Source organism: Citrus clementina, unplaced genomic scaffold (assembly GCF_000493195.1).
Source record: "Citrus clementina cultivar Clemenules unplaced genomic scaffold, Citrus_clementina_v1.0 scaffold_1, whole genome shotgun sequence".
NCBI classification, from domain to species: Eukaryota; Viridiplantae; Streptophyta; class Magnoliopsida; order Sapindales; family Rutaceae; genus Citrus; species Citrus x clementina.
The window spans coordinates 9,629,117-9,701,205 of NW_006263303.1; the positions used below are offsets into that span (position 1 = coordinate 9,629,117).

Sequence of the window (72,089 nt, forward strand, 5' to 3'; positions counted from 1 at the left end):
ATCCCCAATCTCTTTACCCCAAGTGTTTCCGACACTTGTACACTCACAAATTGATGAGAAATGAAAATCACAACAATGAAACTCTCTTTAAGAGTGGATAACAAATTATAACTCAATAATGGTTCAATAAATGATGATTTACGAAATGGAAGCTCAATATATGTTTTATGATCTTATATTTGCTTGTGTTAGTTCTTAAAATGAAGTTTGAATTGAGTTTTTATAGTAGAAGCCCAAAAACTAGCCGTTATAGGCAAATTCTAGCGCTCAAGCGGTTAGCCGCTTGATTTATCTGGCTAGCCGCTCAGGAACAGTAATATTACCGTTATTTTTGAATTTTGCTACAGTAACATTGTTCTCTGAAATTACACTTTGGCCCCAAACTTTCTATAATTATACTATGGCCCAAAACGTAAAAAAACTTTGTAAATAGTTCCCACTTCAGAACTTCCTAAGAATAGTTGTCTTTCCCAAACTTCATTGTCCTTCATGTACTTTATCTTTTCATTTATAGCATCGATCCACTTCTAAGAGTTAGAATTTTGCATGGCTTGATAAAAATATATTGGATTATCTTCGGTCACCCCAATGCCCACCTCATATTTTTAAAGAAATATAATATAGTCATCTAGCACTGCACTTCTCATTTTTCTAGTGGATCTCCTTAATGATATACGTTCTTGAGGTGATAGAGTTTGTTCCTTTGGAAAAATTTCTTGTATGAGATTTTCTTTAACATTGTCTTAATTTGTTGTGTCTTGAACAAGGTTAAAAATGAGTTCTTGATCAATATTGACAACGCCATGGAAATATTAACATATTCATTTTTAAAGACAAAGTCCCTAATTGTCTGCCCATGGAAATATCAACATGTTCCTTTTTAAAGACAAAGTCCTTAGCTGTATCTCCCCTCGCAAACTCGACATTCTCAAGAACCAAGCATTTTCAGACTAAAAAATTGACTTAGTCATGGGATCGTAAAATTTTACCCCTAGATCTTTCAAAGTATCCAACAAAATAACAACTCATTATCCTTCACTCCAGTTTCTTTTCATTAGGCCTATAATGTCTTGCCTCAGTTGGACATCCTCAAACACGCAGATACTTTAGACTAGACTTCTTACTTATCCAAAGTTCGGAAGAGGTTTTGACAGTTGCTTTAGTTAGAACACTATTAAGCATATATGCTGCAATCTTAAGTTCTTCTGGCCAGAGTAACTCTGGTAAGATAGAATGACAAATCACACTCATCAACATGTCCTTAAGCGTCATGTTTCGTCTTACAACAACACCATTCATAGCAAGCGAGCCTGGCATAGTGCATTATTGGATGATAATGCATTTCTCTAAGAACTTAGCAAACAATCCTAGATATTGTTTACCTAAACTATCATATTTGCCATAGTACTTACCACCATGGTAAGATATGATGCTTTTGATTCTTTTGCCGAGTTGGTTTTCAACTTCAACCTTAAAATTTTTGAACATATCCAAGATTGTGACTTTTCATGGAAGAGATAGATGTAACCATATCAAGAAAAAATGTCTATAAACATCATAAAATATTGTTGACCATTACAAACAGCCATAAAGAATGGCCCACAAATATATGTATGTATAAGTTTTAAGATGTCCAAAGTGGTATTGGCTTCAAATATCATTTTATTGGTTTGTTTCCTTTTATATATTTACAAAAACATTAAAATCTGTAAAATCTAAGGGGTCAAGAATTTTTTTGACGCAAGTCTTTCGATTATCTATCTAAAGATGTAACTTAATATTTTTTGCCATAACACAGCTGAATTCTCATTGTTTAATTTCTTTTTATGCCTTGTGTACTTAATTACTAGGATTCATTAATTGAAACAATTGCGTCAATCAAATAAAGATTATTATGATCGGACAAAGAACCAGATCCAACTAATTTTAAATCATGAAACAAATTGAATTTTTTATTCTTAAATTAATAAGATAAACTATATTTTCCCAAAGCAAGAATATGAATCAAGTTCCATCTAAAAGACGGTTCTATAAATGTTTCATTAAGATCCAAATAAAATTTAGTCTTTAATAATAATCTTAATTTTCTAATTGCTTCAACTTCAACTATTTTGTCATCGCCCATATAAATGTATTTGTCACCATCATTGGGCTTTCGACAATTCAAGCAATCTTGCATAAACATACTGATATGAGTTATCACACCAGAATCTATCAGAATCTATCAATCACGTGTGTATAAGTACCCAAGTTAAATTATTCTCAAAACAAACTAGATTAAGAAGCATATCCTTTTTATCACACCATGCATGATAGTTGGTGCAATGCTTCTTCTTATGCCCTTAAGCTCTATAGAAAAAATAATGAGTACCTTCTAGATTATCTAGTTTCTTTTGTTGTTTCCCTTAAGGTGTCGTATATGCAACTTCCTCATTTTTCTTTCTTTTCTTGCTGCTGCTCATATACCTTATTAAAATTAAACTTGTCAGGAGCGTACATACTTTTGCCTTTTTGCTTTTGACAAACCTATTTTCAATGACCACAAGGAACTCCTTAGTCTTAGTTATCTTTTTAGTCATAAAGCCCCTGACTGCATCCAGAATGGACTTCTTCATGATCATTATATACATGTGATTTGATTTCTCTGATATTTCAATATCCCTCTTATCATTAAGGATACTCTCATCTGTAAGAGGTGGGAGAGAGTCAAACCTTAATGCAAGGTCGAGATCAATGACTGTGAGAACTTTTAAGAGGTTCTCTTGCCATGACTTTAAATGAGAGCCATTTAGTATAGGAATAGAATTGATGTTGGTAGTAATATTAGCAAGAGTCATAACTGAATCAGAGAACAACAAACAAACAAAATAAATTCATATAAGTTTAAAACGAAATCAAATTCAAATAATGGTAAATCCATCTCAAGACACCAGACACTTTATTAACAGATACTCCATTAACATTTCATCTCTCGACAAAATATTAACTTGTAAGCGATATCTTAGTGGAGCAATTAAACACTGAAAATAAGAGCATGTTAAATAATAAATCTTCCTTGGGATGATTTATTGTTCACATGTAAAACTAAATAACCATCATGTGTTTATTACTAAAGGTGCACATGCAATATTGTTAAATATGGACATTCCTTTGGGCCAATCGATATTCATGAAAATTATATACAAATAATTTTTTATACTCTAAAACAAATTAATTTCCATAAACAAGGTTACTTTAGTGACATGTTATTTCAATTAATTCATAAAAAATCATATATAAATATATCAATATTTGAATTTAAAATTGTACTAAAATTATCCCAAAAATTGGTCAAAATCAAAGTCAACAATCAATGATCAAACATTGACTGGTTAACCGTTAGCAAGGCTAGGTCTGGACCAGGTCGGGTCAAACTGATCTAGATCCTCAGCCAAACCTAACTCGTTTTTAGGACTATTTTTTTTTTATTTCAGTCTTCATGGCTACTGCTCCTACCAGATCTGCCACAGTTTGGCTTGGTGGTGCGATTTCTCGGACATGAAGCTATCTCTCTTTTTTCTTTTTCTTTTTTAATAAGACTTTTCTTATTAACGCCGTGGCTCTTCTTCACCATTGCCAACCTAGTGGTTTTTCCATTGGTGGTAGTAGCTGTCGTAGGCCTAAACTTAAAATCTTTCTTTTAATTGTTTTTCCTACAAGCAGGCCATGACTTGCGTGCATGGTGCAACTCAATAGTCACGCCTTGTACGACCAACACCGGTAATAATAGCAGTTATTGCCGCTTCCCACAAACTTAAACCAAATATATATATTTTTCTATTAGTCCTTAAAAAAACAAAACTTCAATCATTAATCGAAAATAAATTTGATGCTTAATTATCCAACGTAAAGAGGTGCTGATACCAGTTGTTGGAACAATAAATCTTTTGGCGAAAACAATCACCTATAATCCAGGAAATTCATGTTGTATCACTAAGAATCAATAATCGAATATGTGGTAGCGTACCTAAATCGATAATGGTTAATTGCTCTCTAAAGTCGTGTGGTTACCTTTCAGATCAACAAGTTATCCTAAAAAATACCTTAACTTTCTCATTGCACTCTCAGATGATAGAACATTAGAAGAGAAGATAATGTTACATGTGATCTAGGGGCATAACTACTTATATAGATAATTTTTCCTGTTATCATTTGGTATTCTTATTTCAACCCATTGTAAAAATAGAAATTACCATTAAATCTTTATACATTAAAGGATCATACCCTAATAGATGCATTAAAGCCCAAATTATCGAAATCATTAATAGATGACTTTTAATTAAGATTAACTTTATATGACAGTTTGCAACATATAATTATTCATATATGAGCCTAATGTTAGATTAAGGATCCAACACCTCTCTCTCTTTATGTGCATGCTTACCTTCAACATAAGCTTAATGCAATGATTATTAAATTTTGTAGACATTATCTACACTTACTTTTAAGAGTTCATTACCACACTTGATGCTACTTTCTCTCTTCTAAAGGTGTGTGTATATTTATGTGCTTTAAATTTAGGGTGCAATCATGAGTAACATTAGGCTAATAAGTTTATAAATCCTCTAATTCCCCTTTCCATAAGAGTTTATTATTGCATTTGATTATGTTTTCCTTGAGCAACCACCCTAGACAAATGGCACAAAAATCATGATTTTCTATTGAATTTAACAAGTTTAAATTTGACTCAATAAAGATTTAGTTCCTTATACTTTTAGAAATTAGCTTTTTAAATTTTACTATTCTACACAATTAAAATGAGAAAATGAAACATTCTTAATGAACCTGTAGCCAAATTACTCGATTTAACTCGTGTGTATAATATTATACTCGATAAGCACATCATGTAGCTTTTGCAAAAAAATAAAAATAAAAACTGAAATAATGATGAATTCAATCTACTTTTTTTAATAGGAGATCATAAATGCTATATACATACAAAGAATCTTTTATATTTTATTTAAAGTTGAGAGTAGCCAAATTACTCGACTGCAGACGTGTAATAAATACACGTAACTGTAGTCATGTAATCAATACTTTATTTAGTTGGTACATCTTGTAATTTGTTTGATTGGTTTAGAATATGTTATTATGAAACTTTTAGTCTTATTTCTCATATTATTCAAATATATTTGTATTTTAGCAAATGGAATCAAAATTCAAGGAATCTAATTATTTAAAAAAACAAAGATTTCTAACCAGTCATCGCTAAATGCAATTGAAGGCATAAAAAAAATTAACTAAGGAGTAGAAAATTATTTTCAAGTGTTCTTGTTTCAGTCATTTTTTGGATGTCTAAAAGTTGAAGATTTCTTCATAGTTACCCCACCACATAATTTTTTTGGATTCCAAGGTCATGAAATCCATGCAAAACATTTTCTACACGACTATAGTCGAGTAAATTGACTACTCCCAATTTTGCTTGATAAATAGGTGAATTATGTATTTTTGTACCCTTTTCCTTTTTTCGGTTTTGTATCGTATATATATGGTAGAAAATCTTTGATCATAAAAAAGTCACATAACATTCAACCTAACTTTTTTACTACAATCATGTAAATTCATAAATTCAATACTATAATAGAGTAAATGGAAAAAATATAAATTACGAAAAGTGATCATCAATACAAAAACAACATAAGCTTGAAAATATGTTAGTGTCATAGTTAAGTCTAAAGAGAACACAAATAAATTAAAAGCCACCAGTATCATTCAACAATGCAATAGCTTTCTTAGTTGATTTCTTAGTTGTTTTGGGCAAGTTTAATGCTGCCCAAGCAAATATGGCATTTTGCTTTGTCTTGTTTGTAAATTGACTTCTTTTATGTTCGTACCATTAAATCTATAATGTCCATTCCGTTGAACTTATTTACCATGAAACAAAATAAGCACACATACCAAAGTCATTTTCTTTAGTAATACAACACATAATAATTAGAATATCTACCAAAAGGAAAATCATAAAATAGATTGTACAATATTTTGCCCATATACATGACTACAATCGAGTAAATTGAGAAGATACATGATTGTAGCCGATTAAATAGGCAGAAAACGAGTTGGTATTACAAAATAAGCTGGTTGATGTTAAGATATCATATTTAGTTTAAAATGATGCATTAATTAAACTCTTATGATGTTAAGGTGTCATAGCAATAGGAAAATTCTACATATTTACAATTATAGTTGAGTAAATTGAATAAATACATTGCTGCAGTCGAGTAAATGGTATGGAACGAAATATGCATTCCAAAGTCATAAGAATAAAATGAGATTTCAACAAATATACCCAAAAAAAATACGTTGTATTAGTTTTCTCATGTAAATATAATGAAAATATGAGTTATTTTAGTTTTTATCGTAAAGTAAACATTGCTAAGAAAACTTTGATCCATAATAGATTTTCTATGATGGATATTGATATGTCACGAGTCTATCATGTAGTAATGACATTTTCATGATATATAATGTATATCACACCTTTTTGACATATTTGTGACTAATAGAGAATATACATAAATGGATGATGGATAAAAGTCATGGTTGATTAATTTAAATTTTAAAAAATTCAAAACGGCATGCCATTTAAATTGTTTAATTTACATGACAAAAGATTGTCATGGGTTGAAATGAATTATTTAAAAATTATTTATTTTAAACATGTAATTGATTTATTTATTAAATTTTAAGTTGTTTAAGATTATATTTTTACAAATTTTCCATTGTTAATTATTTAAAAATATTTCTTTAATGTACAACTTAATTTTAAAAGATTGCCATTGTTAATTAATTAAAAAAATGTAATTTTAAAAGATTGTCATTGTTAATTAATTAAAAAAAATGCAATCGTTTTGATTTGGAAACAATGTTTCAACACTTAGCAAAATTTGCTAATGTTGCAATGATTGAAACCCCTTTTTAATTAATTATTTAAATTAAAAAATAAATGACAATCATTTTGCTTTGGAAACATCATTCCGACACTTAGCAAATTTTTTTAAGTGTTGCAACAATTGAAACCCCTTTTTCTTTTTTTATTCTCCACCCTTTCAAGCATAGAAGAAGCATCACCACTACAACTTATTTTTTACTCAATTGACGAATCACCCACAGTGACTCTTGGGTGGTACTGTCTATATTTCTTTGATCGTAAAGAAAATAGTGAAATTATCTAATATTATGGATATGGTTTTTGTGGTTGATTAATATCTAAATTGCTATGAGCTTTGAAAATAGCTTGTTCATTTTGGTGATACGATGTTTTACGAGTGCATCCATGTTCTTCCATTACAAATTTAAATGATTTTAGGTACTGCATGTGAAATTATGGTTGTGATTCTAATTATTTCTAATTTCCATGTCTAATTGAGATGATTTAAGTAATTAATTTAATTGTTGTTTACTTGATTTTGACTTTGTAAAGCACTAATTTTTAATCATTATGAATATTATATTGACTTTACATAGATTGTGTGTTAAGCCCTGAATTGCATGTGATTCTAATTTTGCATGGATTGTGTGTAAAGCTTTGGATTGTCTTTATGTGCATTAGACTTCACAAAAGTTTATTGAGCTGTCTTTTGTGTATTTGATGGTGTGATAAAGAAAACATTTGTTTGGTATGTATTCTTTATTACAATAGTTTTGTTTGTGCTCCCCGAAAATATATTCTATTTTTTTCTAAAGATGGTGAACTTTGTTTATTGAATTTGTGGTCCTGGTTGGTTTTTAAAATATTTCAAGGCACAATGAGGGCCTTTATGTGTTGCATTTTTGACACACATGGGTCTCTCAAATTGTTTAATACTTGTGTTTTGGATTTTATATTGTAACGTTAAAAAAGAAAAAAAAATCAATATTAAGCTTAGCAAAAGCATTAATGTCCAATTTTTCTAGGGTTATATATTCTTCAGATTAGATACAATTGGCTGTAAAATGCTTGGCCAAAGAAAGGCATTTAAGCTGCATAATCAAGTAGGTAAAACTTTTTTGGAAATATATAATACTACTTTTTTGGTTGCTTGAGTACTATGTGTCTATTTTTTATTCTATTTTGCTTACATGACACTGTCAATTTCAGTACACTAATGAAAGTAAAGTCTAATTTTTTTTTTTTGTGTGCATGTAAAATTAAATATTGATCATATGTAATTAAATACATAACATAACTAGTAGCATATTTGCTATAGAAATTTTAGAATGAAGTGTATTCTATGATAATAATGAGTCTTGATAGGATCAGCTTTAGATTACTTGGGCCTAAAATATAGGGCCATAGGCATTCGCCCCGACTTATTGGCTACTCTTTTTATAGTATTTGTCCTCGAACTTTGAAAAAGTATAAGATTTTGCATGTATTTTATCATTTTGTTTTTTTAAATAATTTATTACATTTTTTATTTTTGTAGTAGGAGCTGTTTTTGGTTTATAAGATGGAAAATTGATGATTGTCCGTGGAATATTTTGTTGGTGTGAATATGTTAATGGATTTTGTAATTGAAATTTTTTATGAGGATGATTTTATAAGGTGTCCTTGCATCAAATGTGAAAGCCTTGCATTTTACTCTTCTAGGATAGTTAGAGACTATTTATTTTTTAAGGGTTTTGACGAGAGTTACACTATTTGGACTTGGCATGGGGAAACTGAACTTGATGTAACAAAAATTGATATAGGTGACCAAATTAACCCACAAACATGTGCCTTAATAAGGGTGAGGTTGTAGACATGATTCATGGTGTTCACAAGCATTTTGATGATGATCCTAAGGCCTTTAAATCCTTATTAAAAAATGCCAAGAAACCTTTGTGTACCCAAGTTCCCAAAACTATACTAGTTTAGGTGCATTGGTTAAGTTATATAACCTAGAGGGGAGATATGGGTGGTTTGATACTAGCTTGTCAGATTTATTAAGTCTCCTTGCTGACATATTATCAGTGAACAATACATTGCCTAGGTCTACATATGAGGCAAAAAAAAAAAAAAGGCCATGTCTGTCTTAGGCTTGCAGTATGAAAAAATACATGCTTACTACCTAGATGATTGAATACTATATATAAAGGAATATGAGAACTTTTTTGAATATCCTACTAGTGGAGTATCACGATGGTAAAAAAGAGATTGTTCTAAGGAAAAATGTAAGAAAGGAATTCTCGTAAAAGTTTTATAGTATTTCCTACTCATTCCTAGATTTAAGCAACTGTTCCGGCTGACTCAACTTGGCATGCAAATGAAAGAGAAGTTGATGGCAAGCTTCGTCATTCGATTGACTCACCAGCTTGGAAGTTAATGAATGATAAATGGCCTTCGCATCTAAATCTAGAAATCTCATGTCTTGGCCTTTCAATTGACGAAATCAATCCACATAGCTCCTTAAATAATACATACAGTTGTTGGCCAGTTGTCCTTGTAACTTATAATCTTCCTCCGTAATTATGTATGAAAAGAAAATTCATGATGTCGTCATTGTTGATTTTCAGACCACAACAACCAGGGCATGACATTGATGTGTTCATAGCACCATTAACCGATTACTTATTGTCTTTATGGGATAGTAGTGTTGAGGCATATGATGCATATAGAAAAGAATTCTTCTACTTGTGAGCTATCCTACTATAGACAATAAATGACGTTCAAGTTTATGGAAATTTATTTATTATGCTTGTTCAGTTTGTGGGGAAAAGATAACTCCTTGCAGATTGTCACATAGTAAGAAAAATGCATACATGGGTGATAACTCACGAAATGAGAGTTATTACATCCTTTCTAGACTTAAATCAAGATCACGTAGAGATCAAATAAGGTGTTTTTATTACATTTTGGTTATATTTTACATAAACATTCATTTTAGTTGAGTCTTAATAAGTTTTGCTTAAATCAAAATAATTTGTGATAAAAACAGGTGCATAATTGTAGGTTTTCAGAAAGTCTTGGTTCATGAGGGGATGTTGAGGCATTAGATGAGCAAGATGACGAAAGAAGACAGCCGCAAAAGAAGTAAAACACAATCGGGAATAGTACAATATGGTTGCGGATGTCAGAGCAACCAGTGCTGTAGCAATCTGGGAGCAATGCGGGAGAAAACTTAGGCGCGGGTCAGCCACAGAATCGCAATCTGCATTTTTCCTAATTTAACGCATGCACGCTCATAGGCTTTTGTTTACCCTAATTTGCAATATAAAAGGGAGGCGTGCACTACATAGAAAGGTGACAAGGGAATTATCATTAGAATAATTTTCAAAGGAAGGAAGAAGAAGATCAGAATTGGAGAGTGATGTTTCAGAAACATTGAAGAATCGTGCAGAATTATTTGGATTTGTCTTTCACCGTGCTCAACTTATATTTATGTTTATTTTTCTCATTCAGAATATGAACTAAATTTACTTGTAGTTGAGTGACAAATAATCTATTGGGTTCTTGATTGTTCTTATAAGTTGTTATGTCGTTGATGTAGCATTTTACTCTAGTAGTTTGTATGAATATAACCGCTATTTCGGTTGATCACCCATTTAATAGTTTTAGTTAAGATACAGCAACAAAAGGGCATGTCTTAGCGGATATTATTAGAGTATTACTTGATCTTAAGTTGAGTTTCCTGGATTAAGTTATCTTGAATCCCATAAGGGCAATACTTGAAATTAAGATTTGTGACACACTAGACATAGGTGCTCACCTTGTAGGGTGGAGAGACTAAAGATCATAATGCCATGTCATAAGTAGATTAGCAACTGGTTATTGTTAATAGATTTAAGGGTATGAGACTTCCAATATGCGATAGCTGAGGATGCATATTTATTATGCCCAGTGCTGCAGCACTTGCCGTAACAACTGGTGCTAATTTGATGAAAAAAACAGTCATCCCCATAAGGAGAGTTTGATCATTCAACTACTATGATCTCAATTGAATCTTAGACACATTTAACATAGTTTATTTTATTACGGTATTGTTTTATTTAATTCTTTCACAATCATTAATTACGATAGAAATTACCTTACAATTGTTAGCTTTGGCCTTAAGTTGACTTGCACTATCGTGATTACTGTAGCATTTTGAGTAACATCAATCCCTGTGGAGACGATCTTGAATACTCATCACTTTATTACTTGTTGTGTATACTTGCACATTGGCATTGGTAGCAATTGCTTATAAAAATAACTAACAAGTTTTTGGCGCCGTTGCCGGGGATTGATTGTTTATCTTTGAAGTGTGAAGTAAATCTTGATAGCGCCAAATTTGACCTAATTCATTCTATATATTGGCAGATCGATACGTGCATGTGCAAAGACAAATCTGTGGTATTCCAATTCGATCCTGAGATTGAAAGGACTATCAGGAGACGACGAAGAGAATAAAAGAATTAAAAAACTGTTTCAAGCATGAATAATTTGCAGGATGCGGGAAATTTGAATCCTCACGGGCCCTTACAACCAGTCAACATTCAAGAAGAGCAGAAAGAACATGCTAACGAGAGACAGCCAGGCAATAACAATATTATTTACATGGCTGATGACAGAGACATAGCTATAAGAGATTATGCTGTGTTAACTCCTCAAGTTGTACACTCTGGGATTATCAGACCTGAAGTAGAAGCTGCAAATTTTAAGTTGAAGCTAGTGATGTTTCAAATGTTGCAAACATTTGGTCAATTCAATGGATTGCCAAATGAAGATCCTCATCTCCATCTTAAATTGTTCTTGGAAGTAAGTGATGCTTTTAAGATTGCTGGAGCAACACAAGATACCTTAAAGCTGAGGCTTTTTCCTTATTCCTTAAGAGATCAAGCAAGAGCATGGTTAAATTTGTTACCATATGATTCTATCACTACATGGAATGAATTGGCTGACAAATTCCTAATGAAATATTTTCCATTGACAAAAAATGCAAAGTTGTGGAATGAGATTACTTACTTCCATCAACTTGAAGATGAGAGTTTGTACGAGGCTTGGGAAAGATTCAAAGAATTGCTCAGAAGATGTCCTCATCATGGTATTCCTTATTGCATTCAATTGGAAACTTTCTACAATGGGTTGAATCCGAGTACAAGGTTAATGGTGTATACTTCAGCAAATGAAGCCTTGTTATCCAAATCTTACACTAAAGCTTATGAAATTCTGGAGAGAATTGCCAATAATAATTATCAGTGGCCTTCAACTAGGCAACCAGCAGCAAGATGATCAGTAGAGGTACATAACATAGATGCAATTACAGCCTTATCAGCACAAGTAACCTCATTGACTAACATGGTAAAGGCCATGACTCTTGGGTGGTACTGTCTATATTTCTTTGATCGTAAAGAAAATAGTGAAATTATCTAATATTATGGATATGGTTTTTGTGGTTGATTAATATCTAAATTGCTATGAGCTTTGAAAATAGCTTGTTCATTTTGGTGATACGATGTTTTACGAGTGCATCCATGTTCTTCCATTACAAATTTAAATGATTTTAGGTACTGCATGTGAAATTATGGTTGTGATTCTAATTATTTCTAATTTCCATGTCTAATTGAGATGATTTAAGTAATTAATTTAATTGTTGTTTACTTGATTTTGATTTTGTAAAGCACTAATTTTTAATCATTATGAATATTATATTGACTTTACATAGATTGTGTGTTAAGCCCTGAATTGCATGTGATTCTAATTTTGCATGGATTGTGTGTAAAGCTTTGGATTGTCTTTATGTGCATTAGACTTCACAAAAGTTTATTGAGCTGTCTTTTGTGTATTTGATGGTGTGATACAACCCTGGCTGGAAACAACACCTAAATTTCTCATGGAGCAGTCAGAATCGAAATGCTCCAGCATTGAATGGGCAAAATAAAAACACACAACCATTTGGTTTTCATCAGCAGAGTCAAGGGCAAAAGCATATCAGTCAGGATCCAATCACTTCCCTGGAAGCACTGATTAAGGAATACATTGCAAAGAATGAAGCAATTGTGTAGAGTCAAGCTGTATCTTTGAGAAACCTGGAAAACCAAATGGGACAACTTGCCACAGCAATAAGCAGCAGAATTCAAGGAAGCTTACCTAGCAACACAGAAGAGCTTAGGAGAGAGGGCAAAGAACACTATAAAGTAATTAATTTGAGATATGGAAAGAATGTTGATATCCTAGTTGATGTAACAAAAAATAGGATGGAATTCAATTCAGCACAAAAATCACCTCAAAATATAAGCATGTTACAACAATCTCCCTATCAAGACACTGGTTTCATGGGCCAAGCTATAGCAACTGCAGAATAAATTCAACCAGATCATGCTGAAAAAGAAGTTGCAACACCACTAGCCACAACGCACACCAAACCAAACAAACAGAGTTTAATACCTCTTGAAGCTACCTAGCAATTTAGACATCCACCACCTTTCCCACAAAGGTTCCAGAAGTAAAAACAAGATAAGTAGTTCAGCAAATTCCTGGAAGTGCTGAAGCAATTACACATAAATATACCTTTTGTGGAAGTTTTAAAGCAAATGCCAAATTATGTGAAATTTTTAAAAGACATCTTGGCAAGAAAGAGAAGACTGGGAGAATTTGAAAATGTTGCTTTAACACAGGAAAACAGTCATATGCTTCAAAGTAAGATTCCTACAAAAGTGAAAGATCTAGGAAGTTTTACAATACCCTGCTCTATAGGAACTAGGTATGCTGGCAGAGCACTTTGTGACTTGGGAGCTAGTATTAATTTGATACCATTATCTGTATTTAAGCAGCTGGGAGTAGGGGAATGTAGACCAACAACAGTCACTCTGCAATTAGCTGACAGATCTCATGCATACCCTGAAGGAAAAATAGATGATGTACTGGTAAAGGTTGACAAATTCATCTTCCTAATAGATTTCATTGTACTGGACTTTGAAGCCGATAAAGAAGTACCCATTATACTTGGAAGATCTTTTCTAGCAACTGGAAAGACTCTGATAGATGTGCAGAAAGGAGAGCTCACCATGAGAGTAAATGATCACCAAGTCACATTTAATGTACTAGAGGATATGAGGAACCCTGATGAAGTAGAAGATTGCAATTTTCTAAGTGTAGTGGATTTTGTTGTAGCAGATAGAATGGACAGATGCTGCAGTAATGAACTCAACAAAGTCACTACCTTTGAGGATGTAGAAGAGGAAGATGTTGCAGTAAATCAAATAGATTGGATGAAAGAAAAGCAATCTGATAGGCACAACAGGTTTATTGAGCATCTGAATCTTTCAGACAGAGAAGTAAAGACAACTTTATCATCTATTGAATCACCTCCTAGTCTTGAATTAAAACTGTTACCTTCACATTTGAAGTATGTTTATCTTGGTTAAAACAAAACACTCTCTGTAATCATTTTTTCTACTTTGAATACAGGTCAAGAACAGAGTCTAGTGAATTTGCTTGGAAAATACAAAAGAGCAATTGGATGGACCATGGCAGACATCAAAGGTATAAGCCCATCAATTTGCATGCATAAAATCCTGTTAGAAGATTGCTCCAGTAATTCGGTGGAGCACTAGAAAAGGTTGAACCCTATAATGAAAGAAGTGGTGAAGAAGGAAATCATCAAATAGTTGGATGCTGGAATCATATACCCAATATCAGACAGTTCATGGGTGAGGTCAGTTCAATGTGTTCCAAAAAAGAGAGGGATAACAGTAGTAGCTAATGAGAGGGATGAACTTATTCCTACAAGGACAGTGACTAGATGGAGAGTATGTATGGATTACAGGAAGCTCAACAAAGCCACAAGAAAAGACTATTTCCCACTTCCATTCATAGATCAGATGTTGGATAGACTTGCTAGAAAACAGTACTATTGTTTCTTAGATGGGCATTCAGGCTACAACCAGATTGCTATAGCTCTAGAGGATCAAGAAAAGACTACATTTACTTGTCCTTGTGGAACATTTACCTTCAGAAGAATGCCTTTTAGGTTATGCAATGCTCCAGCAACTTTTCAAAGATGCATGATGTCTATTTTTTCTAATATGGTAGAGCAAACTTTAGAAGTTTTCATGGATGACTTCTTAGTTTTTGGAGAAACATACAATGATTGTTTACATAACTTGAAAGAAGTTCTAAAAAGATGTAAGATGACCAACTTAGTACTCAATTGAGAAAAGTGTCATTTCATGGTGCAAAAATGAATAGTATTGGGACATAAGGTATCTAATAATGGCATTGAGGTAGACAAAGCCAAGATAGAGGTAATAGATAAATTGCCACCTCAAACTTCAGTAAAGGGTATTAGGAGTTTCTTGGGTCATGCTGGATTTTACAGAAGATTTATTAAGGATTTTTCCAAAGTAGCTAATCCACTATGCTCATTGCTGGAACATGACAAACCTTTTCACTTTGACAAGGATTGCCTTCAAGCATTTAGAGAGTTAAAGAAAGCTCTGATCATTGCTCCAGTGGTTATATCTCCAGACTGGAATTTACCATTTGAACTGATGTGTGATGCTAGTGACCATTCTGTGGGAGCAGTATTAGGGCAAAGAAAGGATAAGGTCTTTCACTCCATATACTATGCAAGCAAAACTCTTACTCAAACTCAGATCAATTACACTACTACAGAGAAAGAGTTGCTAGCTGTAGTATTTACTTTTGACAAATTCAGAGCTTACTTGGTGGGTACTAAAGTGACTGTTTACACAGGCCATGTAGCCATCAAATACTTAATCTCAAAGAAGGATGCTAAACTAAGATTAATTAGATGGATCTTATTGCTTCAAGAATTTGATATGGAAATTAAAGATAGAAAGGGGACTGAGAATCAAGTGGCAGACCACTTGTCACGGCTGGAAGCAGACACTAGTACATTGACAAGGATGGACATCACTGAAATATTTTCTGATGAACAGCTATTGGCAATACAGTAAGCACAGATGCTGCAGCAGTCAGGACCCCCCTGGTATGCAGATTTTGCTAACTACTTAGTAAGTGGGATGCTACCATCTGAGCTGAAGTTTCAGAAGAAAAAGAAATTTCTTCAGGATGTTAGAAGCTATCAGTGGGATGATCCACATTTATATAATTTATGCTCATATCAAGTAATACGAAGATGCGCGTCTGAAGGAGAAATACACCACATACTAGAGTCATGCCATGCTGCAGCATATGGAAGACATTTTGGTGGTCATAGAACAGCTGCTAAAGTTCTATAATTAGGTTATTACTGGCCCATTATTTTTAAAGATGCTTATGAATTTATTAAATGTTGTGACAAGTGCCAAAGGACAGGGAACATAACTAAAAGACATGAAATGCCATTGACTAATATTCTAGAAGTGGAAGTTTTTGATATTTGGGGAATAGATTTTATGGGGCCTTTCCCACCATCCTTTGGGAACTTATATATCCCTGTTGCTGTGGATTATGTCTCCAAGTGGGTAGAAGCTGCATCATTACCTACCAATGATGCTAAAACAGTGGTGGCTTTTCTTCATAAAAATATTTTTTCCAGGTTTGGCACTCCTAGAGCAATTATTAGCGATGATGGTACACATTTTTGCAACAAAGTCTTTGCTGCACCTATGGTGAAATATGGAGTCAGACACAAAGTAGCAACAGTATATCACCCACAATCTAATGGTCAGGCTGAAGTGTCCAACAGAAAAATTAAAAAGATCTTAGAAAAAATGGTGAACCCAACAAGGAAGGATTGGTCTTTACAGTTACATGACTCCCTATGGGCCTATAGAACAGCATACAAAACTCCACTTGACATGTCTCCTTACCGAATTGTTTATGGAAAGGCTTGTCGTTTGCCACTAGAGCTAGAGCATAAAGCACACTGGGCACTGAAGAAATTAAATTGGGACATTCATACTGCAGCAGAGCAAAGAAAGCTTCAACTTTGTGAGCTTGATGAATTACGACTATTTTCATATGAAAATGCAAGAATCTATAAAGAGAGGACAAAACACTGGCACGACAAGCATATTCAACACATGCACTTCAGTCCTGGTCAATTAGTGTTGCTCCACAATACAAGACTAAGATTATTTTCGAGAAAGCTAAAATCACGATGGTCTGGCCCTTTTAAGCTGTTAAAATTTTATCTTCATGGAGCTGTTGATATTCTAGATGAACAAACAGGTCAAGAAATTAAAGTTAATGGACACAGGGTTAAGCATTGCATACACCTAGCGACAGATTGTTCAAAGGAGGTGTTACTCCTTAAAGAACCCAGCTATTGAGCAATGAAAGAAGGTCAGGCTAAAGGACTTTAAATCAAGCGCTCCATGGGAGGCAACCCATAGTGGAGACAACCACCTAAAACCAAGTTTGATCTCCTTTGGTTTTTTTGACAGCTCTCCCTCTTTACCATTTTATTTGATTTTGTTCTTCCATTCTAGTTATTTAGTTTTATCCTTTCACATTATTGCATTATTTACTTTTGCTATCATTTGATTTCTTTATTTTAATTAATTTTAGTGTATGGGAAGTATGTGTAGCAATTGAATTCTGTATTAACAAGTGAGGTATGTAACCGTTGTCAAAGGGCTTTAGTGTAGAGTATGTAACCGTTCCTAGAGTAAGCGAATGGGTGATGCAGTAACCAATTTTACCATTACAATAAATTAAAAGATTGAACTTACCGTTGGATACAAATCATGACAGATGGAGGCATGAATGTGGATAGAAATTGTGAAAAAATTCTCTGAAATTAATGCCTTAATTTCACTAGCCGATGTTTTTGGGATATGCACATTAAAATTCAAAATATTTTCCTCCTTCATTTATCTTTAGTTACCGTATTTATCTTCAATTAAAGTCCACTATAAAAAGGAGACACTATGCGTAGTACTCTACGGCACTATTCCCCATCTCTTCGCAAAGTACAACTCTCATAATTCTTAACCTCTTCTTCTCATTTTACTCTCAGGGACATTAGTCTCAATTTGTTACTGCTACAACAATGCCGAGGTATAAGAAAACAGCCAGCCGCCTCAAAGATCCCTCACGCTTCCAGAGTTACCACGTTGAAGAAAAATATGAAGAATTCATAGAGCCGCTTAAAATTCTAGAAGAAAAAGGGTTTCAATTTCCAGAATGACTCACTGGAATTGTGCAAACAATACACAATGTTGCAGCAAAGCAAGGATGGTTAGAGTTTTGCAACCACCCTCGATATCATGTGTTACCAGTAGTTAAAGAATTTTACACCAATTTGGTAAGCCCAGATCAGCACAATATTTGGGTAAAAAATACACCTGTTCCATTAGATTCCCGTGTTATAAATGCTTTTTATAATTTACCTGCTGAAATTAATTGTGAGTATGCCAAGTTGCTTGGTAAATTGACCCCAAAAAAATAGAATACTATTTTCACAACTCTTACAATCGAAGGGGCATCGTGGGCCAACGAGGAAGGGCGTGTAGTTAATAGGATAGATTTGAAACCTATTACTAAGGTGTGGATCAAATTTCTGAAATCTAGGCTTATGCCAACCACTCACACTACTACAGTTTCACAAGAGAAGTTGGTCTTGCTATATGTCATTGTTCGAGGGCTTCTCATAGATGTGAGTAGAATCATCGCAATAAAAATCCGAGACTGTGCAGTTAAGACTCACAGGACTGCTGCCTTGCTATTTTCTTTATTCATCACCAGTATTTGTGTAGTTTTTGGTGTTCGTCTTGACGCAAGAGATGACCATATCAGGAATAATGGTGCCTTTACGGCACGTACCATTGAGAGAGTTGTTGGAGAGAGTGCTGGAACAACAACTGAACCAGCTGTTGTAATAGGAGCAAGACGAGCTATTGGTTTAGAACAGACAATCCAGGCACTCAACACAAGTATAACTAATGTGCTGAAGCTCAGCAAAGGAAAAACGATCGGTTTTGGAGTTATCTACAGCACCTGGACAACCAACTACACCAATTCGCTCTATACATGAAACGCACTCACCGGAACTTCCCTAACTCATTGGTCTAGTAATACAATTTTGTCAACAACGCCACAAGACCTCCACCAAAAGCTAGTAAAGAAGCCACTACCACAGATGAACCAGAAGAAGAAGCTGTAGCCGAACCAATGGCAGAGGTAAAATCAGAAGATGAGGATCCATCTGATCAACTTGAGGAAAAAGATGACAAGTCTGAAACTGATAGCTCATCAACTGAGGCAGAGGACAACTCTGAGAAAGAACGTAAGGAACCTTCCATCCCCACTCAGTCCAAGACCAGAAAAAGGCACATTATTCAAGAAGAAGAGGAGGAAGACCCTGAAGAGGAACCGTCCATTCTAGTCCTAGCGGGCAAGGGTAAAGTAAAAATAGCAACACCTCCAGCCTATGAAGATAAAATGGAGCAAGTAGATATAGAGCTGGCTGCTGCAGCAACCAGAGTTACGCCCACACCTGCAGAAGCCAAACAGTTACTTGATATCATTATTGCCATCACAGCTAAGGGTCAGGCAGCCGATGCATCAACTCCAATTCCTCTACAGCAAACTCCTAGCCAACCTGTTCGTACCAGTTCGCGGCAATCCAGCAAAAGAAAAGGCAATACATCTAAAGGCACTGCTACAGTAACCTCGCCACCACCAAAACAGACCAAATCAGTGGCAAGCACGCCAGCTACCCCAGCCACAACTCCTCTTACCAGCCCAGTGAAGAAAAAGCCAAAGACATTGCCAGCTACTTTCCCACAGGCTTCCCCAAAGGATAAGCTACGCAGTGCATCCAAGAAGTGCTGATAGCATCCCATTATGTGCCGCAGCCCCCACCACAGGGGACTATTCTTTCCTTGCTACTTTAATTTTTGTTCTAAAAAAAACAACTTTTCTTTCCTTCTGTTTTTCAGTTTGTGTGGTATTTTCTAAAGTCTTTCGTATCTTTGTCAATTCGTGTGCCTTTGTTATCTATGCTTGTGAGGACACAATAACTTTTAAGTTTGGGGGGATTGTGTTCCAAATGCATGTGTTTATGTTTGTGTTGCATGAAGCTCTGTTATCTAATATTTGTGTATGGATTTGAAAACCTAATGAAGATAAATTGAGTGTTATTTAGTATTTATGAGAATGCCAAGTAGAGATAGTTATAGATGGAAGTGAAATTTTGTCCCGGCACTTAGACTTTGGTTGAATTGTATGAGACTGCTAGAGCAGAATTGTATGAGACTGCTAGAGCAGAGCCCAAAGAATAAACAAGATCTTAAGTTTGGGGGGAAAATCAAGTTTGATTGACTGTGATATCTATGAAATGAACTCTGTTCCAATGGCTCAAGTTGCTGAGTAACCAGATTTGAGTATGTACTCCATATGCAGAATTGTGTTCAAAGGTAGCAAGAGTTATGAGCAGTGCTGCAGCACACACATAAAAAAATTAAAAAAAGTTAGAGAAAAAGAAGTCCTTTGTCTAAAGCATTGAGTAGCCAAGTCTGTTCATGAGCCCCATGTTCAGCCTTTAGTAAAAGATAACTCTACATAAGATTATATTACAGACATTACTGCAGCAACTCTGATCTGGGCATGGTTTGAGTAATTGGGTGTCATCATTACAATTAATTGACATTCACATGAAAGATAAATGTTACAGTGAGGAGATTAAATACTCCCCAGTTTATCAATCTTAAAATCATCACAGTTTGAGTATGAAAAATTTATGCTATCCCATTTATGAATGAAGAGTTATCACTGCTGAAATTCATGCAGTCCCTTAGTGATGTTATAGCATCTCTGAAATTCAATCAAAGGAGCACACACACACTATGGACAGAGAGAAGCTTAAGTCTAGAACTAATTTACTATGGTCATTTTGCATGATTGGGATTGTGATCTGAAGGTGGAAGAATCCTTGCAAATTTGATAAAAGAGCTAAAGTTGTGTGCATGATTATTTGCGTGAAGTGTTAGTATGTGTCATTACTTGAGGGCAAGTAATGGTTTAAGTTTGGGGGTGTGATAACTATAGGAAATGAGAGTTATTACATCCTTTCTAGACTTAAATCAAGATCACTTAGAGATCAAATAAGGTGTTTTTATTACATTTTGGTTATATTTTGCATAAACATTCATTTTAGTTGAGTCTTAATAAGTTTTGCTTCAATTAAAGTAATTTGTGCTAAAAACAGGTGCATAATTGTAGGTTTTCAGAAAGTCTTGATTCATGAGGAGATGTTGAGGCATTAGACGAGCAAGAGGACGAAAGAAGACAGCCGTAAAAGAAGTAAAACACGATCAGGAATAGTGCAGTGTGGTTGCGGATGTTAGAGCAACCAGTGCTATAGCAATCTGGGAGCAATGCGGGAGAAAACTTAGGCGCGGGTCAGCCACAGAATCGCAATCTGCATGTTTCCTAATTTAACGCTTGCACGCTCATGGGCTTTTGTTTACCCTAATTTGCAATATAAAAGGGAGGCGTGCACCACATAGAAAGGCGGCAAGGGAATTATCATTAGAATAATTTTCAAAGGAAAGAAGAAGAAGATCAGAATTGGAGAGTGATGTTTCGGCAACATTGAAGAATCGTGCATAATTATTTGGATTTGTCTTTCACCGTGCTCAACTTATATTTATCTTCTTCCTTTAATTGTTTGATGTATCCCTTGATCAATATATTTATGTTTATTTTTCTCATTCAGAATATGAACTAAATTTACTTGTAGTTGAGTGACAAATAATCCATTGGGTTCTTGATTATTCTTATAAGTTGTTATGCCGTTGCTGCAGCATTTTACTCTAGTAGTTTGTATGAATATAATCGTTATTTCGGTTGACCACCCATTTAATAGTTTTAGTTAAGATAGAGCAGCAAAAGGGCATGTCTTAATGGATATTATTAGAGTATTACTTGATCTTAAGTTGAGTTTCCTGGATTAAGTTATCATTGAAATTCAAATCTTATCCTTTTGAAAACCAATTTTCGGAAGACCTTTAACTAAATCATTTTTTGAAATTTTTGAAATCAAATCCATACTTGCATGTCCTAACCTTCTATGTCATAGCCAACTATCATCATGTAATGCGGAAAAGCATTTATCAAGAGTAGATGCACATTCTATGTCAATGATATAACCATTACCACATTTATTACCAACAAACAAGATCTTGCCATCACATGAGTTCTCAATAACACAACTAAATTTATCAAAGATAACTTTATAACTTTTGTCATATAATTGACTAATATTAATTAAGTTGTGTTTCAAGTTCTCAATCAAACATACATTCTCTATTAGAGTTAAAGAGACTTTACCAACATTTCCAATTCCACGAATTTTTCCTTTTGAGTTGTCTCCAAAAGATACGTCTCCACCATTTTCAATTTTGGTGAAGCTTGAGAACCATGCATAGTTTCTGGTCATGTGCCTTGAACAACCACTGTCCAAGTACCATTTATTTTTCTTCTTCTTTAAGCCCTACAAAGAAAATCTCAAGTTTTAGGTACCCAAAACTTTTTGGGTCCTTGAGAGTTAGCAACGGTTCCTTTTGGAACCCAAATACATTTGACATCATAATATGCATTCTTTTTCACGGGACATCTATATTTCATGTGACCATTTTGATTACAATAATGGTAGACAATCTTATGATCACTTGTAGAGGTAGCTTTAACAAAATAATTCTTATAATACTTTTGCTTCAAGTTAGGCTTATATCCAAGTCATCCTTTATCAAAAACACATTTTTGTGAGTTAAGCATATTATCCAATATCTTTTGCCCATTTGTAAATTTCAAAATAATTTCATTCAACTCATTACTCTTTTTCTTGAGCATTTCGTTTTCATTTTTCAAATCATCTATGTGTGATTCTAAATGCTCATATGAGATACTAGGTTTCTCATTTGATAATGCAAGTTCATCATGCAATGTTTTGTTCTCTACTTCTAGGCATGCAATGTTTTGTTCTCTACTTCTAGGCATGCAAATTTTTCATTTAAAGATTTATTTTCATTTTTAACTTTTGTCATTTCCTTTTTAAGACATACATTCTTTTTACCAATCTTCATCAATTCATTATGCAATTCTTTAAAAGCATCATACAATTCATCATAGGCGGGATCACTTACCTCATTGAGATTATCATCCTCTCCTATTTACCATAAGCGCTAGATTTGATACTTCTTGCAATCTTTCTTCATCACTTGAATCTTCCTCGCTATCATCCCACGTTGCAACCATGGCTTTCTTCTTGAGTTTGTTGATAAGTGGGCACTCCGATCTTATATGGCCAGGCTTCTTGCACTCATAGCATATGATCACCTCTTTCTTCTCCCTTTGGTTCTTGAAGTTTCTGAATTTTCTTCGCTCTCCAGTTTTCTTGAAAAACTTTCTGAACCTCCTTGCTAGCATGGCTAACTCTTCATCATCCGGTTCACTACCTCTATCACTCTCATATTTTGAAGCTTTGAGAGCAATGTTTTTCTTCTTCTCCTCATCTCCTTTTTCTGCTGCCAAGTCTTCTTCATATGAAATGAGAGAACCAATTAAATCATCAAGAGGTAAAGTATTTAAATTTTTGGCCTCTTCAATGGCGGTTCTTTTACGTCTTCATTCTTTTGGAAGTGACCTAATGATTTTCTTAACTTTCTCATTATTTGAAAAGGTCTTCCCTAAGGCACCTAGGGTGTTCACTATGTCCGTGAATCTAGTATACATAGAATACACATTTTTATTTTGTTCTAAATTTGGAACAACTCATATTGACGAGTGTATCTCCTAATTTTAAACTCTTTAACTTGATTTGTCCCTTCATAGACAACTTCAAGTTTATTTCATATTTCTCGTGCACTTTCACAACTAGATACTCTATGGAATTCTTTCTTATCAAGGGCACAAAACAAAGCATTCATAGCCTTGGAGTTTAAAGACATTTTTCTCTTTTCTAACTCACTCCATTGACTTGATGATTTAGGAATATCATCTCCTACTTCATCTTTAAACATAGGCATGAATGGACCATCACAAACAACTTTGCAAATTTCATAATCTAAGGCTTGCAAATAGATTCTCATTCTAGTTTTCCAATAAGCATAGTCATTACCATCAAAGAACGGTGGTCTAGTTGTAGATTGCCATTCTCTAAAGGTTGAGTCATTTAGGATTGCCATGGATCTTTTACTCTAGACGATTAAGTCTTAACAAGAGAACAAGGCTCTGATACCAGATGCAATTTTTGTTATGCAACCCAAGAGGGGGGGTGAATTGGAATTCTAAAAATTATTCAATTTATAATTAAAAACTCAATGCAAATATGAAACAAATTCAAAGCAATAACAAATAAGTTAACCACAATAAAAAGGATAAAGGAAGAGAGATTCAAACACTAAGATTTTTACGTAGTTCGGCCAACCTTGCCTACGTCCACGCCTCCAAGCTTTCCGAGCTTGAGGATTCCACTAAGCAAGCCTCCAAGGCTTCAAATGCTTACACTTGACTTCCAAGGTGTCAATAACCTTTACAACAAGAGATTATCCCAATCTCTTAACCCAAGTGTATCCCAACACTTACAATCACTCAAAGATAAAAGATTATAAACTTATTTTGCCTCTCACAATATTTAAGATTACAAAATAATACCCAATATGTGAATAGATAAAGCAAGAATGTATTTGAAGCTCAATGAAGATTGTATTCTCGAGTGTAAGCTTAGTAGTCATGTTGTGATCAATCCTTGTTTGAATTTGAATGAGCTTATTTATAGATGGAGCTAAAAAACTAGCCATTATTCATTTTTTGCTCACTGTCGGATCGTCGTTAACTGATGTCGGATCGCCGTTTGACTCGTCAATATGATCGTTGGGCTGGATTTTCAAATTGTCGGATCATCGTTAACTGATGTCGGATCACTGTTAGTGTCCAGAGACTGATCTTCAATTTTGTTCGATGTCGGCGAGCCGTTAACCAGATGTCAGATCGCCATTAGTGTCCAGAGATTGATCTTCAATTCTGTTCGTTGTCGGCGAACCGTTAACAAGATGTCGGCCAACCGTTTTCTGCAACAACTGCTACAGTGTACTGTTTTTGCAAAATTTCTGTTTGATTGCAAAACTTTGTAACTTTATACTATGGCCCAAAAACTTTATAAAGACTTGTCAATTAAGCCTTTTCTCAGGATTTCAAGCAATACTTGTTATCATTAAAAATCATAAAGCTTTTTCAATTTGTAACCATTAAAATGAGAATAATCAAAATATGATGCCTTTATAAAATAAGAATGATGAAAAATATATGAAAGTTATTTTGAGCTCTTTAAAAGATTAATATATCTTAATCACGTTTATTATCATCAAAATCAATAAAGAAATATTTAAGTTAACAATCTTGAATCCCATAAGGGCAATACTTGAAGTTAAGATTTGTGACACATTAGACATAAGTGCTCACCTTGTAGGGTGGAGAGACTAAAGATCATAATGCCATGCCATAAGTAGATTAGCAACTGGTCATTGTTAATAGATTTAAGGGTATGAGACTTCCAATATGCGATAGCTGAGGATGCAGATTTATTCTGCCCAGTGCTGCAGTACTTGCCGTAACAACTGGTGCTAATTTGATGAAAAAAAAAATCATCCCCATAAGGAGAGTTTGGGGATGAGAGTTTGATCATTCAATTATTATGATCTCAATTGAATCTTAGATACATTTAACATAGTTTATTTCATTGCGGTATTTTTTTATTTAATTCTTTCACAATCATTAATTACAATAGAAATTACCTTATAATTGTTAGCTTCGGCCTTAAGTTGATTTGCACTATCGTGATTGCTATAGCATTTCGAGTAACATCAATCTCTGTAGAGACGATCTTGAATACTCATCATTTTATTACTTGTTGTGTATACTTGCACATTAGCATTGGTAGCAATTGCTTATAAAAATAACCAACAATGGGTCATAGGCATTTTCCTCTTTAGAAACATGAATTTCGATTTCAAAAAACCCTTCAATAATGAGATGGAAGAACGAGACCCACCTAAACTATTAATAGGCCATGATGTGTGCCAATAAGTTAACGGTATCAAGAACAAATAGTAAAAAAGAAAAAGCAAGAAGTAAAAAAGTGTTGATGATAGCAATACAAGTACTAGTTTAGGTGCATTAGTTAAGTTATATAACCTAGAGGGGAGATATGAGTGGTTTGATACTAGCTTGTCAGATTTATTAAGTCTCCTTGTTGACATATTATCAGTGAACAATACATTGCCTAGGTCTACATATGAGGCAAAGAAAAAAACTCATGTCTTCCTTAGGCTTGCAGTATGAAAAAATACATGCTTACCTAGATGATTGCATACTATATACAAAGGAATATGAGAGCTTTTTTGAATATCCTACTTGTGGAGTATCAAGATGGTGAAAAAAAGATTATTCTAAGGAAAAATATAAGAAATGGGTTCTCGTAAAAGTTTTATAGTATTTACTACTCATTCCTAGATTTAAGCAACTGTTCCGACTGACTCAACTTGGCATGCAAATGAAAGAGAAGTTGATGGCAAGCTTCGTCATCCGGCTGACTCACCAGCTTGGAAGTTAGTGAATGATAAATGGCCTTCGCATCTAAATCTAGAAATCTCATGTCTTGGCCTTTCAATTGACGAAATCAATCCACATAGCTCCCTAAATAATACATACAGTTGTTGGCCAGTTGTCTTTGTAACTTATAATCTTCCTCCGTAATTATGTATGAAAAGAAAATTCATGATGTTGTCATTGTTCATTTTCATACCACAACAACCAGGGCATGACATTGATGTGTTCATAGCACCATTAACCGATTACTTATTGTCTTTATGGGATGGTAGTGTTGAGGCATATGATACCTATAGAAAAGAATTCTTCTACTTGTGAGCTATCCTACTATAGACAATAAATGACGTTCCAATTTATGGAAATTTGTTCATTATGCTTGTTCAGCTTGTGGAGAAAACATAACTCCTTGTAGATTGTCACATAGTAAGAAAAATGCATACATGGGTCATAGGCATTTTCCTCTTTAGAAACATGAATTTCGATTTCAAAAAACCCTTTAATAATGAAATGAAAGAACGAGACCTACCTAAACTATTGATAGGCCATGATGTGTGCGAATAAGTTAACGGTATCAAGAAAAAATAGTAAAAAAGAAAAATAAAGAAGTAAAAATGTTAAAAAGTATTGATGATAGCAATACAAGTAACTGTTTGAAGAAAAAGTCAATATTCCTTGATTTAAAGTATTAGATATACTTGCTTGTTCGACATTAATTAAATGTTATGCACATTCGAAAAAATGTGTGTGAAAGCATTTATGGCACATTGTTGAATATTCTTTGAAAAATGTTGGTTATTTTAAGTCAATTACTATTGGTGTCAATGTGAAAGTGTACACAACAAGTAATAAAGTGATGAGTTTTCAAGATTATCTCCACAGGGACTTATGCTACTAGAAATGCTACAGCAATCACGACGGTGCAAACTTTCTTATCTCTTAACTTAATAAAATAAATAAAGTTGATTGACTAATAAGATTAACAACTTAACAAAGTAAACGCAGTGATGAAATTAAATTGCACGGTTTGCACAAAAAGAATTCAATAGGAATAAGGTAGTTGAATGATCAAACTTTCTTAATGGGATGACTGTTTTATTCAAGTTAACACCAGTTGCTACAGCAACTGCTACAGCACTGGGCAAAATCACTTTGCATCCTCAGCTATTGCATGTTGGACATCTCATACATTTATACAACCTAACAATGACCAATTGTTATGTCACATAAGATACGGCATTACAAACAAATACTCTCTCTACCCGACAAGGTGAATCCTTATGTCTAGTTCATCACAAATCTTAAATCAAGTGTGGCCCTTTTGGGACTCAAGTTAAACTCAATTCAGGAAACTCGACTTAAGATCAAGTATTACTTTAATATTTTCTACTAAGACATGCCCTTTTGTGGCTCTCTCTTAACTTGAATCATTAAATGGGAGGTCAAGCGAAATAATGATTATAATAACAGTTATTAAAGCAAAATGCTACAGTAGACATACAGCAACTCAAAAAACAGTCAAGAACCCATCTAGATTATTTGTCACTCAACTACAATCAAATTTAGTTCATAACTTGTGAAAGAAAAACTAACAACAAAATCTCAGCCATGGAATACATTGTTTCAATTAAAGAATAAATAAGGAGACAAGTAAAGAATGATAAAATTTGAATCCAAATAGTTCTGCAGATTTTTTCTTCAATGGTGCAGACTTGTTCTCTCTTGAATTCTGTTTCTTCCTTATTTTTCTCTTGATTTTTTTTATATTGATTCACATCTTCCCTTCTATATGATGTGTGCTCCTTTTATATTTAAAAATTATGGTAAACGGAAGTCTAAGTCTCACATCTTCCAGATTAAGAAACTACATATCACAAGATTCTGCAAAATCTTTTATGTCGTTGTTCCAAGATTGCTACAGCAACGCTTGCTACATCAATGGCTACAACAACTGCATTGTTCTAGATTTGTTTCTATTCATTTGTGGCCAAATTCTTTCCTATCTTTCGCAAGCCTATTGCATTAGCATTCCTTCTTTGAAATTTGAGCTTTCAAACACCTACAATTATGCATATGATTTAAGCACACAATTTATTCTAAAAACAAAATTTATGAAGAATAAACTAAGATGAATGATTATGCAAAATATAACAAAAATGCAATGAAAACACATCATTTACTCCCTAAGTAGTATTGATTTAAGTCTAAAAGTGTCATGATAACTCTCTTTTCATAGAGTTATCAAAAAACAAAGGAAGGCCTTAAATCAAGAATGGATTTTGGACCATTCAAAATTACAGACAACTTGGCATCTGATTTCTTAGACAAAAAAAAAGGTTCTATGAATGTTTGAGAAACATTAAGGTTCCTCATGGTTATTCTTTTAATATGAAAAATCTAGTGTCTTTAAAGAAATGCAAGCTACAGGGTCTCAAATCACATGATTGTCATGTGCTTATACAACAACTTCTTGCTGTTGCATTTCGAACAATATTATCTAACCATGTACATATTGCAATATTTCGATTTTTCTTTTTCTTTAATTTCATATGTGCTACGATGGTTGATGTAAGTAAGTTGGATGAAATGGAAAAGGACATAGTGATGACATTATGTTTTTTAGAAAAATGTTTTTCACTTTCCTTTTTCAACATAGTGGTTCACTTAACAGTTCATCGTGTCCATGAGGTAATAAGTCGGATCCCTAAAAAATAAGGGTGGTGTAAAAGTTAATGAGCATGGCTTCACTTTGATGGACCTCTATCAAATAGGCCATAAGTCGGATCCCTTCATTTTGGCTTCACAAGCCAAACAAGTGTTTTATGCTACTGATCCAGTTGATAAGAAATGGTCAATTGTTTGTTTCATGCCTTTTAGAAGTATTCCCAATTTTGAAAATTATGTGGATGTGCATAATATGAAGGAGCGCATTCCTTTCACCAAAGAAATACCAAGAATAACCAGAATTGATGCATATAATGATGACAATCAAGTAGATTATGTACTTGAGGGGTGGTGAAGCTATTGAGATTGAACAGTGAAAAGATTAACATTTGAGGATATTAGTAGAATTTAATTGCCTATGGTTAGAGTTAAAAGGTGTTATAAATTGAATTGTAATTATTATTTTACTTGTAATTAATCCGCATTTTACATTCTATTTTTTACATTTGTTAGTTGATACTCTGATTTTTTCTTGGCTTTTTTAATTACCAAGCCAATGTTAAAATTTTCCATTTGTTTTCAGGTATAATAAAATGGATTTCAATGATGACCCCATCAGTAATGAAGAGAAGCAAGGTTACTCCAATGACAATGATCAAGCGCCAAAAAAAGATAATGATTTTGAGGATTTACTTCCTTTTCCTCCTTGTTTTGAGAATAATGAGGATGCAAAACCTATAAATGAAAATGATCAATTTTCAAAAGATTTATCATTACAAAAAGATTTTACTCTTCATCTAATAATAAGAATTTGAGTGAAAATGGGAAAATTCTCATGAGATACAATAGATACGATGTTATTGTTGGACTAAAGGCCACATGCACTGTCCACTTTTCCTTAAGAGTGTTGGCACGTGTTTATGTTCCAATCATCTACAAGGATTGGAGATTAGTGCTGGATAAATATAAAGAAGCATTGTGGCCATTTGTTCAAGCATAAAATCTTTTTTTTTTTTTGGTTAACTTCTCGATATGATAACCTTGTTTATCTACTTTCTTTTATATAATAAACTTTGTGAAAATGTTATTATTCAAAGGCGATTTCTCATTCATAATGAAGTAAGAAGCAAGTTTTACAATCCATTCGAAAATCATTTAGGAATCTTAAGTACACTTGGACTAATGGGTACATTTTGCCAAATAAGAGTGATTGTAAAAAGTTAAGGGAACCTCCTTTGCGATACATAAGACAAAATTATTGGGACCTGTTCGTCAAAGATTATATTAATGATAAGTTTGCAGTGCATAAATTAGATCTTATTCAATATTCTCACAGGAAATTTTCATTGAATGTTATATAATACTAAGGAAATGCTGTATAATATTAAGGATTGAGTAAAACTTTGCATTAATATTAGTTTGTGATTTACAATAGAATATAAGGAAGGAGAAACAAAAAAAATATGTGTTAGTAACAAGTATAACGATTGTTTGAGCCAAAGAGGATATTTTGGACCATTGGAAGAAATTGTAAGTATTTTTTGAAATATTCTGATTGCTTGCATTTGATTATTACAGTTGGTTCTTAAATATATATGTTTGTTTGCATTCTTTTGCTTGTATTTTTTGCCTATATTTTCATTATGTATAGCTTGAGGGGGTTTATAATTTACTGCCAGACTTTAACATTTTAGAATGCTAAAACTAGTCTTAATGAAGATCAAATAGATAGGAGTGTAACTTGGATCAGAGGTAGGAGAAAGAAGAATGGGGGCTATCATTCTGATGTTTTCCTTATCGATGATAGCCTTGTAAGTGTTACTTTTTATATGGTATTGCAAAAATTATGTTTCTTGTATCAATATTTGATAAAAAGTGTGAATAATACTTAGATGAAGGTTGGATGGAACGCAAAAAAAAATGTCTTCAAGTTCAGATGGAAGAAATGATTTGCTGGCAAAAACTTTGAGGAAGACACCAAAAAATGGTAGTATACAAGGGACTGGAAAGTTTGTAACCCCGTTTCTTTACTTTGACACTTCACGTAGTTGTGATCCAATGGAAAAGGATAGATTAAAGTTAGAGGATTGGTTGGTAAAGCACAATGCAAAAATTGAAGAGTTGCGGAAGGAAATTAGAAGGAAACCTAGGCACTCTGACATCAACAGTCCTAATACACCAATGAAGGGTGATTACATGCATGATGGAGATCTTGAGACAAATGTTGAAGCCACTGTAGTTTATGAACAAAAGATACTGCACAAACTTTTTTGTTCTACATTATGATAAAGATAAAAGATAATTACCCTAAATTTCTTATTTTTAAATCATGGAAATGACCTTATAGGTTTCAAAACATGAATTAAAGTCAACAACAACATCTCCAAAAAAGAATGGTGGGAATCTAGAGAAGAGAAATGATAGCCCCAACAAGAAAAAGCATAAAACAACAAGGAATATATTTGAAGACTTTGGAAAACTCCCTGAGACTTCAAAGAAAATAAAAAGCAGCCTCAATAAAAAAAGACCCAAAATAGCAAACAACAAGCTCGGAGATTTTGGCAAACTCCTTGAAACTCTAAAGAAGAGAAAGGGCAACCCCAACAAGAAAAGTCCCGAAACAGCAAACACCATCCTGTGAGATTTTGGCAAACTCATTGAAACTCCAAAGAAGAGAAAAGGAAGCCCCCAACAAGAAAAGTCCAGAGACAGCAAAGGCAAAAAAAAAAAAAAAGCAATGGACTAACCTGATATAGCACTAGTCCGAAAGACCAAACTTGAAGATTGTGGTGATGCTGACCAATGGTTCCAAGAAGAAAGACAGGGCAAGCAACTGCTCAACACCAAACAAAATGCCATAATGAATCCAAGATTCAAATTCTTTTTAGGCTTATGTAACATGAAGTTGCCTTCCAGTGGAATTACCTTCCTCACACACTTGATAATGAAGTATTTAAAGGTGAATGTCTAACTCATATCAGGAGGGATTATTGTTATACATTGGCTACCATGGAATGGTTAGGTCTTAGCCACATGCATATCTATATGGCGTAAGTAATTTCTTTTTTCGTTTCTTTAATTATAAAATCTATTAAAAGTTTATATAAATATTTAATTCTTGTTTTTTCTTGAATATTAGTTGCTTCTATGACAAGATTATGCATGTCTTTATGGTGTAAGTAATTTCTTTTTCGTTTCTTTAATTATAAAATCTATTAAAAGTTTATATAAATATTTAATTCTTGTTTTTTCTTGAATATTAGTTGCTTATATGACAAGATTCCAGTGACTGGATAAGATGGGAAACCTTTTGGCTTCATGAATCCTAGTCATGTTAGCCCCAACAAAGTTGAAAATGCACTTAAAATGCGTATAACGAGGACACAAGCAATTTCTTATTGTTTGGCCAAAAGCTCACCCTTCTCCATTGATATTTATTCTTTACAATCCTGGGTAGTTTCATATCATTAATAAATAAGTTGTTAATTTTTCATTTCTTCTTACTTTTGTTATTCTTGTTGTGATCAATATGGCGGCAAAGATTGGATATTTCATGGATCCGTAAGGGAAAAAAATCTAGCGTAAGACAATAAGGAGTTGGTAATAAAGTAAGTATATCATCGTTAAATCATTACATAATGTTAAGTCCGTTATAAACATTTTAGTAGTTCTAACCGTAAGTTTTAAACTCCTAATGGGATTAACATGTTCACAGCAATGAGAAGTAAAAAAAAGTGCACCCTGAACTAAAATCAATATTGGTAATACAATTTTTTCCCTATCATTTTAATTAACTACTTGTTATAGCTTTTTAAGTACTTAGATTGAGTTTTATTACTATAGGTTCCAAAACAACTCAGTTCATATGAGTGTGGGTATTAATTATGTCATGTAATATATGAGTGATATTAATGTTGATCCTAGTTTATTGCTCAACAATGTAAGTGATATATTTTATGTCCATTTTTTGTTAATATTTTACATCCACCATATTTGTTGTTAAATCATTTAGCCATTAGTAGTTTAACAACAAACCAGTTTACACTCAGGTAGAAATGTCTGAATGTTCATATAAGGAGAGGAGTTGTTTATTACATACTTCGGTTAGTTTGGGTATGTTTTGAGTTTTCATGTCCATTTACTTGGCTATATTAGCTTGATTTCAAAGTCAATTTTGATATGTCAATATAATGTATAATTGTTTTGAGTTGAGCTAATAATTATGTTGGATTAGACTGGTTTGTTTTTGGTGCTTCGCTGATGGAATGATGTCTTTATTGAAATTTTGAATGTAATGCCAGTATGAGACTACATTTAGTTTAATTAAACATTGCATCTAGTTTATTTATCAAAAATGTGAATCTAGTGGCATTTGGTTTGGTTTATTTGATGTTCTCTAACATTTCACTTGCATTTAATTTTGTTGCATATGTTCCTTGCATTTGATGGCAATATGAGACTGTGCTTGGTTTTGTGATATTTGATAGTAGTTTGGTCTGTTGTTAGTGTTGATTAAAGATTGTTCTTGCTGTGCTGATGTTAATTCCAGGTGCTTGATTCAGCTGATGTTATTGGTTTATTGAGATGGTTGATTCAAGCAGTGTTGGTGGTTTTAGGTGGTGTTGCTGGTTGATTCAAATGATTGATTCAAGATTGTTCATTTAAGAATTGTAATTGTTATGTTGGAAAACAAATTAAGAACCGATGAAATATTCATTTAACTATGATTGTTGTAGTTATTTTATATTCATAACTGAACTATAATCTATGAAACTTGTGGATGGATTTGAGAATTATTATATATGAATTATTATTATTATTATTATTATTATTATTATTATTATTATTATTATTATTATTATTATCATTTATCAAGATTTTTCTATTTATAAAATAATTTAAAGAATATATTTCAATTCCTGCCAAAAAATAATATAAACAAAATTGGCGCCAATTTCATTAATTCCCACCAAATAATTAAAATATATTTTATTTACTACCAAATCTTAAAGAAATTTCAATTATTCCTTTCAGATTTAATAAAAATAATTTTAAGGAATTAATATTTAATTAAATAATTAAATAATTTTGCTATTATAATTAAATATGTAATGTTTATATGACAGACAATAATCATGAATGGAAAATGTTTATGATAGATAATAGTCATGCATCAAAAAATTTCATCAAATTAACAATGACAAAATCGTGATGGAAAATAGGTCATGCCTAACATGACATATGAAAATAGTCATGGCATTTTCTTGACACTGAAATTAATGACAGTCGCTTAACCGCCATGTTATAGGGGTAATAACCGTTATAAAAGACTTTTTTTTCCAGTAGTGAAATTAAACCATAGAAGTATATAATATGAAGAAAATGCATCAAAATCACATAAAGTATAAAGTAAATTGAATTTTTACAATATCTTGTAGTTGGATGAATATCTAGAAACATAAAAAAAATCTAAACATTATTGTTGTAGACGTGTGAGTGCTTTTGAGTTTTTTTATTTAATTTTTTTTTTTTTTTGTTTTGGTCCATTGGAGGTAAAAAAACATTTGAGAAAGAAAATGAAAGAGTGGTGGTCTTATACATCCTTTTTTTAGGGTATTTTAGTCAATACACGCCCTAATAGACATAAGTAGGTGATTTTGAAGTATGGTGTCTAAATAGATAAATACTTGTTTTTTGGGATATACTTAATTAAAACCCTGTAGGTTTTATCCTTGTTTTCTTTGAATTTATGAGCCCCATCTAAGTTTCAAACTTATAAAAATGGCCTACCTAGTTTTGGAACATTTCAAACTTGCCCCGGTCAAAATGCTCAATTCCTTCCGATTTGATTAGTTATTCTGATTATATAAACATGAATTACCCCCACCTGACAACTTACTCCTAAATGCAATAAAATTTATTAAAAAGGTAATAATTAAATGCATTAAACTAAAAGAAATGGCTTTGTTTTAACTTTTATATTGAAAAAAACTATGTAATTAATTGTATGCGAAATTGTCAATTTGTTCCTATTAAAATCAATATATATTACTTACTTCCTTATTGTTTTCATAAAAACTAATAACCCACTTACCCCCTTTTAAGAAAATTATTGACTATTATTAAAAAATAAACGGTAATATTAATCTCAATAGGAAAGAAACTGACCAATCTCTGTAATTCCATTAATAATAAAACTATCATACATTATTTTTTCAACCTCTATATCAAGAACTTGTTAGTTTTATATATTTGATTTAAGCCATTAGCATAACACAAATTACATTCAAGTTACATGATGATAGCCCCAAAAGAAAAGTGATACTTTATTTAGAATTATGCTGAGGCGAATTTGAAAACATTGACTATTAAGTGAAAGTGAATTGATATTTGCATAAACATCAAAACTGAAGGGATTAGGGAATGTATAAATTTCTTTAGCTGCTCTGCAATGGATCCATCAGATAATATGCACTTACGGCTTAATCAGAACAAGACGATTAACTGCTGACTTAAAAATTGGGCACTTTCAAAATTTCTTAATACAGAGAAATTCTTCTAAAAACCACCTAAGCAATTCATCGAGTGGGAGTCCACATGCCACATGTTAGAAATAAGCACTCAGCCTTATTAAAGGAAAGGAAAATGATATTTGCCCCAAGTCAAATCCCGAGTCAAACCCCGAAACTGGCCTAAACGACGTCGTTTCGTTCATTTTTTTTTCATGTTTTGATTCTTTGTAAAATGGCACCGTTTGGCTTAGAAAAAAAGGCAAAAGCAACGAGAACCCAACGCTTTGTCTTCCTCTTCGTTTTACCCCTCTGCAAAAAACCCTTCTGTCTCTCATTCACAAACCTCTTTCTTCGTTTTACCCGAGCTTCTCTTCCTGTCTTGGCGCAACAATCTTGAAATCCCATTCCTCTTTCTTGGCGATCTCCACCCTTATGTCTTCACCAACCTCGTTAGATCATTTGTTGATGAAGAAAGCAAAGAAGAAGAAGATGATGATGATGATAGAATTTTTTGAGAATAGGGTGTGACAAGTGATCATGGCGTGGAGGAATGTGTCCAAGAATTTGATGTCACAGATTGAGCAAATTGAATGTGGGTTGAGGCTGATGGTGCCGGCGTTGATTGGTAGAATCAAGAAGGTGCAAAGTGGTTTTGTGGGGAGGATAGCAGAGGATTGGGTGGCTTTCGAGGGATAGAGTGATGAGGGACTCAAAGGGGTTATTGGGGAGGAAATGAAAGAGGAGATGGATGATATTGTGAGTGTGTTTGTGGGTGCTAATAGGTTGAGAAAGAGTGTGATTGCTGAAATTGTTGGTACAATGTTCATTCAAGCAGCTTTGTTTCTTGAAGCTTTGCCCAATTTCTTGTTGGCTTAAGGGACCGGGAAGTACTTAAAAAAAAAATAAAAAATTGATGCAGTGCTGATACAGAGATGAAAAGCATAGCAAACGGCGTCATTTGATGATGATAAAAAACCAAAAAAAAAATTCACAAAACGGCATCGTTTGCATTAGTTTCAGGGTTTGACCCAGGGTCTAACCCGGGGTAAATAGCAGAACTCGGAAGGAAAATATCCAAATCAAAGCCACCAAAAAATGTATTCAACTAACAATGTCAAACATATCATCCTTTATATATAATCTGATGCTGATTAATAATCTGATGCTGATTAAGCAAAATTTTAACTCATTCGAACATTACAAATTAAACATAAACCCCAGAAGCAAGAAGCAAGAATAAGGACCCAAAACCCTGCAAGAGAAAGATCGTAAATAATAGTTAGCAACTGAACAAAATTCACAATAATTGATTAGCAACAAGCAACTGAACAAAATTCACAATAATTGATTAGCAACAAGCAACGGAACTGAGCCAATACCAAGAAGACAGATGCTACTGCTCCTGTTATAAGCTCCTTTCCAAGACTGCGATTTTGCCTAGAAGATGTTGCTTCGTAGCTGCAAAAGATACATAGCACAATCAGCAACCAAAAGCAGGTATAGAAGATAAACCACAACAAACCTCAGATGCTTTGAATCTTAAAACTAACGGATGAGGCTTATCAAGTCTCTAGATTTCCATCATAAGGCAAATACACAATCACTAGGAAAGAAAGCAATATGTGTGCATAACCAGGACTTTTCAGGAGAAAAAGAATGAAACTTGAAAATGAAAAGATCAGAATTTCAGCTGGATTATTTATTATAGTTAAATCCAAGGTAAAATCAATCCACAAGTTTTGATTACATTGAAAACTTTACATCCTCAGACTTCTCAGCCCTATGGCTATGATCACCTTGAAAGTGGCGAGAAAAACAAGGGCAGATATCAAAAGCCCAGAAGCCAAATGATCTAACAACTTTAAACTGAGTAGATAACCAGATCATATTTGGCATACTTGCATAGGGAGAAAAAGTAATAAAACAAATGATCTAATATCTCAAATAGTTAAATGAACTTAGGGCAAAGACTACATACTCTTAAAAAGAGGAATACAATAACAACGGCTCACAAGAGAAATATAAGTTGAAGCACCACACAGTAAAACTTCACAAGGAAACAGAGAGTTTTAGAGTTGACAAAGCATGTGTAGCAGTATTAAATGCTATAAATCTTCTATAAGAGTAATTACGTGAACAACAAAAGTTATAAACGTACATATATAAATTGGCACTAGAAGCTTAACTAGTCATAAGAGGACAATTTGAACAAGTAAATGGCATCTCAGAAGAAGTAATCTATCCCCATGAATACATCCTAATCACTAAGAAAATTATATGAACCAGGGAAAATGTGATAACTGATGACACTGAAGTGTGTCAACAAGTAATTCAATGATAATAGATTCAACATCGATTAAGAACAACATGAGGAAGCGACTTAGGCTAGTATAGCTATATCAGAAAGGAATTATTATATACTAATGATTCTGACTGAAGTTCCTACAAAATAGGCTAATATAGCTATATCAGAAAGGAATTATTATATATTAATGATTCTGACTGAAGTTCCTACAAAATAACGTGAATGCAGGCCAACAAATGTGCAGTCCCTGATCCCCAATTCCCATACTATATATATATAAATAAAAAATAAAAAGAAGAATTAAACCAGGTGACCACTTACACAAGATCATCAAACAACATCATCACAATCCCATTACACTCACTGCTTAAACTCAGTTCAGTTGTACCAGGTAATGGACCGTTTTTTATTTGCAAAATTAAGAACTTACATCCCTGATCTGATGGCAAACCTTATGTTATGAGTCTTACGACTATGCCTACAAAATTTTTCCAATGTCCTACTTCATTACAGAGTGTGAATTTGATAAGCACCCAAACAGAAATCTCGATTCAAAATAACATAAATTCATGATAATTAATTCCTAATTTTTCTTCTAACACAAAGATTAGCTTCAAATTCAATCACTAAATTACCAGTCAAACTAGATCTACACAGCATCTAACTTATGATGATCCCTTTTCATTATTTCTTTTTTTTTTCAAATATTCAATTGAGAATTTTGGGAATTCAGAAAGCAACCAACAAAAAACAAAATAATAATTCAAGAAAAATGGAGGGAGATCTGACAGAGACGTTACATAAAGAAAGAAGCAGTGACGAAGAGACCAATGGCGAGCATGAAAACGGATAGGGTCGGGTACCACGCATCCGGCACTGGACTTGTAATCGGCTTTGGAGCCTTCAAATTTAAAAAAAAAATCGAATTAAACAGAAATGACATCATCAGAACATTTTATTTTTTCAAGTAAAATTAATTATTTTTTTTTAATTTAGAAATAGTTTCAACTGTCAATTGAGAGGGCTTACCATCTGAGACGTTTGGTTAGCGAAATGGATCCCCCGCTTCGGCTTCTTTCCTTTACTCTCTGCTTTCGACTTGACTCTTGACCTGAGTTAATGAAGAGGCAGAACCGAGAGGTTTTGTAATTCTAAGGAGTTTTATGCCATTGGACGTTTGTATTTGGTGCTCCGACAACACAGTTAAGCTCGTGCTCTCTCATCTGGTAGCCGTTGATGTTGTGTGTTAAATTTTATTTAGAGAAGTTGCCAATTTTCCACTTAAATTAATATATACCACTATTTTCATTATAGTCAATAATCTCTCTACCTGCATAATTTTATAGTATTACTTTTATTTTTAAATACACTTTTATTCATGTTTATTAGAAATTAAATCATATGAAGTGGAAATTAAAATAAATTAAGTATTAAAAATAAGAAATATATGTTTTAATGTGAAAAAAATTAATAATGAGATTTTTTTCTTGTGATTTTTTTTATTTCTTGTCTTTATTATAAGAAAATAACAAAAAATACTAGAAAAGTTATTATTAATTTTTTTATTCACATCAAAATATATACTTTTTTATTTTAATTTCTATTCATATGATTTATTTAATTTATAATAAATATGAATAAAAGTATATTTAAAAATTATACTATAAAATTATGTTGTTATGGGGGCTCTTGGCTATTATAAAAAACAATAGTAGAATAGGTGGTGTATATTAATTTCAGTAGGAGAAATTCACAATTATTTATTTATTTACATACATTTAAGTGTTTGTATATGTAGCATTCTTTTTTTTTTCATTTGATAAGCCTTTTTTTTCTTTTTTTTTAAAAAAAAACAATGACCTAGTTAATTATATGCATTGCATTCAAAAACGAAAAAAGAAAAATAAATGATACAATAAGAAACAATTAAAATAACCATAAATATCATTTTATGCTAGTTGCTTATTATTGTATTTGTGTTGTGTCACCTTAGAGTTGTGTTAAATTTGAGCTACCACAAATCTAATCTGTTTTCTTATGGTGTCTAGATTTCGTGCAATAACCTGACTTTTTTTTTTTTTTTTCTTATCGCAATATGACGGTGTCATCCATTTAACAAAATTTTATAATGTTTTTATAAAAAAATCAAAATTTTATCATTATTTATTTCATTTTTTTTTTCTAAAAATTTGTAATATTACCGGCTTAAACTCTAATCAATTTAAAAAAAAAAATAGAAACAGATAATTTTCTAATCATAAGATACCAGGTTCAGTTTCTCTACCGAAGAAAATGGCCATAATTAACTGAAAATTCACTGCTCTAAAATGTAATGTACAGACTAATATTATGACACACTACACTCTGTACATCTCAGTAACAAAAGAATTTCCTTCTCTCTCTCTCTCTCAATACATGGCGGATTGGCCGTGACTCAAATCATCACTGTTATTGTTTCCACAACTCAGCCAACTTAGCTGTCTTTTGAGACCAGCCCTTGTCATCAATTTCACATTTATTAACGTTAATCCAGTTTCCACCTTGGACTCATGCATGAACAAGTCTGCAGTTCCATCCAACTTGCTCGCTGTCCAGTTCCGTGCCGCAGGACCTAATTACTCCTGCCGGTTAATTTGATAATAAATGTTCCGAGGAAGGAAAATCAATCTACACAAAAGTGTATTTTAAGCATTCAATATGAGCCTGGCCATAAGCTGAACACAGCACCATGCTCACTATCACTTCCCCCCACCAGTCTTCTTATTCGTTGCCAGAACTGTCTGCCCCTACCTGTTCTCAAAGGACCTGAGCTTGAGTATCTCCTAAACAACTCAGATTCCTCCTTTCCAGATCTTGCTGATGAGCTGAATAAATACGATAGTGACAGTCTCCTCCCTGTATCAAGTCCCAGATCATAGTTCGGAACTGAATAATGTCTTTGCAAAGGATCCGGCAATTGTCCCGAGCCAGTACTGACCTTTGAGTCTAAATCAATGGACATATCATCTTGGCTAGAACTTGCCGAACCCACTTCTTTTGCTTCATCACACTCATTACACACTAATTTTAAGGCCTGCACAACTTCACCCATGAAAGGACGGTGTTGTACCTCGGGTTGTACACACATTGAAGCAATAGCTGCTACTTTAGCTACACTATCAAAAGGGACATCACTCCCTAGAGATGGATCTATAATTCTTTCCAACCCTTCTCTGCTTGTGAGGAGTGGACGAGCCCAAGCAACCAGATTCTCTTGACCGGGAGGCTGAGTCATATCCACAGGTTTTCTACCAGACAGGAGCTCAAGAATGACTACACCATAGCTGTAAACATCACTTTTTACAAGAAGATGCCCAGTCATTGCATACTCAGGAGCGACATACCTGGATTAAATTATTTGTTAAGAATTCACATTTTAAAATAATCAAAGCATTAACAGAACCCCCAGGAAAAAACACAAAAAATAGCAGTTGGAACCAACTTCAGCATCAGCTTTTATTTTAACTATATTATGGTTTCAATTTTTTTTCACTGTTTAGTGTGGTTGGAGATTTTATTATTGCTTTCGGGTTTTAGTTTGTAAGTTGGGGACAAAGCTCAAGAAGAGAAGCTGATTTACGAAACAAGAAAAAAATTAAATAGCTCTGAATTCATCCTCTCCTAAAGCCACTCTTCTACAAAATTGAACCATGGAAGTTCAATAACTTTGCACAAAAGTGCACACAAGCTATTCTAAAAGGCATGTTACACTAATTCATCTGATGATCAGCCACATTAAAATTACTCTCTCAATTAAGCAGAATATTTTATTTTTTTTCCTCTCCTTATAAAACCAAAAATTTTAATACATGACTTGGCTATTTCAACAATCCACTGTGTTCAATAATCTAGGAAATAACCTTGAATTGATTAAACCTCTTCTCCGCAATGGTATTACCTACAAGCATGCAACTTAACGACTAAACTCAGTAACAAAAAGATAAAGATTGACTAAGTTGTTTTTTCTTTCTTAAATAATAATTTTAGGCTGCACGTTAAATTACTTATTTATCAAGTCTAGGAGAGCATATGAATGCTTTTAGGGGTAAAACTATGTTTTCAATCAAGTGTAAGCACCCAGGGGGAGAAAAGTATCTGCATTGGTCAAGACAGTCAACAGGAAAAGTTTACGGGATTGGCTAATGGCTGCAGGCCGCAATGACTATTTTCAAAACCACGGGACACGATTTGAAGTAACTCAAAACCGTCGTTGACACATACTATGGTGGCAGTTGAAGACAGCCACTTTTATTCATCAGGTGATGCTATAAGATGGCTGCCAAAATAGCAAAAGTCTGTGTGGGGTCGTAAATTTCACCAATGTTAATTCACCATTTTGATAAAGTGGTGATGTGACAATGAGCAAGAACTTCCTCATTTTTTTTCCTGTTTCTTTCAAAAGCCATTTACTGCAAAAAAAAAGTTCTAGGTATTTTAAGATGAGTCCCCCGAATCCTTGACATAGCAATTTCCACAATGCTGATTTAGCTTATGGGCAGTCACTAAAGGTGCCAGCAAGAGCTTGAGTCTACTCTAAAGAATTATAATTCCTTCTGACAAGCAATGAATGCATGACAAACCTTTCAAGATTGATTCATTTTCATACCGTCACCCATGCAATTTTCCATATTGCAATGGCCAGGGTGATAAGATGAGTTGAATATTAAGAAGGAGAAGGTCTCATACCCAAATGTACCCATGACACGTGTCGATATGTGTCTGCTTTCCTCATCCATGGCAGATCGAGCCAAACCAAAGTCCGATACTTTTGGAGTGAAATCATGTTCCAACAAGATGTTGCTGGACTTGAAGTCCCTGTGTATGACACGAGGGCTTGAATCCTCATGAAGATAAGCTAAAGCACGAGCAGCACCAAGAGCTATCTTTAGCCGGGCATCCCAGCCAAGAGGAGCGGATTCCTTGTCTACTCCTGATAACAAAGAAAACTAACATCAACAAGAGCATTTAACAGGGAATCAACCATTCATTTATCCTGAAACAACTACCATGTAAATGAGATTCAACGCTGCCATTTGGAATGAGTTCATAAACCAAGCAGCGGGCCTGCTCTTCAATACATATGCCAATCAACTTCACCAAATTTCTATGATGCAGGCGGCTTAGCATTTCAACTTCAGCCAAGAACTCCCGGCCTCCTTGCTGATCGACTCTCTTTAAAACTTTCACAGCCACTTTAGTTCCATCATCAAGAACACCACTATAAACAAGCCCAAAACCACCTTCCCCAAGTATTCTTGAAGCATCAAAATTACCAGTGGCTTTCTCTATTTCACTAGCACTAAAGGTCTTAGCAGACCCTGTATAAGTTGCAATGCTAGATCCAAATGACAAGGAAGCCGAATCAAGACCACTGCCAACCATTAACCCAGCAGCACCTGAAAATTTAAGTGCTTTTATATCAACAGAAGGAAGTCAAAAATAGAAGCACTGCTCGTGGATGGACAAGATCAGAACAATTATACAGTTAAGACTATGATAATAGAACAAGATCAGAACAATTATACATTAATGCATATGAAATATATTGATCATGTTAGCACAAAAGACTGATAACTAGTTTATTATCTTCCATATATGCCAACCATGCTTTATTAGATGAGAACATCTAGCCAGATTCATTATATGGAGCAGTTTATGGTGAAAGATTAATGTTAAATATTTAGAATCATCTTGAGAAATCAACTTATGGAAGACCCAGTCAATACCAACTGAAAAAATTGCACCCGGCTGTAAAAATAATAGCTACCTGATGGTTTTACATGAGATGTTTGCAAAGATTGTGGCACTTCTTCTGCTTGACAAGCATGACTTTTATATTTGAACAACAAAACCCAAGCAACTGCTGAACATAAGACAACAGCTACAAAGGCTGACAGAACAACAATAGCAATCATGCCACCACTAAGCCCATATTTCTGCCGCCTCTTTGGCACATCGACCCCTTCAGGCTTTGTTGCCCTTCCATTATTTCCAGAATATGGCCCATCATCAATTATACCAATACTTGAAGATGCTGAAGGCGGAGAAGGAGGTAAACCTATAGATGCGGTATTTCTATGTAAATACACTGGTTTGATACATAAAAATAATTTTGAAAGGAGATAACCAAGAAAGTGAATATTATTATACCAGGATAGCGCACATATAATACTTCATAATCACCGAAGTATGAAGATTTTATAACAACTTGTTTATGCCAAAATCTTTGATAAGTTAAAAATGCTGTGGTATTATCAAACTTTTCTCCAAGGGGTACCAAGTCTGTAAGGACAACTGTCTTATCGGGTTGCTCTGCAGCATTGGCTCCAATAATTCTTACTTGACTCTGTTTCATAAAAACCCCAGCAGCAATTTCCCCTGCTAGCTCTGAGACCAAAGGAAAGAAAGTATACAGTGCAACACTAAGGCGTAGTCCAACTTGCATGGGCCAGACACAGCCACATGGTGAGCCAGGTGGAGTATTTGTATATGGCTCTGTGCAAATAGTTGTCGAACAATCTACAAAAATAATCAACCATTGTATTATACCTTACTAAGTCAAAGAATATTATAGGACAATGAAAAAGAACACTCTAGGAACCCAAGAGATAAAGAGAACCTAGTGTCGCATACCTGCATTAGGAGGGGGAGGTGGAAATGCTCGTATGGGTTCACTCGGAGAACTTTTAGGCGGTAAAAGAGGCACTTCGAAATGCAAACATATCCCAAGGTAAGCCGTTAAGTAGGCAACAAATGAAATAAGAAAATTTTGATGTAAAATGTAACTGTACAATAAAATTAAAAAGGAAAGTGATGCGAGCTTTCTCACATTCAGTCTGGCCAGATGCACTCGTTGGAGATGGTGAAGGAGAAGTTGGCACACGACTCACTGGTGTTGGAAGGGGAGAATGGGATGGGGAAACTGAAAGCCACAGAGAGTGATAACGTTAAGAGTTAAAATGCCATTCATTTCACTGCTAAAGCTCCGGTCTGAATGAGTATTAGTGGCATTAACCATTCTGGTACCTGAATTAAGGGGTGGAGGGCCATAGTGTCTTTTCCTGCTGGTAGGAATAAATGATGGAGGAACGACTGGACCTATATAAAAAATAAAAAGGAAAATAGGATATTCATTAAAGAACATAATAACTCATAATCATATATCAGCTTGGAACATGCCTCAGGTATAAACTTTAGACCTTGATGTATGGAGGTGGTAGGAGAAATAAAATATGATGGAGCAGGAGAGCTGGCAATTTTGTTCCTTACATCACGATGCTTAGGAAATGAGGCCAAAGGTGAGGACACAGGAGTATCATTCCCATTATTTTGAGGAGGTTTAGGAGAAGAAAACGGTGGAAGAGGAGAATGATTAGAGTGCCTCATGTACTTGTGTGTAGAAGGTGCTGTAGCAGAAAAAGAACCTTTAAAGTATATCAAGAGAATCTCTGCTGTCTTCATTATAATACTTTATGTCGGTTATTTGGCTGAATTCGTCAGAGTTATGAAGTATACCTTTTGATGGGGAATGGTTCACAGGTGGTGGTATTGGTATGTCATATGAAGGTTCGGCTACAGGTTTTCCAACCCTTTTCCCATCAACACTTAAGGGCGGGGTTGATGGAGGTACATCAGGATCTGCAATTTCATACATAGACCAACCAAAAGAAAATTCATCAGTGTATAGAGCTTCTATGAATATGGAAATGACACCACTGATATTTAACTACTGATTACAAAGTATTTACAAGAACATATTGGATACACACAAGATACTCGTAAATGCATATTTTCCAAAAGATGAGGAAAGAATAAAAAAAGGGGGGAGAGAGAGAGCGGGAGAGAGAGAGCGAGAGAGAGAGAACAAAGCAGTACAAATCATGTTCTTTTTCATTCGACAGTTGTGCCACCAAACAAGCAGTTGTAATTAATAACAGTGTGTAGCGCCACCTATGTTGCTCAACTACCATGTTAATCATAACATTTACAGTGATCTGTGACATGTTATCGAATCTTCAAAGTGAAGATACAGAGAGGACACTTTTCAAACCAAGCTGTGATTCCTCAAGGCAAAGCAGTTTAGAAAGACAGATGGGAAGGAAAATGGTTGTGTAGAGTTAAGCACTTCATTAAACCATCAAAACCTCCTTCATTTGAAACTTAAGTGTCTATCCTCAACCAAGACATGAAGATGTCGAATCCTCTCAGAGATTCTCCTCTCACAACTGGGTGGACGGCTGGTGGGGTTTGTGGCAGTTTCCTAATTGGTGATGAAGATGGTACTTCATTGAAAGAAGAAGATAAAACCAGTTCCACTTTAAACGGTCTCCTTGGTAGAAGCTTCAAAGAAAAGTATAAATATATTAAGGCATACCGGGTGATGCAGTAGGTGTTCCTCCCGGAATGATTGGGCGGGCCACTGGGGACTTCTGTCTTGAGTTCCCCGGTGGAAATGGACCTATGTGATGTTTCAGAAACAGATGAAAATGGAAGCCAGGTCAAAAGGATATCTACTAGAAATTTCATGATAATGTAACCATATAATATCATTAAACCTGGAGCAATTGGCTCGGCGATGGGAGCCTCTCTATTTGATGCATTTCTTTTCTGAGCAACTGGTGGCAAAGGTCCTGGCATGCTTGGGTGAATGGCAGGTGAATGTCGGTGAAAATTCCCCCGAGGAGTTGCAGCTGAAGTAGACAATAAATAAGAAAAATCTGATCTTAGAAAAAGTAAAGTTCAAACTTGCGAAAGGGCACAACAAAACACTAACCAGTCCTATACCTGGAGCATCGGGAAGTGAGATCGGACTCTGGCTGACAGGTGCCTTCCCTGGAAGAGCACTTGGTAGCACGGGAACAAACAAAGGTGGAGGAGCTATATTAGATGGATGTGATGCAGGCGTAAGAGCTGTATTAGACGGATGTGATGCGTGTGGAGGAGCTGTGTTCGACGGATGTGATGCGGGCGGAATAGCTGTATTTGACGGATGTGATGCAGGCGGAATAGCTGGATTCGACGGATGTGATGCGGGCGGAAGAGCTGTATTAGACGGATGTGATGCGGGCGGAAGAGCTGTATTAGACGGATGTGATGCGGGCGGAGGAGCTGTATTCGACGGATGTGATGCGGGCGGAAGAGCTGTATTCGACGGATGTGATGCGGGCAGAGGAGCTGTATTAGACGGATGTGATGCGGGCGGAGGAGCTGTATTAGACGGATGTGATGCGGGCGGAGGAGCTGTATTAGACGGATGTGATGCAGGCGGAGGAGCTGTTTTAGACGGATGTGATGCAGGCGGAGGAGCTGTTTTAGACGGATGTGATGCGGGCGGAGGAGCTGTATTAGACGGATGTGATGCAGGCGGAGGAGCTGTTTTAGACGGATGTGATGCGGGCGGAGGAGCTGTATTAGACGGATGTGATGCAGGCGGAGGAGCTGTTTTAGACGGATGTGATGCGGGCGGAGGAGCTGTATTAGACGGATGTGATGCAGGCGGAGGAGCTGTTTTAGACGGATGTGATGCAGGCAGAGGAGATGTTTTATAGGGATGTGATGCGGGCGGAGGAGCTGTATTAGAAAGATGTGATGCTGGTGGAGGAGCTGTTTTAGATGGAAGTGATGCAGGTGGAAGAGCTGTATTAGACGGATGTGATGCGGGCGAAGGAGCTGTTTTAGACGGAAGAGCTGTATTCGACGGATGTGATGCAGGCGGGGGAGCTGTTCTAGATGGATGTGATGCAGGCGGACGAGCTGTATTAGATGGATGTGATGCAGGCGGACGAGCTGCATTAGATGGAGGTGATGCAGGCGGAAAAGCTTTGCTGGACAGAGGTGATGCCAGTGGAGTAGTTGGGATCAAAGATGGTGCAGGGAGCACATTGACCAGTGGAGGAGCTGTAATAGGTGGAGGTGACGCCACTGGGGTGGTCGGGATCAAAGATGGTGGAGGGGCCATATTGACGGGTGGAGGAGCTGTAATAGATGGAGGTGACGCCACTGGGTTAGTTGGGATCAAAGATGGTGGCGGAGCCATATCAAATGGCGCTGATACAGCTGGTGTACTCGGTGAAAAGGATGGTATATTTACGGGTGGAGGAGCAGAATGTGTTGGCAATTCTATGGGCGATGGTGCGTGTCCTCCTAGAAGATGGGGCTTTAGGGTGAATGTTACTGGTAGTCTTGGAAGTAGAAAGTGTCCTCCTATAATTGCTGGAGATGGTGGGATTCCATGCCCTGAACAAAGTAAATGTTTTAGCATAAAAACCATAAAAGCTGTTAATAATTGAGACTTATTAATTTTTACTATCTAAACAATCCACTAAAATATTTACTTAGGGGTTCTCCGCATGCATCATAAAACCAAGACACGTGAGCTTAATCATTTGATGAAAGCATTCATTATATGTTTCACCAGAAAGAAATAATTTTTGGTTAATGATTGTACTCACTATTCGCATAAGAGAATTTGGAACCATCAGAAATCTTTGTCCGGTTCTTAGTTTTTACAAAGGAAAAAACTTAGAAACTAGCCTGCGCACATGATTTGATGAAGATCAGATACAAAACCACTTATCAAAGGCGCCTAAACCCAAAACCTTCTTAATCACCTAATGAGAATGCATGAGGCACCCATAAACATACTATAAGCAGTATGTACATAATAAAAAGCTTTTTTTTTTTCCAGAAAAAGCCTTAGCAGAAATCATTCCCAAATGCAGCCTTAGCCGAGCTATGGCTATGGGCAAGATAGATCATGCTAAATAAAATTCTATTTGAACACTAAGTGATACAAATAAAATAGATCAGTAAAACATTGGCTGTAGGTACACTCAGAAAAAGTTGTATACCAATTTACAACCACAATCCTCCGGACTTAAAACTGAATCCAGGCAAATTCTGCAATCTGATTTTATCAGACAATGACATTTGCAGATAATGGAAATGCCAGAGTTCAAATCACTCACATTAATTCTTAATTGTCCACCTCTACTCATTGGATCAGTGAAACTAAGAATTTGATCACAATACTGACACTGAACAAACATGTTCAGCTTCTCCACATTTCTGCTCTTATAAATAACACAGGCGAATTCACATCAACCCAGATCATGCAATCACTGATGTAACACAAAAATGATGAATCTTTCAAAAAAAAAAAAAAATCAAATCGTTTTACTAACTGGGTATAATCAAATAATCATTTAACAAATGAAGTACGAAAAAAGATAAACTTACCTGCAGATCCTTGAACAGTGAAAGCAAAACCAATGACACATAGCTTAACCAGCTGAAGAATCACTGGCATAACCAACCCCATCACTATCCCATAAAACCAAATCTCAAAACCAACCCCTCAATGACGATAAACAAGTAATAACAATTTTAAAAAGAATAAAGAAAATGGAATTGAAAATGGAATGCTAAATTAAGACACTGGTTGATAGCTTGAAGGGAAGAAACAATAACAGAGATGTCACATTAACAAATACCCACAAAAAGTAAAAGAAAAGCAATGACAAGGCAGTTTAAGGCCAAACCCAGAAGGAAAAATTAAAAATAAAACAAAATAATATTTAAGTTTGGTGAGAAGAACCAGAGCTATTTTTAATGATTATTGTTTAATGCTCTCCCCAGAACTTAAACTCTCAACTTTGCACCCCGAAAAAAGAGAGAGAGAGAGAGAGAGAGAGAGAGAGAGTATTATTATTTTCATGGATGCTGTAAAAACTCAAAACTGAAAATACGAGTGTTATTGATATTGAAAACACAACCAGAACTGACACGAAGACAATAACATAGCTTAAGACTTAAGTGTTACTGTAAAACACAAGGCAAGTGCATTAACCACGTAAGTAACAGACTCTCAGAGTCAGAGAGATATTCTTTTGGTTAATTTAGATTTATTGGGAAATTATTGGACCCAACTAATAGTACGTGGGGGGTTAAAAAAATTTATTGAGTTTTTAATTATAATTATTTTAATTTTACTATTTAGTTGGGTTGCTTGTGCATGACGGTTTTTTTTTTAATATTTCTTGCAGATTTTCAGTTGATTCTGTATTTCTGTTGGCCAATTTGAGATTAGTGACCGTTTGTGAGAGAGAGAGAGAGAGTGTGTCTGTGAGATGTGGGCATGTGTCCAGATTAAATAATTTGACAATTGACACATCACTATTGGTCCTTTATTTTAATGATAATTAGCTTTTTGGAAAAAAAAAAAGCGATGGATTTTTTAGCTTATATATTTTTAGTATATTCTAAAATGTGGTCCAACATCGGTATCAGACATTGATGGACGGTGATTAGAGATTTGGGTCTTTTTGGAGTTTTAGGTCATTTCATCATCAAATAGCTTTATATTTTACAATTGAAGGGTTTTTGTAAGAAAGGAAAATTATTCGGGGTAATTTTATTTATGGGTCCATTTGTCTATCTTACGATTGAAAAAATATGTATTAAAAAAGAAAACTAATTGATGAGGATTTAGCTCGTATATTTTCTTTAATAACAAAAATTAAGATTAATATTCCACTCCATTTGGAATTGGTTTATTATTAAAAAAATTGCTTTTCTAGAATTTGTTGGAATCTAAAAATGAGTGTGTTTGTATGAGATTTTAATAGACTGTCAAATAATGTATGAGATTTTGATAGATTGTCAAATAATCATTAAGTTAAGAATTTACCCTATAATTTTGTTGATAATCAATCATTTAGTTAAGAATCTACCCTATAATTTTGTTGATAATCATTTATATGATGGTTGTATATGTATCGATTCCAAAATAATAGCCCTAACAACCGTAATCCTACATATGAATGATGCATTAATATGTTAATTAATGTACTAAAGTTTTGAATTTGAAACAAATTTCTGATCCATTGATTTTATACAATCAAATAATAAAAACTTAATGTCAAAAAGTAGAATTTAATGTTTCTATTTCGAGCTTCTGGATTTGCATAAGATCAATGTATTAGAAATTGTGTCAAAATTTAAAGTTAAAATATACTCACCTCTGCATTAATATATTTAAAAAAAATAACTTCGAAGAGAAACGGACTCCCCTTCAGGGTTCAAATTCATGCACCCAAGCATTTCGAGGGCATATGTGCCACTGGACAATTACTACTTGAGAAACAATTTTTTTTTTATTTTTACTGCTGGAGAAACAATGTTAAACACAAACATATTTAAAATTTTTGCTTCTTTTCTGAAATGTTCAGAACTTTTCTTTTGTTTTTTTTGTTGGGGAAAAATTAGGTTTTTAATTTTTTTATAAAACCTTTTGAAGATCGCTCTCATATAATATATAAGAATTTGTATTCTATAAATCCTACCTTGAAAATCCGAGTTGACTTTTTCCGCTGAAGTGATTTAGGCTCCTAGATCACGATCCGCCATCACCACTCCTGTTAGATCACGATCTGTCACCACCACGCTTATTAGATCACAAACTGTCACCAATGATCTTCCAGGTTATGACTCAGGTTCGATCTGCACTCGACGTGTGAGCGCCTTTATCACTACCAAAGCAATTAGCATGAGAAAATTTTTCTCTCAACAATAGAGAGAAAAATCTTATTCTCCGATCTGTATAAAGTGGCTGCTCTCTTTTTCTTTAGAGAAAAATAAGCCTTTTATATCACCCTTTAGTAAAAACCCTAGGCTCTAAAGAATAAAAAAATAAAACTCACTTTATTTGCTTTTTCAATAGGGGACCACCTTGTAAAATAACATAAGGCCCCTTACACAAAAACTAATTAAATGGAGCCTCCCACTAAATGATATATTTAGGCTTTTGACCCAAATACCTAGTTATCCTACTTATTAGTCCAATAGTGGTGCAATCAATTAAATGAGCTAACCCGGGGATCATTTGGGAACATACAATAGTGGCTACAATAATTAGGCCTGTAATTAAACTAGCCCAATTATTTAATTCCAAATCTACTCCACTAAAAGATTGGAACTGACTTCCATAATTGTATGCTCGAATAATAATTCGTCCCAAGCCACATTGATTTCTTTACTGCACAATCATTTGTACCACATCGTTAATTAAATTGATATATCAACTGTCCAATCAATTTAATAACATCCTATTCCTTGATCCTTACTGGTTTTCTCTAATGATCATTTTCAACATACTAAATATGTTGACACACTCTGGCCAGAGAATTTTATGATCAAATGCCGAAAACCCATCAAGAGATGTGTTGTACAAATTCTATATTGTTAATCCATAACTTCAATACTCATAATTGCTCCCACCAAGATACCGGGTAATCTTGACCACAAAAATGTGCCGTGCCCATTGGTAACTCAAATGGAATAACAATTACAATCATGAAATCATAATTAACTCAAGATTAAGATTATAGTAAAATCAACGCCTATGAGATTTAATAAGTCTGACAGTTATTACAAAGTTAATTAAATCTCATATGTGATCATGTTCAATGTAGTCGTACTACATTAATAAATTCATACATGATTAAGACAAATCATTCAATGAATTTATTACAGTCTATACCTAAATAAAGTATCCAACTTTATTTATCAACTGCGAACTAAATTTATTTAATCATAAGATAACTTGTATTTATATCTTCTGTGAATCCACATAGTGATCACATAAATACATATAATATGATTAAATGGATTTTAATACAAATATTAATGCAATTAAGATATTTGAATAAAATACCTCATTTATTTTATTAATCAGAAAAATTGTTTATTACAATTAAATAAACACATATGCTTTTCAAGAGCATATTTTCCCAACATTTTTTCCTTGAAAAATAAATATTTGATCTTTTCAGAAATAATTAAAATAATTCTATGATTTCGTACCTTGCATTATCATATGAAATTTGGGTGGAGATAATTCCACTCCATTATTTGTGTAAACCTATCCCATTTCAAAAAAATATTTACAATAAATGCAAGTTATTTTTAATATATACAAATCAACAAAAATATTTGTATAATTAATCAAGTAAATCATTCTTTTTTTCTACTTATTTTTTTTACTATTAAGGTTACTTTAATATAAGTTTTATTTTATTATTTTATCTTTATAACATAAAATGACTAATTACCCGAAGAAACATGTTTTCTTGTATCTAACACTTAGGGTATTTAATTTTGTGAGGTAGATTAACTTTTTAAATGAAATCTAATAATTTTCAATATTTTGCATGTAAATGACATAAATTTGACATCTTAATAACTTACATGAGTATTGGCTCATAAAAGCATTACGTTAGTTTAATTAAAGGTTGATAATCATAATAATAAGTAGAATTGACTGTTTAGAAACAATGAATTTTGTATAAAATGAAAAAAAAAAAGTTGAAGTTAAAGAAAATTTTTGGTACGTTTACCTTTTGAAGATAAAATAGTGAATTTAAAATATAACAAAAAAATCTAAGTCACAAAAAATAAAATAAGAATTTAAGAAAGATTAATTGATTAATTCTTTAGAATTCTTCTTTATTTGGATTTTTTTTAAATGTGATTTTTTTACAATTGGGGTGAATTTATAGAATTTATGAGATGGAAATATTACCACCCGAAATTTTTAGGGTGAATGCTCATTTACTACCTATATTTTAATTTATATGTCTATTTAGTCCCTATATTTTGTAAAAATACCTAAAAACACTCCTACACTTAAAAACATTACATTCTTACCTTACTTTTTCTTTCATTTTATAATTATACCCTTTCACCAATGTTCTTGACAATAATTAATTTATCTATAAAAAAATAATTAACAAATTAACTGATAAATATCAATGTGAAAAAACTAATATTTTGTGTTCATGTGCAACAATCTTACTAATACTTATTTTATAAAAAATTAATTTACCAAATTAATCCTAAAAGTAAAATGAAAGAAAAAAATAAGGATAGAAATACATTTAACAACAGGGGCATCTTCATATATTTTTTCAAATACATGTATTAAACGAGTAGTTAACTCAAAATGTAAGGATTAAATAAGTATCTACTCAAAACTTTTTGTCAAACAACAATAGGTATTGAAAATCTTATTAACAAATAAAACATAATAGCTATATTATAATCTACAAGTTTATGTAAGGGAGACCCTCTCACATGAATAGTGAATGGGCCCACACCACTTACTATTCATGTGAGAGGGTTGTAAGTTACATGCATGTAACTTAGCATTAGCTTTAAGAGGAATTTTGAGTCTAAATACAAAAAGGAATTGGTCTGAGTGGCATTGGCATAATTATTGAAGCATACTCTTGTCAATGGAAAAAAAAAAAATCGAAAGCGAAATGCATCAAGGGATTAGGATAGTTTGATATCAACAATCTGTTGGATTGTACGAAATATAATTAAAGTGGTTAGGTAATTGAGTTTTGAGGGAGCCACCAAGAAGAAAATCGTGGGCTCTTGTTTATTTTCTTGTTCTTTTATTGTGGGGAAAGCTCCAAATCACCTAACCAAAAAGGAAATGTACCAAAAAAATAAATTACTAATAATAAATTTGCCAAAGAAAGCATAAGATAAGGTAGTTGTCTAAATACAATTTTATAAGGCTGCCCAAATGAACAGTCACACGGCCAGCTAATGATGATGAATTGAAAAATAAAGGGTCCAGCTACCTTGCGTCATGAGTTTGGTACCTCCAGTTTTTTGTCTCTTAGCGAATGATCCTTTAGATTGTGAACAAAGATAGTTAACGACTGAGATTTAACAGTTAAAAAATAGGTAACCGGCTGAAGCTGTAATACCAGTAAAACGAAAACAAAAAAGATAATTCAATCCAAATTCGCAGAGCTCTCTCTCATTCTCTCTCTCTCTCTCTCTCTCTCTCTCTCTCTTCGTGAATACTCTTGTATTTCATCCACAATTGACTGTTACAGTTTTTCAAGCAAAATCGGCTATTGCCTTGAGAGAGAAAGCTGTTGCTCCATCTCAGCTTCGTGTGCTATTGCTATTGCGTCTCTGCCTTGTTGCTACTGTAATTGAGAATCGACGGCTGCTGCTGCTGCTGCCGCTTCGTCTCTGCTCTGATTCAGCTAGTGGTGGTGGTGCTGCATCTATGTGAGGGTGGCGCCAACTTGAGTTCTGAGTCTGCAGAAGTGGGCGGCTTGCTTTGCTAATTTGGGGCTGGGGTTTTTCCTTTTCTCATCCCTTGACCTAATGATTTTTAAAAAATAAAAATAAAAACCGCACGACATGACGGGTTTAGTTCCAATTTGGATCAAATTAAGTCTGGTTCGTTATTGTGAAATCGTAATAAACAAATAAATTGGGGGCTGAAAAATCCGGTCAGAATTTCAATTTGTATTAATTTTTTACTTTTTGACTTTCTTTCCAATAAAATTAAGCTATGTTCAAGTGTTTGTATTTTGGTAAATTTTGCTGCATCTATTTTGTTCATGTGATTGTTAATTTATTTTATTTTTCTGGGTTTTGTTCATATAATTGCTAATTTATTTTGTTTTTCTGAGTTTTGTTCGTATGATTGTTAATTGATTTTGTTTGTTCTTTTCTTTATTTCCTATAATTTCATTTCTCATTGGGATAAATTCAAGAATTATGATTTATGAGTCCAAATTGTTTTGAATGTATGATATGTGAGGGTCCTGCCTACAATTACTTTGGGTTAGTGTGTTAGCTGCAGGTTCTGTGGAGGGTAAGGTAAAATAGTTTATGAATAAATTAAAGAATTGGTGATATTGGTAGTTACGACTGAAATTGTAGAAGAGTTTTCTTCAATTTCTACCCAGCGAGTAAATGTGATATTTACAATCTCACCAAATGAGAGAGTAAGACAGCTTTGCTATTCAATATGTGTTTCATTAATTCACTTGGGTATTGAAACCCTAAAACTTTACTAACACACAAATTAATTAATTGATATAAGTTCTATTTTTTAATGCAACACCTTATGTCATCAACTTACATAACCATAACAAAAATCTTCAGTTACAAGATAATGCCCCATAATATAGAATATCCAACAATAAAACATGGCAAGAGGAACACTTGCAGCCTCAACTCCATACATCAGTTTGTTATTTGGTTAAGCACATAAGTTGTAAAAATATTTTCAACTTACTACGTGTGTTTTTTTACTAACCAGTTGTTCCCCTTCAGGTGATCGGACATAAACTCTATTTAATTTTTTACATATTTTATATTTTAAAATTTTGATTTATTGTAAACAAATAAGGGAGTTTGACACAATAAATTCTTAATATCTTAATATAAGGTATGACAAAATTGTATTTCCATTTATTGTAGACAAATTAAATTTGGCACAATAAATACTTAATCCATTATAAAATTAAAGGAAAATAATGATCATTTATATAATTAATCTTTTCGGCAATAAATCTAAATAAAAAATGGCAAAAAGAATTTATTAAATTTTATGTACTACTAAGAGTGGATCCATAACCCTAACTATTTCAATTTTCCAATTTAATTCAAATTAAGTTGCATAAGTTTTATTTTCATTTTTAGCAAAAGTAAAATAAACAAATAAATCTTTTTTCTATGTATTGATCTCGGATTCACCGAACTATAATATAACAAGACACTCTTATACTTAAGAGTTAAAAGTTTACTTTTAAATTGTGTCACCTAGAAGACTCTCCGTGTGTTACTATATTAGGAGTATTATATGCTTTCTACTTAATAAATTAAAATTTACAATAAAACATACTGACTAAAAGGGATGCATATATACAACACAATTTCTTTCAAACACTAAAATTATTGTTTTTTATTTCACACTTATTACTTTAAACTCTTATATGAAACAAATACGGACTACTAAATAACATGTCAGATAATTTTATTACTTCTTTAATTATTACAATTTAATTCGGGCTTCTTCTGTAACAAACTATACAACTCATACTTTCTATTACTTACAACAAATCAAATAGAGTGTTGAATATATTTTTCTCTTTCTTTTTTATTGTTTTAACTTATCATTCATCTCAATTAAGCCGTTATTTCTTGGTTGACGATTTACTATTTTTAAATTTATTGTTGTTATTATTACGCAAATTATCATCATCATCAATATTTTAATATTATTCTTTAAATAATTTTATTATTATTATTATTGTTCAAAATTAGCAATGACACGGCCTATTATTTAAACTACAAGAATCAAATTAAATTTATTTATTATTTCAAACCTCAGGGTTAAAGGGGAATTTTCTCCTTTTTTTCCCGCCAATTACTTTCGCAGTGCATTGCCTTATCTCTTGGACCCTCTCTTCCAAATATTTTCGTCACTTTTTTCAAAAATGGAATTTCGATCTTGCCCTAACCCAGAGTTGCACGCTTCCACCAACTAGTTTTCAACCAATAGTTGCATCCACCTGTTTGCTGTTAGTTTCAATGCATGTCTTCTTAACAAATGTTGGACCCATTACATGCGTACTTTTATCAAAATCTTTTTTCCTTGTAGGTTACCGGCCCATGACCTTTTTGTCCGGTTACCTCCAATTGTCTTTGTGTCACTTTTGCAGCCGTTAGATGATATCTAAAGGCTCATTCACTATAAGACAAACGACTGGGCTACCAAACCCCTGACGCAAATTAGTTATGTCCGAAAAATAATGCTATGCGGCATGTGATTGCAGGGAAAGACTTAGACAGCTTGATTATGAAAAATCATCAACGTTAACTTTGTTTAATGTGTGAGTGATAATGAGAAGATTGAATGTTTTTAGTCAGTGGTAAGATGCTTTGTCACATTCTCACAATTTGTAGATATTTTTAATAATTACAGAAGCCAGAAGTTGCCTAAGACGAAGTTGTCCGGCTTGGCGTATTCGACCTCACAACCCAAAGTGCATGAATAAATGTGTGAATAATCTTTTTTTTTTAAACTAAATTTTCCATTAACCATTATTTAGTTGATGTGACAAGCCACTACATGTCCAAAACCAAAAACCCAGAAAAGATCTCATGTGGCCCAGCCAAAAACCGAAAGAATTATTAATCATGTTGCAAAATTCGTTTGTCTCACTAACTATAGACAGCTCCACAGATACAACAAAATTTTTGAATTTGATTCATCGCTTTTTTTTCCCCCGGATTCATAGTTAATCACAAAGAAAGGGCCACAATTGCTGTAACACTTGTGACGCCTAAATGTTTGCTTCCTATTCACAATCAAGCTTATTCATTTACTTCTCTTTGGGTGGATGCATATGTGGGCATGCAGCTCAAGAATCTTTCTCAGATTTTGGGGGTGGGGGTCCATGCTTTCAATTTCAAGATCCAAAGACCCATGTGATATCTGATGCATGCAATCAAACTCCCTCAGTGAACACTATCTGATTCACAAGCTTTGATTGATGAGGCCTTGTTACTTTGCCTTTTTGCTAAGGCTGAAAAGAAGATAGAGAGGCCTTTGGATTGTATGATTATTCATTCCCCACGTGAGCAAGGAGGCCTACAAAATAGCATTTACCTAACTTGACTCTCAAGGAAACTTCAATGATCTTGAGGCTTCCCAACTACACTTTGATGGGACCCCAACTAAGTTGAGCCTCGTATGATCAAAGTCCAGTGACTCGACTTCAGCGATCGGTGGTGGTAACACCCACTTTAATGCTGTGGGACGAACTAAATTAAGTCATAAAACCTACCCTCCTTAATCAGTCGCATGAAAACTTGTGATTAGTCAATTTGATTATTGAAGCTCAACCACAACATTTGATGAAAAAACAAGCATGGGTAACACTAGCACAAACATTGACCTTCATCAGGTTGGGAGTAGGGTTATTTCTAGAGTAACTCACAGATGGTTAAAAATAGGAGGTTCACATTATGCTCAATTGCTGCATAGCAGACGCCTTAAATCTAAATTCAAACACTTGATTACAGTAAGTTGGGCTTTTAACAATACAAAAAAGGAAGAAAGAAGAAGAATTAGCTTTCTGCTCGTATCGATTTGCCTTCTTCTAACATATGTGAAGGTTGACGCGGTGACTAGGATTTACAGGGAACAGGTTTGTGCAGAGCACAATGGAGACTAGAGAAACTAGCACCTGTAATCTAAAAGAAAATTTTCTTTCATCTAAAGGATTATGAGGTACCCTCACCAATCATGACTGTAATGACAAATCAATATCAAATATGGAGTTAAGCAGGTAATCTGTAATTGAACCAGTAGAATACGTTAAGGGCAGCAGCGGTAGTCACCTCCTGGTTTGAGCACCAATAAAAAGATCTGCTCGGTCATTACAGATTAGAAGACGAGGCTCTCGGTCTTCGTTTCTTTTTAATGGTAAAAATCATTGATTAGGATCAAAAGCTTCAAACCGTTTCTTAAAATCTTCTACCATCTTCGTTTCCTCTTCTTTACCAAGCATACAATTTCTCCAGTCAGCTTTATCAGCAATGTTCAGCAAGCCTGCCAAAACCTGCATAACATTCCATTAAATCAGTTTTTAACGTGGCAACTCCATCTCTGAATCCATGTTCCTTTGAAAATGGAAAACAGATATCCTTAACTTAAAAAAAAAAAAAAAATTAAAATTAAAATTAGAATATGTAAATTCCTATGACTTCCATGAACATTAAAAATCTTGTGCACCAGAACATTAACAATAACTAGTCTGCGTATTTAAGAAATTGAAAATCATGATTTGAAAAGTCAAACAGGGAAGCATACTAATAAAAATCAAAGTCAATTTGAAATTAATCACTTTAATCTAGCATCAAAGGAAAATTATACTGCATACCATAGCTCCCTACTACTCCAGTGTAAGACCAAAGAGTCAGACATTAATTAATCAGTGATTTTCTATCAACTTAAAATGAAAAGAAATTCAAAGGAAAAATCATTGTTAAGCATTAGCTCCTTGTCCTTCACATGAAATAATACCAGATTTACACCAAATAAAACAACACACATGCAGCTATTCCACAGACAACAGGATAATATAGATGATCCTTGTGTAAAACATAGATGACACCCCATTTCTGTAAGATTTAAAAGGGCAATCAACCAGAAAATAGAAAAGGAAAAATGTATGGCTATCTCAGAGTTGCTTATATATGCTTACGTATTAATGTTACAGATTTACCTAGATGAGAAGGAGAGGGTGGGTACTGGAGAAAACTCATGGCTTAAAAACCATAAATAGGTGCGCAGATAATAAAATGAAACCACACTTAAGAATATAACATTGAAACTATCAGCCATATTGCATTGGAAACCATACATATTACTTAACTCACTTCCCTTGACATGTGTCCAGGCAGAAAATCAGCAAAATCTCAAACCCAGTAGTTCAATTTGCGTATCTTACCTCGCGTCCAAATTGAGCTGGAAATCTTTCGTTCTCCTCAATTAAATGTGACAGTACTGTACCTTCTGGGAGCTCCACGTAAAAGAAACTACAGTTCCTGTCAAACTGTGCCCTCAATGATCTTCTACCATCGGAACTTTTACTCGCTGCCCAAAAAAAAAAAAAAAGAACAGAGATGCATGTAGAAGTTAAGGATACATCATATACTGCTTAATAAATTGGAACAAGCTGAACAATTCCTTATTGGTCAAGGTCACGTTGACAGAACACTCCCAGGAAAGAAAGAAAAGTAGCTGAAGATACTTTGAGCTTGTAATACATTTCAAGCTTCCATAACTTCTCAAGTCTGATTATCGGTTACGAACAGGCAATATGTAACACAAAATTCATGAAAATGGAAAACTTGAAGCATCCAGGTCACAATCCACAATAAAGTTAACATTAAAAATATGGAATACATACTAAAAATAATAAAATGAAACTCACATTTTGTGGCCAAAAATTTAAAACCCAACTTTTCTGCAGCCAAGTTAAATATATCTTGAACAGCAGCTGCCTTGGATGTTGGAATAGGAACAGCCTGCACAGAGGAAATAGACAATAAATGAAGAAAGTAACTGCTAAGATCCCATAAACATGCTGTAAATTTGGCAAGTATTTTCTCCACAATTAATTGGCAAGCAAATTAAAAAAATGTCAAACACTTACTATTTTGTTGGATAAGTAGAAAATACACTTATGAGTTTGTCATGTGCACTAACTGCACTAACTTATATTAATTATTACAGAGGGCAACAAGATTTGAATTTTTTCCAAAGGCATAACACAGAAATGAAAAAGTGCACAAGTGAATGTTATGTCCTCTGGAGAAGTTATATAATGAACAAAAAATGGGAATAGAAAGATGCATCATTGACTTAAAACATTATCTTCATATAGAAATAACAACTAATATGGTAAAATCAGCATGCATTTATAAGCAACTCATCCATTCACAAATTTAGACATCTGGTTGTCACACTTGTGGCATTTTCATTTAAATACCTGAAGATTAGCATGAGTACCGCGTTTGGAAAGCCACTCAAAGAAAACAGCTTCTTTCCCCTGGTTTTTATAATACATCATGAGGCTGTTCTGGAACCTACCAAGCTCCTTTTCACATTCGGGGGAAGTAGAAATGGTGTTGGGTACATGCTCAACAGGTATTACCAATACATGGTCTTCAACAAGTGGACCTTTGGGCAGCGCACAGTAGTAATATTCTCCTACACTAACAATCAGATGTGACTCAACACTGGGGCTTGACAAACAAAACCAGCATTCTTTTGATCTGCAATCAATCACAGGGCACGCCATTGACTCATCATTACAAAATTCTATAAACAACATTGAGTTACAAACTCAAAGCAGTGAGAAAATGAATGCAAACAATCTACCTATTAACAAAGCAAACGAATAAAAATGACATAAAACAGTGTAAAACAGAATGCAACGACCTGACAATTCCATATGAAGAGTAACTTCAGGGAAGCACCAACCTGTTGGCACTTGCATTTTCAGATCGATGTGTCCTCTGAGAGTCATCATTTTGTAGGCTGTGTTTATAGCTGCATTCTGGACCCTTTTCACATTTTCCTTTGATAATAAAATCAAGACAAACACCTCTCAAACACTGCTCTCTCGCATCAGTATCATGTCGAAAGTTGCATTTTTCCCCACGTGGGCAAGACCCAGAGTATATAAATTTAAAACACATCTTATCACCATCACCACCTCCATGTTTCTGTCGCTTTTGAGAGACATCGTATCTCCAATATTGTGAATCAGAAACACTATCACTCGGCCTCTTTGCAGCTTCTTTTGAATGAGACCCTTGATCCAGAAAAGTGTACGGGGATAAGGTAGTATTAGGTGTCTTCATGCTTATATCAGCCGCAGACATGGTAGCTGCTGGTGTAGGAGAAAGTGCATGAATAAATTTCTGTGAAGATGGTACAGAATCCATGAGTTATTAGAAGAAAAAAAGCTTATCTAAAGGTAGAAGCAAGTAGTGACAGCTCATTAGCATCAGCTGAAGCACATATCAACCTTCTAAGGAGAAAAAAAAAATGGTCCTAAAACATCTCATTTCCAAAGAACTTAGAGTGCAGAGTTCAGCTCAAGTGTGATCCCAATCACTAAAATATCTGATTCCTGAAATCTATTCAATACTTATTTTGCAGGTAAATATAACTATCTAAAAAGCACTTCTCTTATCGCACAATGCTCGAATACGAGGACAAAACACTCAGATACAAGCAGCTATAGCTAACTGAAGTAGTTGAGGGATTCTCAATTTAATCACCCGGCCATTCCTTGACTACAAAAGGAAAATTGTTAAGGACAACTGCTTATCCATGATTTTTGTTGAGTGAAAGAACAAGTGGGTGTTTTGACCATGTCCACTCATGTCTGACACTCTGTGATAGTCTTCAATAAGAATATGCCTTAATTGCTAATATAAGTTAAAACAGGTTGAGTTTGATATGCCATGGTTAGCACATATGTTTAATATCATAGATGAATACATACATATATATATATATAGAGAGTGCACCCTGCCTCATGTCTACAGTTTCTTACTTTGATACCGTGTCTCTGCATCCAGACTTGATACTCGTCAAAATCTAAAATTTCAGTGAGATAGTAATCAAACCTGTTTTTCTTTGTTTCCAACAGGGGCAAGACCCAAGAAGCGAGTCACATGCACAGCATCAACATTAGAGTAAGGCTCACGAGCATAGAATACACCCTTAGAACCTGCAATGTGATAGCTTCGCAGAGGACATTATTAATTAGAAAGATAAACCATCATTTATGTAGGATAGTAAAACTAAAGTTATATTCGGCAGTGGAGATGCCAGAAAGCAATAAAAGAGTATTGAAATATGCAATAGGACCGCATCTCAATTAACAGAAGCTGCTTTCCATCAGCCCAACTGTACACAGCGTAGATCTTGATCACATATAGACATAGATGATAAAAAAACTGATCCACTTTAAAATCAAAATTGTTGAGTGATTTCCTACAATCTTCTGCTAGCTACAAAACACTGTCTTTCAATATTAATACACAAATGGACTGGATATACATAATTCCTGACATTAGGATAACAAACCAGATACTAAAATTATATAGCAAGTGTCAAGAAACCATGACATCTTTCAAGGGTAAGGTAAGAGAGGGATGAAATGTGTTAGAGCAACAGGGATGTTTCCATCCCAAGAAGCATCTCATTTTGAACACCAATTGAGAATTTACACATTTTCATTTTATAAAAGCCTGAGAACCTCAACAATTTAACATGGGGTAGAGGTGCTCCATTACAAAAATGAGAGAGGCAAAATATTTTCCGAGATTTGAACCTTTTCAGTCTGTTTCATGATACAGAAAAGGCATCAAAAATCAGGAACAGAATGGTAAACTAGTGGGCTATCACGATATTCATTCATGCACATAGATTGATAAGTAGTAGTCTCCAAACATCACGTACCGTGGTTTGATCTCTGCCACCAACTCTGATACTGTACTATCAGTATTCGATGAATCTGAGATTCCTACTAACATATCAGATGCAGCTGCTTTGTTTGTGACCCCACTTGGCCATTCATTAGTGAAAATTGATTAAGCAAAATCAAGCAACCGGACCATGGAACTAGTAGAGGAAGAAAGTAGTATCAAAAAGGAAAAGCTACTAGAAAAAGGCACACAACATATAAGAAAGCAAGGATATGTTAAGAACAAGTCGACAATTCCAGGTTCCTCTGCTAATGCTCGCAATGCATCGACATCATCTTGACTATATGTACCAAACTGCTGACCTTCAGATGATTGCCTTCCAGATAAGTATGCCACAGATAAACCTAGACATGAGTGCAGTTGATCAGCTATGATGAGAAAATGATAATTACCAAACTCACTATTAGTGCAACTAGCAGTTTGGGTCTACCAAAGCCGTTAACATCTATAGAGGAATTGTACACGCCTCTATATTTGTTCTCAAAACAGAAGTGCTATAAACTGAGCCTGGCAGGTCTTTTGGCACTGTTTAACAAGCATTCAAATAGACAAAGGCACGATAGAATGAAAATGCAATTATTTTTGTTCTTTGTATTTGTTTGAAACCGAAACAATTATATTTTTTTAAATTATTAAATAAAAAAGGACCAGCAAGAGTGTCTTTCGGATAACCATTTGATTGATCTACTTTAGAGAAGCACTATAAATGCATTTTCAAGAAACATTTGGTAAACGCTTTTCCACAAAGTGCTTCTAGGTCAGGGTGTTATTGTAGGAAGACTCTATTTGGTATAGTTTTTCAAATAGAGATTATTCAAGAAGAACTTTTATAAAATTTTTACCAAAAATATTATAGTTGTTTGGTTGTTGATGAGAGTTTTATAAAAATTATAAAATTATTTTAATAGACAAAGTTTTTAAAATTATATTATGAAAAGAATGAAATAAAATTGTGAAATAAATAAATAGTATTTGAAGCTCTAAATTTGAGTTTTTACTGATAAAGGTAAAATAACTTATTTAATCTGCATAAACTCTACTCAAATGCAACCAAACAATATTAAAATTTTAAAAAAGAGCTTATGAGATTAACTAAGTACTTTTGATCATAAGGCATACTGCGCAAAGTATTTTTCAACAGAGAAATGCATTTGAAGGATATAAGATTAAGGGCTTAGCTAGCTACTCATAATCCATCACATTCTCATTAAACAAGGGGAAAAAGGAAGTCGAAGAGCATTACCGTGGAGGGTGAAGTTGCCGCTGCCTTTCAACCAGAACAAATTATCGGTGACTTTGAAGCCGTCCATCTTGAAACCTTGATTGGCGGAGTTCTTGGAAGCAGCAAGTAAGACCTTGGCGGCGCCGACGCCGTAGTCGCCGATGAAGTAGGTCGGGATTGGAATCTCAGAGCGGCCTTCCACATAGTTCATGAACTCATCCAGCAGCTCCGACGAGTCTGGAAAAAACTGGCCCACGCACAGAACCGCGTCGAATGGTCCTGCTGATTTGTTAACCTGGAATTTGTCAAATCAAATTACTATTTGCATTATGTATAATTTGAATTTTCAGAAAGATAAACAAAGTCAAAGCAGACCGATTGAACTCGCTTAAAGAGCTGATTGAGGCGCCCTAAAACGTCGCCGCAGAGCAGAATTCTAGGAGGAGACATGCGTGCTACTGCCTGTGCGAGAAACGGGTTTGCTTGGTCGGTTTGAGTGATCTCCCTTTGGGCGGCTCTCTGAACTCTCTGAATAGGGATGGCAACGGGGTCAGATATGGGTTGGATCTCCTCCCTCCAAAATCAGATTCATAAAAAAAAAAATTAAGATTGGTATCTGCTTCAAATTCGTCGTAAATTTATATTTTTCGTTTCATATTCAGTTTAAAAATAAATAAATATCATATTTACTTTAAATCTAAAAAAATTTAAAATCTAAATATATTTTAGATCTATTATGAATTTTAAAACTCAATAATAAAAAAATAATTTTTTAGAATGAAAATTAAAGATTAAAATGTTTTTATAACAAATAAATTATATAATTTATCTTAAAATATAATAAATATTGTAGTTTATACTTTTACACCAAAACAATAAATAAGAAATATAATAAAATATTCTTTAAAAGTAATTGTATGAGTAAGATCAATTTAATATTCTATTGTTTCTTTCATCATTCTAATATCTATACAGATCCATCCTCATTCTTACAATATTAGATAATGACATATAAATAAAATATGATTTATATTCAGTGTTTTATTATGGTCATATTTAACTAAATATATGAATAATTATATTTCTTAAAAATTATTTGGCCAATATAGTAAAATAAATTATCAAGTTGTATTACTTGGCTTGTAATTTGAATATTACGTGTACATACTTTGGGGCTGGCTGACCTTTAAATTTACAAAACTAACCTTTAAATTTTAAGAGTTTAAATGCATGGTAAATACCACTAATATGCTATGAATAAAATTTATTATCATTATAATTCTACAATTATTATGAGACTTTTGAAATAAAATAAAATTAAAAGATTAATGAATATGGATATGGATTTAGATATTATGATAGATCCAGACTTGCTCTAGATCCGTCTTAGATCTGCACATCAATATCCAAATTTATTTTAAACCGACTTAAATCCGATCCGATTGGATTTGGATCACTTGAATCTTGGATAAAATCCAATCCATTGCCATCCCTATCTCTGAAGCTTAAACTGGTCAAATGGGCCAGTGGCATTTGGTCCGGGCTAATTCTAAAAGCCTCTTTAAAATTACACTATGGACACCCCTCCTAAATATTTTTTCAACCCACTTAAGGGGGGGCTACACCGCTACAGCAACTTATAATATAAACCCTTCATTTGTCCAATAGGCTTTTGACTTCTTTCACTGGAATAGAGCGAACAACATTCACCGTTTGCACTTGCCTTGCTATTGGTTAACAGATTTTAATATTATAAAAATCTTTCTAAATTTATTATATTAAAATAATTTTATTTTATAGTTATATAATTTACAAAATATTATAAATTTTTTTAATGTTATTTTTTATTATAGATGTTTTAAAAGTTAATTTTTGATTTATTATCAGTTAAATGGTGGTATAATATTCAAAATGAGTTTTTTTTAATTATTTTTCAAAATCAAGGAGTCTATGTGTACAAGTAAGCAAACCATAAAAGTATGGGAAGTTTACATAGCTAGCCTAAAAATTTTCAGATTTTTTGAAATTGGCCACTAATTTTTTTTTAACTATAGTTAGATAAATACAAGGTTTTTTGGTCTAAATTGTCCTTATCACTATCTCACAAAACTCTCTCTCTCTCTCAAAATGGTAACCCACCAACTCTCGCTCTTAAACTTATAACCCACGACGGCAACATCTAAGATTTGACATCAGAAACAATATAGCAACGTCATTAAACCACTCATCGACTTATTTTTAACGACAACATGTCTATTCTTGGTGACAACAGTGTGTCTATTTTTTGTTAGCCTTTTTTTTTATAGTATTAGATTAGTTAATCCTTTAATTATTAGAGTTTTCTTATGAAATTGAATTGATTTTACAATCGATTTCATGCTATTGGTTAATATTAGATTTGTATTGGAGAGTCTTATAAATAATTTCCGGTTAAAATAACTTATTTTTACATATAATGTATAGGACGAAATATGTGTGAAACCGATTATGTTATTACTACTATAATTTGCTTTGTACTATATGTTTGAGCAAGGTTGGATAGATTGAGTAATTTTTTTATATTGATTTGATCGTGGTTGGTTTGTGAATGATGATAGTGGTAGTTTGAGAAAGGTGGTAGGCTTACCTTTTTTGTATGGATTATTGTTCCTATCACACCAAAAAATGCAGCAACTATGCTTGGTGCGATGGGTGCACTCACCGCGACCGTGTTTAGTGTGACGTACTTGTTGCACCCAAACACGATATCTTTGTTTTTTTATTTTTTATTATAATTTGATAAATGGATAAAATTTGGATTTAGTCGCTTGAGTGCGGTAGTTTTGTAATAGATTGGTGTGCACCCGTTTGGTGCGAAAGGCATCATGTATTCCTTTATTCAGATGCCTATTGCACAATGGCTATCGCATCTATGGGCTATGATTTAGTACGACAAGCTTATGAGCAACAGGTGTTTATGCAACAAGAATTTGTTACACAATTTTTGAGTTTTCATCCCATTCTTCATTTTTATTTAAAATTTTATTTTTTTGAATAAATTTTTTCCAATATACTAAAAAGCAAACTAAGTTTTTTTATGAACCCACATTATTAGAAAAATGACATTTAGAGCACAACTCACATTATTTCATGAATTTGGCGATTTGTCGAGAGCGACGGGTTCGGAGATTTATTAAGTGATACTTGTTTGGTAATTTATTAAGAGTATTGGGGGTAAATTATATCCAAAAAAATTGTAATTAGTTAATTATGATAAAAAAGAAGTTGAGAGTGGTAAAGTTTGAATAATTTAAAAGTTTTTAGGTTATTTATGTAAATTTTCCTAAAAAGTAAGTCTAATTTTTTCCACAACTTTGTCAGAGTGAAATCATTTCAACATTTGTAATCAACAACTACTAAAGGTTCCTTTAAAAAAAAAACAACTAAAAGTTGAAATTTCCCTTCGTTCACATGATGCGAGTTTCCCATAAAAATGAAGTCTTTGTTAAAATTAATTAATTAATCAATTGTGTTCACACTATTCAGATAAGACAAAAGGCGAGCAGCTGGCCGCGTGTGAACGACTGAAAGCAGTCAACCATGTGAGAAACGTGAAGGTCAGAGCTGTTCATTTCTTTATAAATAAACAAGATGCTGTCAGCTATCACTCGGTGTCATGCACGGCAGTCACCATTTATTCGAATTAACCTTTGTCTCATTACTGCATTTTGCACCGGGCCGGCCAAAACCACACAGTTTTATTATGGATAATACTCTTCTCGTGAGTCGTGTCAAGTTACCGCAAAAAATAAAAATCTTATCTATTTTCTTGTATGCTATTAAAACTATCATATAATGATGCGTTTAATATACTGTATTATATTATATTATTTTAATATTAAAATATTATATTATGATTTATTATGTTAGTATTATATTATAATAATATTATATAATATTTAGTGTTGCACTGTACTGTATTAATTTTTAATTAGACTATATTTGGTGTTGCATTGTATTGCATTATTTTTTTGTGATTAATTAAATTAAATAATTAGAAAATAATATTTATTAATACTTAGAAAAATAATAAATATAGAAATCTTAAATTGTAGAAATTTAACAATTTTTTTAGTAAATGTTAAAAATTAATGATTAAATTTCTAAAATTTGTATTATAATTTTAATAAAATAAAATTTATAAAATTTAATATTATAATTGTTAATATAAATTTATAAATTAATAAATTATTATTCAATAATATTAAATTATATTTTAATTTATAATATATTATTATTTTTACATTTTAATATATTAATAAATTTATAATTTAATATAAATAATTATAAATATTTAAATTTGTATAAATTTAAATAATATTAATTTTAAAATTAATATTAATGTAAATAATATTATATTATTAATATATTATTTTTATATGAATCATTAATAAATAAAATAATATTATCATATAATTTATTTTTATGCTTTATTCATTATATTAGTATTTAATAATAAAATAATTTATTTTTATAATATTTTAATAAAATAAATTTGCCTCAATTGAGGCAAAAAGCTATCGCATTACGCAAACCCGAGGTTCCCTCGAGTTTACGTAATGCGGCCCCATGCCTCATTATGGTGCATTATAATACAGCATAATAAGATCTCAAATTTTGCCAAACATCTCTTTCTCGTGGGTTTGCGTAATACGGCTCCATGCCTCATTATGATGCATTATAATGCAGCATAATGAGGTCTCAAATTTTACCAAATATCTTTTTGATAATAAACTAATGTGAATAGTATTATAATATCATACAATTCCATGCACCAAACACGCCTTAATATCTCAAAAAAAAAAATCTTTTTTCTACAAGTCCAGCTATGGTTTTAACCAACAAGAAAAATACAGTGTAAAAACCTATTTATCCCGAATGTTAACTCCAAATTTGTGCCCCGAATGTAAAACACACCGTTTTGTTTCATTTGCTTTTGAGAATCGCCTGTTTCATTTGCTTTAACACTTTTCCTTCACACTTTCCCTTTCCTTAGCTTTTTTATATTACACACACGTTTCTTCTTTTCTTGCTTTTCTCTCTTACCCTCGCACGTTTTAAATTAATGTAGGAACAAAAAATGCTTACGAATTTTGTAATGTAGAGGTTCAATACTTTCACAAACCAGTTCCAATTTTACAGTTTCCAAATGAAATTTTGCACTTAGGATTTTTTTGCGCTGCAATGAAGTCTCTACTCTGCTTAAATGAAAACAATATGGAAGGAAAAAGTAAATGAAACAAGTGCTGCACAACTGGAGGCAATAAATGGAAAAAGCAAACCAAACACATTGACTGGCAATCAAATTACACAAAGCAAATGAAACACGTGCTTCTCAAAAGCAAATGAAACCAAACGGTGCGTTTTACATTCGGGGCGCAAATTCGAGGTTAACATTCGGGGTAAATAGCAGCACTAAAAAAACTAACCCAATTTTGTTTTTTTTTTATAAGAGAATGATGCTTAAAGATTAATTAATGACATGTTTTGATTTGAAAAAATAAAGAGAGGAAAAGAGGAAAAAAAAAGATAAATTAAACCAAATAATAAATTTGAAGTTAATTCTTTTTCCCTTATTTCCTCTTTGTCTCTCCTTTTCGTTCCCCAATCTCATTTCTTTAAACTAAATGTGGACTAAGAGTGCTTTGATGCAGCACTGCATTATATGATTGTACTTGATTGTATTAAAGTGCATTAAATATATTTAATATGGTATCACGTAAAGTGTATTCTAGATTGCATTGTGAATTTTAATATGTAGTAAATTTAATATAGGTTTGGTATCAAAGACGGGAATTTCCACAGTGGTACCAAATATTATATGAGGTATCAAATATGGTAGGGATCAGCGGCAAATCACACTATGGTTGGTTACTATAATACGGTGGAAGGTGGCCGGCAATAAACTGAATATTAGTTTATTAATTAACTAAAATAATTTTAATTAGTTAAGAAATATTAGTTAAACGAATTAGAGAAAAAAAAAATAGTGAGAATGGGTCCGGTCCGAAATTACCAACTTTGTGCAGACCATTGTGGGCACCAAACATCGTGCAAACCAATATAGACTTGTCTGCTGAGCACACCTCCCGAGTTTTGATGTGTAAACTCTTCACCGCCCCGTGAATTTGGACTACTGAAAATTTTTTCAATTTGGTTTTACTGAAATTTTGAAAAAGTAAAAGGGGTTATATATATGAATGTTTAAAATTTTATTTTCATCACTCTTGCTATTATATCAAAATTATTATTTTCCAAATTTTAAAAGTAATATTTACTAAAAAATTATGAACTTAATTTTAATTCACAGCACAATAATTATAGTGTTTAAATCACAACTCTTAAATATCAAAAAGTACCTTAAAAACATTTAATATTAATATTTTATTTGATATCTTAACTATTAGTTAGATATTGGATCTATGGTAGAATTATTTTTTTTTCTTTTGGCTGAAAGTTGAATTATATGAACAACGAGGGACGGCTTGATAAATTGAGAGGTGAGGAGTCATGATAAATTTTGTTTATAGTTTTGAAAACTGATCGAGACTCCTCTGATGTTTATTCATCAAAACTCACGCATCATTTAAAAAATGGTGAACATGTTTTTTTACTAGTTTACTCTGATGTAATACAATTTGATCAAAGATTTCCAATGGATAAAATAATAATAAATACAAAAAAATAAAGAGTGTTATGAAATATTTATAATTTATGTGAAAGTTCATCAAATTAATTTTTTATCTTCCCATAAACAATCTTTAACCTTCTTATAACTCTCATTATCTCTCTAATTTGAAGATTATTATCTCTTATAATTATGATATATTACTTACCACTTTATGGTTGCACCATTATGAAATGAGACCTTTATTTCTTATTTGTATATACTTGAAATTGAATAAAATTCTT

General features: G+C 33.4%; 3 protein-coding genes and 1 non-coding gene across 5 annotated transcripts; all 4 read right to left on the reverse strand.

Annotated features, from left to right (window-relative positions):
* Nucleotides 1-11,920: 11,920 nt before the first annotated feature.
* Nucleotides 11,921-12,027, reverse strand: LOC112096027. Its single transcript, XR_002904185.1, has one exon. It is a non-coding gene; the product is annotated as a small nucleolar RNA R71 (small nucleolar RNA).
* Nucleotides 12,028-36,749: 24,722 nt separating this feature from the next.
* On the reverse strand, nt 36,750-39,162 carry LOC18054430 (transmembrane protein 258). Its single transcript, XM_006451414.2, has 4 exons — nt 39,011-39,162; nt 38,782-38,882; nt 37,056-37,134; nt 36,750-36,928 (listed from the first exon to the last, which is right to left on the reverse strand). The coding sequence occupies exons 1-4, from the start codon at nt 39,011-39,013 to the stop codon at nt 36,881-36,883; spliced, it is 231 nt and encodes a 76-aa protein (XP_006451477.1). The 5' UTR covers nt 39,014-39,162; the 3' UTR covers nt 36,750-36,880.
* Nucleotides 39,163-40,251: 1,089 nt separating this feature from the next.
* Nucleotides 40,252-49,805, reverse strand: LOC18054431 (nascent polypeptide-associated complex subunit alpha, muscle-specific form). Of its 2 annotated transcripts, XM_024192361.1 has the most exons (14): nt 49,259-49,805; nt 46,805-48,256; nt 46,576-46,710; nt 46,395-46,478; nt 45,536-45,658; nt 45,220-45,426; nt 45,047-45,118; nt 44,850-44,942; nt 44,654-44,725; nt 44,171-44,539; nt 43,788-44,078; nt 43,027-43,416; nt 42,707-42,950; nt 40,252-41,364 (listed from the first exon to the last, which is right to left on the reverse strand). In XM_024192361.1, the coding sequence occupies exons 1-14, from the start codon at nt 49,338-49,340 to the stop codon at nt 40,674-40,676; spliced, it is 4,305 nt and encodes a 1,434-aa protein (XP_024048129.1). In that variant the 5' UTR covers nt 49,341-49,805; the 3' UTR covers nt 40,252-40,673. The 2 variants fall into 2 exon arrangements, with proteins under 2 accessions (XP_024048129.1, XP_024048130.1); XM_024192362.1 differs by lacking the exon at nt 45,220-45,426 and having other exon boundaries at nt 49,259-49,804.
* A 9,040-nt stretch (nt 49,806-58,845) lies between these two features.
* On the reverse strand, nt 58,846-65,781 carry LOC18054432 (zinc finger CCCH domain-containing protein 64). The gene is made up of 10 exons (XM_024177599.1): nt 65,514-65,781; nt 65,160-65,433; nt 64,131-64,260; nt 63,891-64,010; nt 63,053-63,170; nt 61,896-62,338; nt 61,402-61,687; nt 60,844-60,937; nt 60,358-60,503; nt 58,846-59,466 (listed from the first exon to the last, which is right to left on the reverse strand). Exons 1-10 carry the CDS (start codon nt 65,586-65,588, stop codon nt 59,338-59,340), a joined length of 1,815 nt encoding a protein of 604 aa, XP_024033367.1. The 5' UTR covers nt 65,589-65,781; the 3' UTR covers nt 58,846-59,337.
* Nucleotides 65,782-72,089: the final 6,308 nt, after the last annotated feature.

Excerpts from the sequence above, each read along its gene's own strand:
- LOC18054430 (XM_006451414.2), bottom strand. Across the intron at positions 37,135-38,781 it reads GTCACTGCTTCTTTCTTTAT|CTACGAAGCAACATCTTCTA; the intron begins GTAACGTCTCTG and ends TATCTTTTGCAG. Across the intron at positions 36,929-37,055 it reads CAGTAGCATCTGTCTTCTTG|GGTTTTGGGTCCTTATTCTT; the intron begins GTATTGGCTCAG and ends TTTCTCTTGCAG.
- LOC18054431 (XM_024192361.1), bottom strand. The coding sequence starts at position 49,340 with ATGGGGTTGGTTATGCCAGTGATTCTTCAGCTGGTTAAGCTATGTGTC. Across the intron at positions 44,726-44,849 it reads TGCATCTGGCCAGACTGAAT|TGCCTCTTTTACCGCCTAAA; the intron begins GTGAGAAAGCTC and ends TGCATTTCGAAG. Across the intron at positions 44,540-44,653 it reads ACCTCCCCCTCCTAATGCAG|ATTGTTCGACAACTATTTGC; the intron begins GTATGCGACACT and ends TTATTTTTGTAG.
- LOC18054432 (XM_024177599.1), bottom strand. The coding sequence starts at position 65,588 with ATGTCTCCTCCTAGAATTCTGCTCTGCGGCGACGTTTTAGGGCGCCTC. Across the intron at positions 60,938-61,401 it reads GTACTCATGCTAATCTTCAG|GCTGTTCCTATTCCAACATC; the intron begins GTATTTAAATGA and ends TCCTCTGTGCAG. Across the intron at positions 59,467-60,357 it reads CAGCTCAATTTGGACGCGAG|GTTTTGGCAGGCTTGCTGAA; the intron begins GTAAGATACGCA and ends AATGTTATGCAG.